The sequence below is a fragment of the Ruditapes philippinarum genome, unplaced genomic scaffold, assembly GCF_026571515.1.
Source record: "Ruditapes philippinarum isolate M1 unplaced genomic scaffold, ASM2657151v2 ctg251_1_1_1_1, whole genome shotgun sequence".
Taxonomy (NCBI): domain Eukaryota; kingdom Metazoa; phylum Mollusca; class Bivalvia; order Venerida; family Veneridae; genus Ruditapes; species Ruditapes philippinarum.
The window spans coordinates 63,403-135,491 of NW_026855913.1; the positions used below are offsets into that span (position 1 = coordinate 63,403).

General features: G+C 31.6%; 1 protein-coding gene across 1 annotated transcript; it reads right to left on the minus strand.

Moving 5' to 3' along the window:
- Positions 1-6,090: 6,090 nt before the first annotated feature.
- Positions 6,091-57,480, minus strand: LOC132744789 (uncharacterized). Its single transcript, XM_060733570.1, has 7 exons — positions 57,425-57,480; positions 48,318-48,775; positions 47,947-48,018; positions 46,782-47,052; positions 45,528-45,611; positions 12,117-14,823; positions 6,091-11,138 (listed from the first exon to the last, which is right to left on the minus strand). Exons 2-6 carry the CDS (start codon positions 48,729-48,731, stop codon positions 12,404-12,406), a joined length of 3,261 nt encoding a protein of 1,086 aa, XP_060589553.1. The 5' UTR covers positions 48,732-48,775; positions 57,425-57,480; the 3' UTR covers positions 6,091-11,138; positions 12,117-12,403.
- Positions 57,481-72,089: the final 14,609 nt, after the last annotated feature.

Below are 72,089 nucleotides of genomic sequence, written 5' to 3' on the forward strand. Positions count from 1 at the left end.
ACTATTATGCCCGAGGTCCTTATCCGAAGACTGACGGAAAGGGCTGAAAAGTCGAGACCGAGGGAAGCCTAAGTTGTTATCTTTATAAAAATATGATATTTTAGGTATTTAAATGTTGTCAAAATAGCGGAAAACAAATTCCATGTTCAAGACATTTGACCAGATCATAATAACCTGCAAACTATTTTTAACTACGGTTTGTAAACACGGTGTATACATGTGCGGATCAAAAAGGGGAGCCACTCACATAACCCCAAGTGTCTTATAACATTTCTTAACATGTTACATTATGAATTAGGCCGAAATATGAATGAATGATATCTCGTATCAAATTTTCTGTTGGCTTCACCTTTTGCAACATTATTTGGAAAAGATGTGCGACTAGAACGTGTATATAAAAGGGCAAACAACTCATGACAGCATAAACGAAAATCATGATTTATAGCCATTTTTGTGATCCTTATCTATATAGAGCACCTAAATTATACAATAGCGTAGCTTCCTATAGACAATGTAGGCACGTGCTACACTTTTATCACATAAATAAAATTGAATGAATACAAATATGCAATAGTAATTGTTATTATTCACATTTTAAATGATCAATCATATAATAACGAACAAATCCCACTTTGCCTTTCTATTATAATTTATATTTTTGTACTGCGTTAGTTATTAGCATGGTCATATTTGTATTGATCAAAATGCTGCAAAATAATTTATTCTCTGCCTTCTGAACAAGCCACAAAATATTACCAGAATGCAGTTATTACTATAATTATTTTCAATTATTTTTGTCATTCTTTGTTAAGAATTACGAATAGAGACAAAAAGAACTCCTAAAGGAAGTAGCACGTGTTATATGACGTCATCTATGTTTGTCATCATCATTATTATGGTCAATATCTGGCACATTTATTTCCACATCTGTTCTTTAACCAAGTATGCCCTTGAGAAGTTGTGTTGTTCTGCATTAAATGCTAGTGACTCTTAAAACGCAATGATACTATATAGAATTATGGTGTTTCACAACACAATTACTGGTGGATAAAGACGTCAGGTGCCGCATCGTACAATCTTTAAGACACGAGCGGGTTGAATGTGATAAATAGCACCGACATTCTGTTTGCTAGCCGGATCGCTTTCTCGCAAAGAAGAATAGAAAGACTTGGCGGGAATTGAACCCACGGCGGTGACGGTTGAGTGATTAAACGTCAGCCACCACCACAAGGACACAAAGGCTACCTTGACAATATATCAATATGAAATTTTGAAACCTTAGTTTATTAATAAACAATTTCAATAAGTTGTATATAACTGCTGTAATTAACCTATTATGCCTGAGTTTTCCAGAATTCAACCGGTTTGTTTCTTTCGGTTCTATTTGCAAGGTTCTTATACAATCAAAATGATTTATATTTAGGTTATATATCATATTAAGGCTTATATAAAATTAATGTTTGTTTCATAATGCGACCAATCTTTTCTCTTTATCTTTTTTTAAACGTTTTTGTTTTGGTTCTTATATCTTTTATCTCGGTACTGTTATAATGCGACCATCTTTGTTTGGTTTGTGTGTGTGTGTGTATGCGTGCGTGCGTGTGTGTGTGTGTGTGTGTTTTCCCCTATATCTAGATACTTGCAGAATTGAAACCTCTTGAACAGATTTTGTTCTTGTATTTCGACCCCTACATGAAAAACGTCTTAATTCTGTAGAGGACAACATACAATATTTATTTTGAGTGATTAAAAACACAGTTTTTCACTTATAATATGGGGCACGCGAATACATGTTGCATTTCTGAAGGATAAACTTTATTTTTGCTGATTTGCGAGTAAACATGTTTGATTTTGAAATTATTTTGTACTTCCTGGATTAACCAGTACTAGTGCATAATGATAATTTACACAATAGAACTCCAATCCGTGATTTCTGGGTACAGCTAATATCTTATATTTGACAACAACTTTACCTTAGAACGTATAGGTATTATCCGTATATAACAATGACAAAATATCACTATTCAAACAAAAGATGTCGAAGCACAAATTTTATTTCATATTCATAAATATATCGACAATGATATATTATAAACAATCAAAAAATAAACTCTTAAACAATACAATATATTATATAAACATACCCTTTTTGTTTAACTGAGTACTTATAAAAACAATTATAAGACAATGTCTGGATATATTACTTCCCTTGACAAACATGACTTACATTTCAGTTTTTCTAATTTTGATTTTCATATTTCAAATAGTCTAACTTTTCAAGAATATAAAAATCTTAAATTAAAGTATTTTAGTTAGACTGAAAATGTGTTAAAGAATACATGTGTGTAGATATACAGTAAATATCAGATGGGTTTATTCAACTCTTGAAAAAAATACCAAATTTTTGCTGACACTGTAAACATCATGACACTTTGATAACTGCAAATATGTTTTACAAATTTAAATACCTTTTAAAAGAAAGGGTAATAATTCATAATTATATACATATATTTTGCATACAAAATAAAAACAAGAACTTTATAAATTAAACAATACATAACAAAAACAAAATATAAAAGGTCAATTTTAGGAGCAACTTGATTTTGAACTTGTATTTGACCAAGAAGTACTAGGACATCACGCGACGTAGAAGCGCCATGTGTGATCCGTACTGCTAAACTATTTGGCAGTAAAATACAAGTTACAACAGTAGGTCGAAATTCTTTTATAACAATCCTTTTAAAATATATCCCACAAATCAAAAATATATTAATTTAACCATAATGTAATGATACGGGAATCCTAGCAACGTTATCCGGACCACAAACTTGTATGGTACGGTATTGTTTTCGATCGAATCGGATCGAATTTGTGAATGTGATACAATCATACATTAAATACATGTATACATAATATATGTACTGATAAATAAGATGATGAATATAATTTATTGAAACAACATACAAAAGAAAAACAACAACCCACAAATCATAAGAATAGTAAAAATGTGGTATCAAAATGTGATTTTACTCAAATATAGACTTTGATAATGAAAATATATCACTTGAGTTACATTTGTCAAGAACAACAACTCTAACAAGACATTTCGATGAAATCGACGGATGCGCCCCGAGCCGGCACATTTGTCATTGTCTTTCATTGCACATCTCTCAATGCAAATGCAAAGGTCATACAGTGTATGAGCAAAATGTGAAATTTGCCTTTAACCCTAGTATCCCTTGACCCAAATCAAAGCATGATTATGATACCTATCTATTAAATACGAAAAATGTTACTAGAAAAAGGCTGTATCAACAATAGTATAACAAGCATAGTTTCACACCTTATAAAATATAACCATTGTACTTTGAGCATTTGCACCACGTGATGTTCCGATGCAAATTATTATTGGATCCAGTCTTATCAATTTAGTCTCAGTTCCATATCACATACCATAAAGCCTCGTTTTAATGTCCAGAGTCATGAGATTTCATCGAATCCATATAACACCACATATAACTTGAAGGTTCATAATACCACATTTAGCCTCATTTTTATTTTTTTTGCGAATCAAATTCTCAATGTAATTAGGGAAATAAAGTTCTGTCAGATTTCAATAAATGACGGTGTTTAGTAAAGAGGTCAGTATACATGGCTGAGAACAGTACTAATTCTACTGTACTTGTGCATAGCTGCAAAACATATATCAGTCTCGGTTACAGCCTCGTGCAATATAGATTTAACAGCTTATAACTCGTCCAGTAGAATTGTACACAAAAACGTATACATTATAATGTGATATAACGGGTAAATGTTTGAAGACAAAGTAATTTAAATTATTACTCAGATATGGTTCTGTAACACTGCACTTTACTGTGTGAAGGTGAAATGAGATATGATTGATAGTTTAGGAGTTATACACTGGACATAAATAGAAAGATAATAACAAAATTACCCTAGACAGAAATATGGTTCTTAGACAATTCACTTCCTTGCACAGGTCATTATCAGTAATTTATCTGAAGAAGACTAGTTCAATTTACTATTCAAGTTCACCATTCATTCGTCTGTAAACGTTTTTATTTTTCTATTCCCGGAGTATATACATTTGGCAACTAAAACGAAACTTACAATAACTCAAAACTTAACCGATAACTCATACATATCAAGTATCTAGTTATAACCATCTATATTTATACATGGCAAATGAAAACTAATCATCAAATTTGACCAGAGCATGAAAAACACAAAAGCCATAAAAAAGTATATCCTCCAATCTGTTTGTCCACATACAGTTTACAACATTCTATAGACAAAAACGTCTCAGAGGAATAAATGAATAAAATGTTTCTATAGTTACGAATGATGTATTGAAAAATATTGATATATAGTTTATTGCAGTGAGACCTGTGTTTCGTATTTTTACCGACTCATTCTTTTAAATTCAGCCAAAACACTAAAATCAAAGGTATAAAAATTGAGGGTATAGAGTATTTGATTTCACAATATGCAGATGACACCTCTTTGATGTTAGATGGTTCTGAAAAATTTTTCGTTCATATTATAAAAGTTTTAAAATTTAATGCAGATATCTCTGGTTTAAAAATAAATGTTGACTAAACAAAGGCGTAATGGATAAGTGCAATTCGAGTTATGTCCAGAAATTGGTGTTAAATGGGACAAAGGTCCATTCAAATTATTTGGAGTACTTTTATCTACAAATATTATATCTATCAGTGATCTTAACTATCCTTCCAAAATAAATGAAGTTGAGACTCTTTTGAAAATATGATCTAGAAGACTACTTTCTCCTATAGATCACAGTGATTTAGACGCTTGCCTTGTCTAAATTAACTAACCTATTTTTCTTACTTTACCAAACCCTTAATCTGATGTAATTTAAAGTTACATTAAATAAATATGTAAAAATATTTTTCCGTCGGCCTAAAAATCAAACATTCTACACTTTCATTAACCTGTTTAAAAGTTTTGTTGTAAATCTCATCAAATATTGTTCATAAATTAGGATTTTAAACGGGAAACCCCACGGTAACACTAAAGTTCGTATACGAATTTTAACATGCAAATGAAGACTATAGTGAGCTCGTGTATGCGCTACGTCACAGTTTTATAGTTGCTTTCCGGAACATAGCAAATGTGATATGATCATTTTAAAGGTTGCCACTTAATGGTCAATTTTACTTGATTGATTCATAAACTGCCTATATTCCATCTGATGTTGTGCAATTAAAACAATGATTTACAAAATCTACAAGTGAAATGTCAAGAAACAAATATATAAGGGGTATTTTGTCGTTTCTGGAGGCCATATTTGCGGCCATCTTGAATTTGTGTACATTTAGCCGGGCCACATCAAGAAATGTGTTTTGAGACACAAAAACAATATGTTTTATAATGGCAATGTTTCTTTTTGTGATACTGCAATAACGGTCCGCCATGTCTTGGACTATGTGTCTTTATGGCACAATTAACAACTATTCATAGTTTTATCAACTGACAAAATAAGACATAAATTTTAAAACACGGACAAACCGAAATCCTTCATATTGAAATCATCAGCAAAGAATTGTAAAAAACGTTGATTGAATGAACTCTGGGTTAAACGCTAGAACGTACAGGTGTAACAGGTATCACAAGGTTATCTCAGAACGTACAAGTATAACAGGTATCATAAGGTCACCTGGGAACGCACAGGTATTTCAGGTATCACAAGGTCACCTGAGAACGCACAAATATTTCAGGTATCACATGGTCACCTGAGAACGCACAGGTATAACATGTAGCACAAGGTCATCGTAGAACGTACAAGTATTTCAGGTATCACAAGGTCACCTGAAAACGCACAGGTATTTCAAGTATTACAAGGTCACCTTAGAACGTATAGATATTACACGTATCACAAGGTCATCCTAGAACAAACAGGTATAACAGGTATCACAAGGTCACCGTAGAACGCACAGGTATTTCAGGTATCACAAGATGACTTTAGAATATACAGGTATTACATGTACCACAAGGTCACCTTGTAACATATAGGTATTACAGGTGTATATGAGGACTAACAATCAATTATGTTACACAATTTTATTTTTCATGAATTTGTGTCATTTTCTTAAACAATACAATATGTTATAAATTCACTTCTTATTCATTCTGAGTTATGCTCCGGACAAAACTCAAACAAAATACAAAAAGCAAAAACAACTCCAAAATTATGTTACTTAAAATTAAGATTTTGAGCATTTAAGTAATTTATAATTACAAATACCCAGGGCAGTAACTCCAAAATATGCATTATAGACTCATAGTTCTTGACTAATGTACTTCTCCTAAAATAAGACTACTCTACTCTGTCTAATGCATGTCAATACTTCCAAACAATTGAATTAAATACAAAGGGCAATAACTCAAATTATGCACATGAAAGTCATGATTTTAAGCATTGCACTCATTTCAATAAGGTGTAACCATATATCAAGTTGATGATAAAATGATGTTCCTATGCTCAATATACAAATTTTTCATTAACATTAAAAACAGCAATAACATAACTCCAAAATTATTCAAAAAAGAGTTCAGAGTCTTAAGTTTTGTTTATTAAATACTTATTTGATACATTCATATGTTTCGAATAAAGCTTCACTTCTTCTAAATGGATAAAGTAGATGTCTAAGAATTTCTAGTTTACAACTCGTTATGCTCATGACAATATTTTTATGACTGGACAGATGGACAAACTGATTCCAGCATATCATACCTTAACAAGTTAATTGTACGGTAGGCGTATAATTACTGAATAAGATGCGCTGAAAGGTCCATTATTCTATTATTCTTCATCAATGCTATTATTTTTATTTCTATAAAACTTTATATCTTAGTTGATTTTCCAAAACAAAAACAAAAAAACTCATTTGCCATATACATGATTATCTTTTCCTGTGACAGGTCTAAATAAAGAAATTGATTTCTGATGCATAATGTGCCTTTAAAGGTAATTGATTGTTTGTTAAATAAGTCATAATATAATTTTATTTAATATATTTTACTTTGTAATTATACAAAATTATAAATAAGAATACTATAACTAGAATATTTTTTCAAACAGTTTTCGAGCGTTTAAATACCACACATTAAGGTGCATTTAAAAACAGGATATTTACATGATTTTAACCAAATTTCACAAATATATGATATATAGCTTCATCACTGACAATTTAATATTCCCCGGATGTCAATAAATACAGATAATAAAATCATATTACAAATAAAATAATGGTGGTTGCTTATAAAACTAGCTATTTCTTAAAGCAACTTCTCTGAAACAAAATGTTCTCCTTAATAAGATTGGCTCACTGTATAATATCACTATGTCACCAAATTGGCCGAAAAGCCGAATGTTTTATGTTGTAACTTTATTTTTAAAAACTTAATGTTTTACTAAAGTATAATAATCTTGACATGCGCACATAATATCATATGACCTTCATGTTTATATCTGTGCACATCGAATGATTTTCGTTTGTTGTTGTTTTTGACCTGAACACATAAAATGATTTTCATTTTTTACATGAGCACATGAATTCATTTTTTCTTTACGTGAACACATGGAGTGATTTTCTGTTTTCCTATAACTTAAACAAATTTCAATAAAACAATTTAAAAAACAAGATCACACAAATTACAGTTTATATCCGATTCACCAAAATAATAAATATATACATGTATTAAAGCAGCACACCTGCAGATTTTCTTTTAATATTGTAAAAAAAAAATGTTTAGTCTACGAAACTAGTCAAAGGCATCAAAGTGTTTAAGAATTATGCTAATCATGTAAAGACTGCCTTTAAGTCGAAATACAGTCCTTAGATGCTTTATAATGGTGTAGAAAATTAATAGAAGTCATAAATTGTATAAAAAAATCAAAGGTTACATGATTCGGAAAACAATTCACATATCATTTGTTTGTAAGATTTGTTTTTTAATATATGTATTTATCTAAAGTTGTGCTGCTTTAATAATGTTCAAAATCAAAACTACAATTTATATAATTATCATTAAACATTTGTGATCAACAGAAGATGCAGTCACTACTATTTACCTGTTGCAGTAAATACAAAATACAAACATACAGGAACATTGAAACGATTTTGAGTGAAATTTGAATTACTTACAAAATCTTCTTGAGTATTTGAACTGAATAGTTTTTAAAGACCAAATCATGCAATAGAAACCATAAGGTAATAATTATCATAAAATGCTATAATTCTAAAGCATACATTAATATGATTTGAACAACATAGACTTTTTCTGTTCTCTGAACATTGCAATTATAACACAGACATGCATGTATATCTGTACAGACATCTATATACACGTCATTATGCAATGAAATTCGACATTACATTTATGCAACCATCTTAATATATACATAATTAGTTATCAGGATTTTGCAGGTTATGTAACCGTATATAAACGTTTTTTTAAAAATATAACAAGAGCCGCTAGGCGAGAGTTATATTGGAAACAACCGTTTATATATGGTCATACAACCTGTCAGGAAGATTTATAACGAGTTTATTATACTCCTGGCTTGCTTCCTTTTTTTAGAGATAATTGAGATTTCTTCTTATGTTGACAGTATTTGTGTTTTTAAAACCAAATAAACGTCACGCATATCCAATGAAAAGCAATGTTTCTAACGTGCAGTATTATTAGTTTCTCGTATATAGACGTCATGATTATCTTATCATAATCAACATAAACGTTACAAAAGTAAAGAATTGAATCTAGATAAACAAATTCAAATACAGCCTGAATTATAAGATCATAAATAATAAACAATAGCAGATTATGTACAAAGTTGTTAGAATAGATCTATATATACAGGAAAAGACATATGTAGACATAAAGATTTGAGCAAACTACAATATAGTTTGTAAAAAATCTCTTCGGGTAAAAGAAAATTCAGCAATAAACAATTTACAATATGAAGTTCAAGCAACAGAAATTATTGTAAAAAATAATAGGTTCTCAAAGAACAATAGCATAAAAAATTCTTCTGCTATTTAAAAAACACAAAGGATAAAGTATGGTACAATAATCAGAAAACAAATGTTATAAATATTTTGAAACACTCAATGAATTATTGATTCCTTTACAAAAACCATTTTCTTAATAAAAAAGAAAACAACTACAGAAATATGAGCTTAGTCAGAAATGAATTATTTAATTAATTACTTCTAAACATAATAACCTTGTAATTTATTACTTCTGAGCTATTGACATAGTATATGCGCTATATCAGAATATTGATATATGAAATAAAAATTATTCTTTCAAAATATACTTTACTCACACGTTTGTAAGAAACGTTTAGCAGATTTGTTTTTTTTAAATCTATGAAGTTATAATTTATTATGTCTAATTTGAACAAGAGAATGTTCAAAGATGCATTTACCCGGTTACTGGTCAGGTTAATTTGGTTCTTTCTTAAAAGACAACACTATGTATTAACACTACATTTATCTAAATTGTGTACAGTTTAAAACGTAACGTATTTCAAAAGATGTTTTATTCTACATTTAAAAAAAGAGTGTATAGCAATAATTATTAATGTTACCAAATATCAAAGTTGAGCATAATATATCTTTAAACTAAATCAACACCGGTTTTGTCGAATTACGTCACGAAACAAAACTATGTACCTTTTTCGAACATGAACATCTGCAGAGGGCATCGGACTTTCTTTAATATCTCGCCCTACAGACTCAAGCTTCAAATGCTGTCTTGTGCTTATACACGTAAAAAGGGCATTGACCCTCTGTTTATGAATGTATTATATAAACAATCTTTTGTACCTAACAAAATAGAGTAGAAAACCTTAAAAGCAATACATCTATGCACATATCATTCTGTCAGGATTAATAACAATAATTACAAATTCTTCATTACTTTGTCTTACAATTGTTTCGTAATTTCATTCTTAAATGACAGACAATATGCTGGTTTTTTTTTCAATGTGGACATAAATGGAAATATATCAATCTGTCTTTCTGAGTTAAAAGCGTTATTCACACAACAGTTTCATTTGTGTTTTCAAAGTGTTTAAGGGTGGCATACATCTGAGTCAGACATCGAAATATTCTATTAATGGCACATTATGTGTCAGATAAAAAAAGAAAAAACGTTTTATAAGGGTATGATTTTATAGCATTTAAATAATGAATTAAGGTTAGAGGCTTTAAACCTGAAAAGAAGTAGACATAATTGTGGAATAATTTGCCATGAAAGTAGCTAAATTTTAACAATGTAGTATTTTGACTTAGTACAAAATACTAAATCAGTATAACTCTACTAATTGTCAAGAAGCAACAAATGAAAAAGATTGTTCAAAAAATAAGCCAAGCATTTCTCCGGCATAATGGGCCTTTAATCAAGTTTTCACTTTTTTTATTACGTTGCAACGTTTTCAGTAAGTAACTTATATGCGCGCAAATGTTGATAATTACGTGGGCACATATGACTCTTTAAACGCACGTTTGTTAACTATAATGTGTACTTATGCTCACTATCTTTTCAACAACGATCGTCAACGCGTGAGCAAATTTGAGTTTTTTCGAGCGCGCGTAAGAATAATGCAGTGCACATGATACCTATGTGTATGCACGTAAGTTTAAACGTCTCCATGTAATACAAACACGTGCGATGGTATAAACAATTATGTGCACACATCATAATTAACACGTTGCCACGTCATACGTAAACGAACACACATGACAAATTAAATATTTTTATTGTCCTCTTTTCGCCACCGTAAATTCTAAGTAGCTATTAAATATTTGACAGCGGTCTTGGCATAAATTCCGTTGTAAAGGTAAAAAAAACTTTTTTGTGTAGAAAACAGGTACTGCAACAGTTTGAATATTGTGTCTACCGATTTTGTTTCCATGAAGCCAGGAATCAAAATCATTTACAAGGTAATGGTGGTTCAAAATCACGAAGTGTTTTCTTGTGGTTCTGTTTCTGTAAAGCCAGGAAACAGGAGTAAAATCATTATTTTAAACAATCGTAGTTTATTCGCCATTATCCCTGAAGATTTCTTGATTGTAGCTGATATCCTGAGAAAAAAACAATATTATTTTCAGATCAAACATTGGTATAAAAAATAAGTAAATATATTAAACGTGTATAGTATAAAATTATAAAGGGCTCATATATGAAATAAATTTGTTCATCCCCAAGCCCACTGCCCCTCTTCGACTTCCCTTTGTAATTAGATAAATGAGGCATATTTTCAATGACCATACTATCTATATTTATTAAAAAAAACATTTTATAAATACATAATTTTCTGCTATTCAAGGCAACAAAATGCAAAAAATGAAAAATAAAAAAAGTCAAGTGTTGATAAACGATGGTTAGAACACAAAATATCATACTTTTTCCTTAAACAATTATCATAATGTATATCTTTTAAACTATAAACTCATGTCAGACATATTTGGAACAAGCCTCCCCCCCCCCCCCTGTACAAAACCACATAACACTTTCTACCTGTTGCTTACTGAAATTTAAAACAAGTCATTCATTTTATTCATTTATATAATAAACAAGTTATTCATACAAACAAAGTATTTAAAAGCACAGGCTCTAGTCACATAATCAAATATTTTACATGATCGGCCTATATATGTATATGAAGATATTATAATTATCTTATTGTATATAGACCTTATAAAACTTTAAAAAAAGATTTTGTTTCGACCACCTGTGTTTCAAATTTAAGTCATTACATTTGGTATATATTACACAAAATAAAACAAGTAAGTAAAGTATCTAATGTATTGTAAAATACAACAATTTTCATTTCATTTTACATATATTAACACATTTGTATGACTGTTGGAGGCTGGGTTTAATGTAAAAGGTATGGTTATATTATAAGTGCTCACGTGATTAATACATTTATCTTTATCAGATGCGTTAAACACAGAGTTATATAAATTTCTAAAAAAAATCAAGTTTTTTCAATTGTTTAAATGTTTACTTTTCAAAGTTTTTAAAAAAAACATTTCAAGACAAATAAAATCGCTTACCTGTGAAATATTTCCATTTCCTAATCCAACTTTTATATCCATCACATACCGTGAATTATTTCGGTAAATTAATTCTTTCTTTTGAAAGATTTTTTTAGAAACACTTGTAATTAAATAAATGATAATTTATAAATATAGTTATTGTTTATTTACTTATTACCAAACAGTACATTTTCATCAATCGCCAGTGCGGTCATTTTGTATTTTAAGTTTCTGTTGTTTAATTGTTTTCATTTCAAAATATTGAAGTAATTTCTTCAGGTTTATTTTACAATATTTTTTCTTGTTTATTCTTTACTTGGTTTCCTTGTTTTGAACTCAAATGCCCCCCGCCAGTAGTCGCCGTGGTCTTGTATCACATGAAAAGTTTGTGATCTCCGAATATTTTCTTTAATACGTTTATATTCTGTTTCCGGTTCTATGTCGGCCATCTTTACTGTAACTGACTGCGGTAGATTGTCCAGCACGGTAATAAAGTTCTGTAAACTTCCTTCAGACATGCTTATATCCTGCAACTCCACACGTTCAATATTCAACATGTCACATGACAGTAGCACTGAACTTTCATCTAGATTGATGTAGTTCAATGTAACATTAACTAATGACGGTGTTGATATATTTAATTGTAGCCTCCCAAATAACTTGTACAAGTTTAACTTTGATAGAGTTAAATGTTGAGACAAGTCCAAGTTCCATCTCTTACAATCATAGAGGCGGTAGCCATGTTCTTTACAGGAAAACCTCCGCAATGTTAACTCTTTCATTGATTTTTGACCTGAGATAAAATTGGAAAATGTTTCCAGTATTTTGTGAGATAACATGAACCATTCAATATATAAATATTGTAAGTTTTGTAATCGCGCCAAATTTTCACCCAGATTTTCATCATCATTTGGCCATTTACCAGACGACAAAGTAACGGACTGTAAACTGGGAAACAATATCCGACTTATCATAGCCTCCTCCTTCCCGTCACCATCATAGTAAAGTTTCTGTATATGACTGAGATCTGTGAGAGAGAACACATCTATAATTTCACATAAACTCCTGAAAGTATCGCGGATGTCTATATAAAGTGATTTTATGTTGGTTTTGTTTTGTTTTGACAAGCGTTGTAACTGCTCACTGTGCTTGGTGCGCCAGTCAATGAAGAAATCTTGTAAAGATAATTGAATATTTTCACTTTCAGGCATTTCTTGTATACACGACATGAACATTTTCTGTATGTTATACAATGGAGTCTGGTACATGTACTTGTAACCTGTCCAAGTTCTTTGTTCACGTGTTATCGCGTCTTCATTTATCACAGACATCAAATCATTTGATATTGCATACATCAAGTCAGCATTCATTTCAATTATCAATTTCCAAACTATTGACATGTCTAGAATGTCTTGAACATTTCTACATTTTTCCATAATAATTTTCTGAGCGTCACTGTGATAACTTATAAATATGGCGGCAAAGTATTCTTGAACTGTTTTATGGGAAAATGACACTTTAGTTATTTCTTTTATTAATGTCTTAGTCCTACTTTCTGATAATATTCCTGAGAAAAGGCTTATTTTCATGTCGTCTGCTTTTAGGTATGTTTTAGCAACCGATCCGTCGAAAACAAGCGTGTTTTCTTTTGTTTCATTAAATAATGTTTGATAAGCTAGTTCTGATAATGATTTTATAAGAGAGTAAAATGTTTTAATAAAGTTGTGGTTTCTGAAATATTCTGGTATATCGCTTGCAGAAGAGTCACAAGATGGTTGAATTTCCGGGTATTTCTTTGCTGTTCTTGATAAAAGAAATTCAATTATTTTGGTGTAAACATCTAATTTCGAGTTTCCTATGGGAATTCCGTTGCACCAAAGACAAGTTATAAACATGAGGAGGAGTGGAATTGTTTGCATGTGCTGAAGGCCACAGTCATCTATCACTTTATTTAAGTCCCGTGTTTTACTCATCAATTCGTCACCATCAGGAACACCAGTCATTTTACTTAAAGCATTTTTCTCAAGTTGCAACGTAGAATCTTCACTAAGTTGAACCAACTCTATTTTCTTGTTTAACTGACTTGTTTTTAGATTTGATACTCCAAGTTTCCATGGACGCGAAGTCGTTAAGATAACACACTTATCACGCATGTACCGATGTGGGATTTTTTCATTTCGTCTGGAACAGCCATTTTCAGGGTGGGTCCATTCATCAAGACCGTCTAATATAATCAAGCACGTTTCTTTACGTAAAATTCTTTCTATTGATACTGACGTAGGAAGTTGTTCAATAATTTGTTGCTCAATCATTTTGTCTATGCTACAGATATCAGAACAATCTCTTAATAAAACCAAAAATAGAAACTCAAAGTCAGATAAAGCTTTTAACTCCTCATATTTAAAACATCTGTAGTTTTTGTCTTTATGATGAGCCTGGCACCACGTGATTGCAAGGTATTTTGAAAAAGCAGTTTTTCCAAAGCCTGCGTCTGCTGATAAATATATTTCTTGCTGATTACCGCGTCCAACCGAAAACAGGTCACTTAAAGATTTGACAGGCGTTTTCACCTCCTTGTCACTTGAAGGGGACTTTTGTTGAATGGCGACTATATCTGGCATCACGTAGAATCCAGCAAGAGGTGTGTCTACTTCTTCCAGGAGCGGTGAGAGAGGTATCGAACCACAATTGTTTCTGTAGAATTTAATGAGGTCGCCTTGAAGTTCTGAAAATAGAGGACAGAACTATTGATCAACATTCAATTATAGATTGTTCAGTAAATATTAAGTTCCGTTCTGAGAAAACTGAATTCTAGTTATAACCAACTACAATGTAGTTCAATTTCCAAATGAATTGGAATAATTGAATGATTTGGTATCGTTTGTTATACATAAAAGAGATAAGTAAAATCTGTGAAAGTGATACCGGTTCCATTGACTTTATGGTGTTAAATTACATTATGCTACAGAAAGTAAAAGAAAAACAGCACATGACACTCCTAGTGGTATGTTTCATAATCCTAAACGAACATATCATAAATAAGAAATAAAGACTATTTAGTAACCCTCTTATGGTGTATCAATTTTCAAATAGAGAAAATACGAATCCCTATAGAGCGTCCAAAACGGCAAATTTGAAAATATTGCAGGCTCTGTTTGATTCAGTCTGTCCATTGACGATACTGAAAAGATACCGTCCACACCCCATTAGTACCGGCTTAAGTAGTAAACAACATTTTAAAGCCAAAAAACGTACATAACCATTTAATTTTATATAATACAGTAAGTATATATTATTTGCGGAGTTCAATATCGTTACGAACTTAAATCATAATGTACTTTGCTATACGCAATATTCTTAAAGTCAAGTCATATCATATCATCTCGCAATATTGACCAACACCATTTTAATATTCAGTGATTGTGTACTCAAATATTGTCGGTTTTTGGACTTTAACATGCTTACTTTGCAATATACTACAACTGCTGTAAATTGTTTTTATGTACATGCATATAGTCACCAGCCCAGTGTTCGATGTGTTCAGTGAAAAAACAACACTTTTGTTTGTTTGTGCTTTTTGAACATGACCTTTAACCTCTATATCATGGCTGTTTTTAAGACGATATTTTAAATAATACGAAAATACACTTCTAAAACGAAATTAGCAATAACAACACTGGTCAAGCACTGGTTAGGTTGCCTGAAATATATAGTGGGTTTAGGCCCTATGTACAACTCCGTGGTAAATTGAATCTTAAGCTGTTATTAAAACGCTTTTGTATATTTTGAGTAAACAAGATCCAGCTGTGCACCATAAGAAAGTTTCCCAGCAACCTTTTTGTTTTGAAAGAGTCATTATATGATATTGTGAAATACTGGTCTAGCACTGGTCGTATATTCTATGTGCATGTATTACTTATGTTATAAGAGCACTGGTCCGGTAACATCTATCTATGCGTATCTTACGCAATGCTAGCATAAATGATGCGTTGGAGTTATCAGCTAAAGACTTTAAATAATTCAGTTTGTAATGACAGTGCATAAATAAATCAATGAGTGAACACATATATATAGTGCATGATTAATAACATCTCTATTTATAAGAAAGGTTCGAGCCTGTAAGTTCAGGAAAACAAGATTGTTGTATAAAGGCCCATCACTTAGCCAGTGCATCTAATTCAAAATTGGAAATAATGAAATTTTGAAAAATGGAACCTCCTTCGGAAACATTGAAAAGAGTAAATAATTGACACTTATTGTAGATTCTGTTTTAAAGAAGGAAAACACTATTTTTTAAAGCATTATATGCTATTGAGGAATCGAGACCTTCGATGAAATATTACTATATATGCAACGATTAACAACAATACATTCAAAGTAGATAAAAACGAGTTGTCGTCTGCTAGCATTTCCGGTTGAAAAAAAAAGAGAAATCTTATAAACATTTGCATTTTTAAAAAACATGTCTTTCAATTAAATGACTTACAGTCTATAAGAAAAATCTACCAATTATTTTCACCTCGCGTTATCAATTGTAATCTAGATTAAAATTGAAAAAATCAAGGACGTGTCTCTTCATTGCATGCACAGGTGAATGAGCAGTGGGCGACGTAAACAAACATAAATCTATATATGGAACTTAAAAGATTTGACGTGTGTCAACTGTAAAAGTTTATAGACCGGAACTGTCATTTTTTTCTCAGGTTATGCAATTTTTAACGGACATAATTATTATATATTATCTTATATTGTATCATATTTTGGGGACATTTCTGTTGAAAATGTGTCAGGGTTAAATCGTATACATATACATGCACAGTGCGTTCACTGGAGTGCATGTATAAGTTAACCACACTCTAGAGCATGCCCATTGATTGGCTCATTTTTGCTGGGGTTCACTTATTGTGACGGCAGAGAAAGGAAAAGTCACAGACAATTGGAGTATAGACCCCGCCCTTCTCCGCCCCTGCAATTAAAAAACTTAGAGTATTATTCATTGCAGGAATTAGTTTTAAATTTTTGCTTATATAAGTATGACACGGTTAAGTGTCTAACACGTGAACAAGTTTGAACAGAATTTCATAACGTTTTAGAAAATTCAATTTTTTACCAACGCTTCAATTTCCGAAAGATACAAACCTTCGAAACGTTAACACAACTGACCTACATGAATTTCAAGCATTTATGTTATCGCATGCCATTTATTTCTGGTGTAAATCAGTAATTGCTTATATTCTTTTAATAAATAAATACATGTTATTATTCGATCGTACCCTTCTTTCATGCTTTGCACATTTAATTCCAATTTCCTAACCGGGTCACATGCTTCTTGACGAATTCATGGATATAAAATCATGATCACAAAATAGATTAATATCATTTTTTTACATTTTTCATTCATTATCATACATAAAAAAGTAAATATGCCTACTTAACATTTATCAAGGATTAAAACTATAGCCAAAGAAGCGTTTAAATGCCTGTATTGAAAATCACCACCATATATAAAGGATTTAATTCAATTTAAAAATCCCAATTATTCTTTTAGGTATCAAAAAAGTGTAAATATTCCAAGGGTCAAAACATTAGCATACGGTAAGATTTTTTTTAGGTTTGAAGGCGCCCGGATATGGAACAGTCTCCGCAAGGTTGAAAACTACAAAGAGTTTGGGAGACTGATCCAGGTCTGGAGTGGCCCAAGTTGTAAATGTGCTATGTGTCTGTAAATTTTTGTTTTTTTTTTTTTTGCTTAGTTTAATTTATGTTAAATGTTTAGACTGCATGTTTGTTTGTTTGCTTTGTTTTTGTGCATCCATTTTTAGTTTGCTATGATGCTTTGATTATATGCTGTATGTTGATTTTCCTATCTTTTTTCTTTTTTCATGCTGTTTTAGTTCTATCATAAATTTTTATATACCTTTTTTATTATTAAGTCAATCTATTGATTGATCGATTGATTGATTTATTTTTATTCATTGCTACATGTACCATACTTACATTGTCAGCTCATTCTATACCATAGTCATTTATTACTTTTAAACTGTTAGTACCTTTAATACAATATGTACTGTGCATGTCATCATACTTTGCTTTAATTTGTCATCTTATTGTGTAATTCTTCTTAACCTTGCTACTTTTTATTTCATGCCTAAAGTTGCTACCAGTTTTATATGTTTTACTTTCAGATCTGTTATATTTTAGTAAATATGTTTTATGTATTTTGTTGTTGTCGGCAAATAGCTTATTAGCTAATGTTTCTTGTGATATGTAAACCGACTTAAAATAAAGTTTCTTGTATCTTGTATAAATCGGTTTGAAAAGATGAATTAGACCTATAAAAGTTCATTCCGTTGGGTATAAAGGGAACATTTTAGCATTTTATGATTCAAGCGCCTTGTCTGGTATATACTGGAATACGGTATTTAGTGTGGTGCTCCAATCCTTTTTGGCAGGCCATTGTATTGAAAACGTTGTTCCGGTTACGTGGCTTTCTGTTTACATTTGTTAATGCATGATGGAACGGGAAACCAGTCTAGGTTTCCGCTGCAAACGTGACAATTCGGGTGATTCCGACATACTGCGGAATCAGACGAAGTAATATTACGGAAATCTAAGTTATTACTTCTGTAATCCCAGTTTGAGTTTGTTTCTACAAATAGGATTTCTAATTTTACTTAATTTATCGGTTTAAAGCGTAAGTAGAAGAAAGAAATGAATTATAAACGAAAATGTTCCGTTTCAATTCGTTTTCAAGACGCAAAAGTTAGTTTCTTTTATGATTGTTTTTTGTCTTTATTAGTTTCATACAATAGAGAATGGCTACTGTAGTAGTATTCCGTCTCCAAAGGACGGTCCTACTAACCAAAAGATCGTGACCGAATCACACAGAGAATTAGTGCGAACAAGTTAAAATTGCATAGCTCTATAACATTTGTCTGCGAACGACTTATATTTAGATCTACTGTGTCTTGTAATATAAAGAGTATCGAAACACGAGGCTATCTGATTTGTACACGGGCGCGGAGCCCCGAGTATAATATCAGATTGCCAAGTGTTTTGATGTTCTTTCTCTTTTGTATCATAGTCAAACATAAAACACGTTCCTGGTTGTCACAATATGAAACCACAGAGAAAAGAAACCAATGAACGAGCATCTAAATATGATATTTCTATGGCTTTCACTTTCTCTACCGTCACGTCACAAAAATTAGCCAATCAATGGGCATGCTCTGTAGTGCGGGTAATTAATACCTGCACTCCAGTTAACGCACGGTGCATGCATATATATACGATTTAACTCGAACACATTTTCAACAGAAAGATCCCCAAACTATGATACAAATATTTAAATGCAATTTTAACGTGGAATTCAAACTACAGTATACACCTTGGTGATCGGTAATCTAAAAATAGCCCATGCATATCATTTACCTTACTGCGTGCTACAGATAGCGCATCCTGTGTTGTCGGTAATCAATAGACAGGTGACATAGATGTTTTAGGTGCAACATAGTTGATAAATGCATATTGATTTGTACCACGTAACGAAGTCTTTTAGTGCATTTACTTGTCTATAAAGCTGCTATTTAAATGAAATTAGCCACTGCCAAAACGAATGACTCTTTCTGCGAAAAAGGTGAAAAATGAAATGTACAAACAAGTTTCCCTTCAGTATGATAGATAGATACTTTTACTTCCTCAACGTGGGAGAGCCAATGTTAGTATTTTCTATAATTGATTATTTTCTTTATTAGTTTTATACAATAGAGAATAGATTTCAAATCGTTGTTGACAAAAAATTATTCGTTTTTACAAAAAACAGTTGTTACAATTATCGTCAGCATGTTCCGGTTCAGTTATAATCAGTGGACTTCTGGTCCTTCTTTTGTCCAAATTTGCATGCATAAATGGGCACAGGTGCTCGTCCAGTCTTTGGGTCACCTTTCCTACCCCTTTAAACGTGAAAGATTTTTTTCGAAAAAGAAATCCTAAATAAAACCTTTATGATATACAAATAATTAAAAAAATGATGATAATAAATTAACCCTTTATACCTGTAAAAACATAGGTACCTTGTTTATTACTGGTATATAAGGTCAATTTATTATTATCATTTATAATTATTTCTTTATCATAAAGAGTTTGTTTAGGAGGTTTTTTTTTAAATAAAATCATTTTTTAAAGGGATGGGATGATGGCACAACTGGGCAAGGCTTTCTTTTTTAAAGGAAACTTTATTTTAGTCTCACTCCGAATTAATGACGACTGGAATGTTTCCCGTACCTTACAGTGAAAAAATCGCTGGGAAAAAGAGATTTCGTATAAAACTTTAATGAATGAAAATGTACGTTATTATCGTCTTACCCACGTGCGCATGACCTATATTTTCGCGAGCAAAAAAAGGGTAAACAATAAACTATATATTTTTTTGTTTACATAACTATATTTTTTTACATTTAGAGTTTAAATATCATTTTTTGGTTACTCTTCTCTGGGGTTTCATATTATGACAGCAAACGTGCTTCTTTGTTTGACTATGGTAGAGAAAGAACATCAAAAGACTCGATTAATAGCCAGGGGCTACGCCACCCCCCCCCCTCCCCGTACAAATCAGATTACCTCGTGTTTCGATGCTCTTTTATTGGAGCTTTTTGTCAATTACATATACATTTCATAATATTCTTGACTAGGTAACTCCTAGAGTAACGACAGAGTATTGCTTACATTAAACGGGCGCCTGAAAAGTTAAAGGAAGGTTGTTCAAGCTACATGCCTCCAGATGAGTCAAAATATTTCAATAAAATCAAACTTAAGAAAAATGAACTAAGCAATCTCCCACACAGTGATCTCCCCTTTCAGAGTTCAATCTCCCACGATGATTCGATCTCTGTCATCACACCATTTTCGTCAAGATTTTTGTCAATATTCGAATTTTTCTTTTTAATTTTGATATTTATTTTAAAAAATAAACACGGTTTTACTAATGTTTCAAACAATTAGATGTTAGATATGAACTAAAATAGAAAACAATTTTGGAAACATAAATATTATGAAAATAAGTTTTAAATTTTTTAATATCACATCGTTCATTTCCAAAACAAAAAGAAATAATTCAAATAATAATTAATTTCGATTCTACACTTAACAAAAATGATTTTTTTTCAATCGACAGACTTGACACCAGAGCTCAAGTTATAATATTGCTGTTTATTACATATAAAACAATTGTTGAACGATTCCATTGGCGTATCCGCCATTTTGACACAATCATGTGATAAGACCATCATCACGTGATTTGTGTGAAGGCAGTGGTTACTTATTTGCCGTAGCGTAACCGGTGCGCGGAGTTTATGTACTAAGGTGAAAGAAAAAGTAAAAAGTGTCAAGATTCAAGTAATATTTTACAAGTTATGTGCGATAAATGACTGATTTCTCAGCATTTACTACTTTATTTCTACTGAGTTACTAACGCAGGTAGGGCCATTTATGCATGTTTTGACCACTTTTGTTAATTAACGTGGTTAGTAAGTACCATTGATAGTGTTTGCATTGCTTCCTTTTTGTTACTTCACAATGTAACACATTCAAATACATTTTCAAAATTTTCATGAAAAATAGCATGAATCTAGAATCGTGCTGCTTTAAAATACAGAAGCAAACCTTATTTTATACTTAGACGCTAATAAAAAAGTAAAGAATTTAAACAGAGGTGTGGTGTTTAGCAAAATAGACGCGACAATTAAAAAAATGCCTAAATGGACATGCTTTTTTGTAAATGATAAGAAGATGACGCTATATGACAAATATCTAAGCTTTTGACATCACAGTTTACTAAAGTCTAATTTCAGCTGCTCTTGTTACCTGCTTATGCTTATGCATCAGACTGATTCCATTTACATTATTTTGTAGAGGACCACTTACAACTTTTCTGTCAAGGGTTATCGAGCTCAGTTATGTAGGAGATGGAGTTAGGGGGAGATGTTGCTTAAACAAATTGCGTGTATAAATGGACAACGACCGACGGACGACGTACACACTGCCATGTCTTTGTGCTAAGATGAGCTAGTGAAATAAAGTTAAATGTAGTACATATTAAGAAATGATCATCAATTATTATAATATCTTACACCGGCTTCCGGTACAGACCGGAATATCTAGCTCGAGGGTGACAGTGTACGGAGCTAACGAAGGTATGCCGAGTTTCCGTGAGCTATATATTTCCGTCTTTCACGATTACCGTGTTTGATTCTTTCTCTTGCATATCAAATATGAATCATATTTCCGAGAGAAATTACAAAAAGTAATATTTTCATTTAGCACCTTTTTATAGTAGCGTATGACTAAACAACTTCATTTATGATGGAAAAAAATGACCTTTTCCTATGAACGTAATTCATTCATAAAAGCCGATCTGGATTAACGTCAATTAAATCTTACACGTGTAGTGTAAGACAGGCTTTTCTAGCTTGATAAGCAAGAAATCACGTTCAACAATTTTTAGTTTCAATTATAACATTTAATTTCAAATAATCTTGAAAAAATGGCAATGCTATAACTTTAAAATTTTATATTCTGTATACAAATAAATGTGATGCTGCAATAATAAAATTGATTAGAAAAATATGCATAAAAATGCAAAAAAATGAGTATTTTTTCTTTAGAGTTGTTTCATATTTTACTTTATTACTTATGAGAAATTGTGACATGTAAAATTTATAGTTAAGAATTTGACAACAACCTGAATAATTAAGTTCTTTTTATGCAAAATACATTTTACATTGATTACATGATGTTATTTCATGCTTTAAGTGGACAACGAAATTATATTTTGGTATTTTCACAGTGAAGTTGTTAAAGATTATTTTCACAGAAGCCAGACAAAACTGAATGCAGATTGAAAGAATGGATCTTAAATAAGTTGAAATATCAGAAATAACTCTGTTTTAAGTAAAATGTGCTTGATTACAGGAAACACACGAATATCTGCACATAATTAGAATTAAAAAATAACAAATTGTGAAATATTTTCGACTTATTTTGGGCAAGAACAATGTAACGTAATGATTAAATGACATCATGAATGGTAATATGTCGTTCAACAGAAAAATCAGTAAAATAACTTAAAACCAATAAAAACATGAAATACCTAGATTGTGACACTCTGTATATAATATGTCTTTAGTAGTTTTAGCCTGATTTTCATAATCAATTGTTGGAAAAACGGTATTATTTTTCTGACTATTTGTAAAGCAGAAACAGTATTTTCCTCGGGATGATTTTTACAGTATTTTATTTTTACAGTTACCCACAAAACAATGTGTTATTATTTACATTAATTATCGGTTGAACAAGATGTAAACGAGGCGACATAACGACTTTTGTGAATACAATATTGAAATGGAGGCCAGTCTGCTAGATACAATCTTTTTGACTTGCTTGCTTACAAAATTCGTCCGGAGAGAATTGTGTCAGTTGCTTTAAACTTTTTGAATAATATCTGGATGTAGGACACTCATAAAGTTTAAATTACTAAGGCCTATGGTAGCAGCAAGAAAGAAGTTCCTCAAATTCAGGTCTTACGCCTCAACGTAATGACCGTGTACTTTTGGATCGTTCAGTGATCCCTCATTCACTTGTGTCAATTAAAAAACGAACCCACCACAAAAATATAACTTTGGGCATATCAAGAGATACCCGAGAGAAATCCATGAGGATAGAGAAGAACTTTGACCAGTGTTCAAATCTGGGAAAGCACATTTTATCAAGCTCCAAGTAAAGATTACTTTTCAAGTGACTCAAGAACTAGTCAAGGGGAAAACAGTCAAAAACTTTATCCCGTTTGGCACAAAATCTTAGAACGTGGGTCACGCAATCCTGTTGTGCAGTCATGTATACACGAATCCTTCAAACCGTCAGAAGAAGTATTGATTGCCTCGTCCGATACACGCCAGCCAGATATTATGGAAGTGGCAACACCGGTCAAATACGTCGGCCATACCCTACTGACAATTGATTTAATTCATCGGTAAATCAAAGAGCTGCAGGCTCTGTGGAATTTTCCGATCTTTACAAAGTGAATCTATGCTCTAAACAGTATATCTGTATGTAAGGTTATCTTGATATAATTATAATTCATCTTTCACGACACCGAGCATGCAGCGAATGCATTTAGGGAGAAGTCGGGCAAACGTTTTGCCGAAAATATTTTTACTTCGCCCTACTTGATTGGAAAAGAACAGAACAGGACAAAACATTTCTTTCATTTTCACCCAAAGATATTTCAATACAATTTAAGGAACATATCAAAAAGTGCATATAACAGTGAATGTATCGTTCCCGTACAAAAGTATAATCATTTAACAGAGAACATTTCCAATTTATTATTTTTTTTCTAAATAAGAGAATTCAAATTTCAAATATCTTCTTCTAAACTATGAAATACAATATCGGGTCAGGATTGTTTTTTTTAAAGTCAATGTACATCATTAATTTATTATACTCAATAAATTTGGAAAAAATAAGGAGGTTGTCTCTTGCAATGATTTGAACAAATATGTTCCAAATACGCACCTGCATGTACGTAAAGCAGGACATTTAGTATTATACATTAGCACACACATGTAGTCAATCTGCACGTGAATGTCGTGCAAAACAATTATCTACAGCTAAAAGGAAGGTCATTCATATTTTTAACAAGGCAGTCTGAAGCACAGTTAAATCCCCTTCCAAAGTGAACATGACCTCTTGACCTTTTAAAAACCATGACCTTGATGTTGTGCTATGCATATCCTTAGCACACAGTCTCACGATGGTGATTATTTGTGCCAAGTTTTTTAAAATCTTCCATAAAGTTAAAAAGTTATGGAGAACATATAACATTGACCTTTCGGGTAGCAACCTAAATGTTGAGCTCTGTAGATTGTGTCATGGTCGGGACCTTTTGTGCCAAAGAATTTTAAAGCCTTTGGATTGTCAAAAAGTTATAGATTGTTCATGAAAAAATAGATGTGTTTCCATTGAACCTTTGAGTGTGACTCTGACCCTCAGGTTTGTGACTTGATTATTGTGCTCTGTCTATGGTGTCATAATGGTGATCATTTCTGCCAAATCATCTTAAAAATATAGCAGCGGTTTATATGTTATTGACAGACACGAGATGAAGACTTTCTAACAATTGACCTGTGAGTGTTACCTTGACCTTGGGGGTAGCAAGTAAATAATTGCGCTCTGCACATCGTCTCATAATGGTGATCACTTGTGCAAAGTTATTTAAAAAAAACTTTTCAGCGATTTTAAAGTTATGAGTGGACACGAAATGTCATTTTTTTCCACTTGACTTTTAAGTGTGCCATTGACCCTGGGGGAAGCCATCCAATTATTTGGTATTAACAATTTTGTCAAGTTATTAAAAAAAATCAGCGGTTTACGTTATTAAGCAGACATGAAATGTAGAAGTTTTCACACTTGACCTTTAAGTGTGAACTTGACATTGAGGCGGGGGGGGGAACAACTCAATTATTTTGCTCGTTACATCGTCTCATAATGGTGATCACTTATGCCAAGCTATTTAAATATCAGAGGTTAAAAGTTATAGAGGGCACACGAAGTGAAGACTTTTATACATTTGACCGTTAAGTGTGACCTTGACGTTGGGAGTAGCAACCCAATTATGGCGCTCTGCACATCGTCTCATTATAGTTATCACTTGTGCAAAGTTATTTAAAAAAAATCAGCCGTTTAAAGTTATGGAGCAGACACGAAAGTGTTATAGACAGACAGACGGACGGACTGAAGGACTGACAGACGGAGACCATTCCTGTAATTCTCTTTCCGCTACGCGGAAGTGGATAAAAAGTATTACCACGTGCATAGGAGAAACTCTTAATTATTTTAAACCAATGGGATTTAACTCATTGGACCATGATGCAAAAGACTTTGTGAAATGTAAGCTATATCGAAATCTTGAATTAAATATTAAATATAACGGCATGAAAATTGTTTCAAAATAGAATAAATACATTTTACGACGTCCCCTAAAAATGTACGAGGTATGATCAAAGAATTCTCGGCCCGGTATACTGCTAGCCACTACATTAACATTTACACACTATACGTCGATACCGATATCTTACTGAAGATAACTGACCGAGTTACACGCAGGTTTACACAAGTAACATAAAACACACTTTGATCAGCAGAGGGGTGTGTAATTTAGACCAAATGGATAAAGTTGAAATCAGAGCCGTCATTAAGTACCTCTGTAAGAAAGGCATGTCACCCAAGGAAATCCATGATGACTTCATGGATACACTTGGGAAGGAGTCTCCTTCCTATACCACTGTGAACAAATAGGCTGCTGAATTTAAGAGGGTCAGGGAGAGCATCGGAGATTATGAGCGGCCTGGGCGGCCAAAAGAGGCCACCAACGATGAAACTGCCAAAGCTGTGCACGATCTGGTTATGTGCGACAGAAGGTAAGACATGAAAAGCATTGCTAGGAAATTGGGTATTAGCTTTGGTTCAGTTCTGGCAATTCTGACTGATGTCTATGGCATGTCGAAGGTTTCCGCTAGATGCGTCCACTGACAGTTGACTGGCGACCAGAAATGGACCAGGCTTGACATTTCAAGATATTTTTTGTCTTGCTACAAGAATGAACCTGATTTAATCTACCGGATCGTAACTCAGGATGAAACATGGGTCCATCACTTCGATCCAGAATCCAAAAAAAAGAGCATGTAGTGGAAGCACCCTGGCTCACCCCCTCCGAATAAATTCAAAAGGGTGCCATCAGCAGGGAAGATAATGGCTTCATTTTTTGGACAGTCAGGGGATAATCATGATTCACTATCTTGAGCAAGGTCGTACCATAAACGGTTTGTACTATGCAGACGAATTGAGACGTCTGCGTCAATAAATCTCACGTAAAAGGAGGGACAAACTGACTCAAGGCGTTCTGCTCCTGCACGACAATGCGCCAGCTCACACATCCCAAGTTGCGATGGCTGCTGCAACTAACTCAGTCCCCAATATTCTCCGGACTTGGCCCCCTCTGACTTCTACCTGTTTCTGAAACTGAAAACCAAGCTTCGTGGTAGACGTTTTGGAAGCAATGAAGGTGTCATGGAGGCTGTCAATGAGCATGAACAGGCTCAATCAAACCGAGTCTGCAACATTTTCAATTTTGCCGTGTTGGGCTTTCTTTAGGGATTCTGTATTTATCTATTGTTTGAGGACCAAAATAGAGAGTTCTATTTTGAATGGTTAAACAAGTTGGAGCACAGGTGGCCAAAGTGCATTGATGTAGAGAGCGATTATATTGAAGAGTAAGAATTTTAGGTGGTTCTCGGAGGACCGGAAGTACATCGGGCCAATAACTTTTTGACCAATCCTCGAATGTTGTTATTTTAAAAGTGATTTAAGCGAAAATTCGCGTTTGTGTAGTTATATTTAATTTGTGTTTTGGAGAAAATACTTTCTTGTCGCACGAAAAAAACTACAATGTAACAAGTAATGCTGTGCGATTGCTACACAACGGAGATAGTTTTCATCAAAAGAAGTACCATCGTATCTTTCAACTTCTACTGTAAGTTTATAATTTGCTTTTCCAAATTTGAATAATGAAATATTATCAGGCTGCTCTAAAATTTTGAAATAGTCTTCATTATTATGATCGTCTTTAGATCTTTTACAATTTTTCCACTATTTTTAAATGTTGATGCTGCGCTTACCAAGACTGTTTGTAATGGTCTATTAGTGTGTATGTATAAGTTTAAGTTTATGTATATGCACGTGAATTGTTTGTGTCTGGTTTAGCCAAAGATAAGGGCGGCCAATATTATTCATAATGTATCTTATCTTAGAGATCAATTTAAACTCATGATTAGAAAAAATTGTTATGTATTTGTAAAGTTGAAACGATATTTTACTTTTTTCCCCTTAATGAGACGATTCCAAAATGAGATCATCCTAGTTTTAATTATAAAAGGTATTGGATACCGCCTGTTAGCATGTATTATGGGATTTTACGTAGAAATTCATTATGAACTGTTTTTAATATATCTAAATTTTCAAATCCAGATGTTTCAAATCTATATGTCAAAAAGGTATGATTATGCGATCAAATAGTTTAATAATAACATCTAGTGGTAAATACAGTTGACTCTCGGTAACTCGAAATCCAAGGGACTAGGTATTTTACTTCGAGAGAAACGGAATTCGAGTAACGTGGAACTACCGCCATTACGTTTACTTCGTCCATGTATATACATGTACCTGATTGAATGTGCAAAGAAGCAGGTTTCTTATTGTTGTTAGCGGCAATGCTGCAATATTTAACCATTAAAATGACGGTAAATCACTTTCAACTACAACTTATAAATGAACAAAAATATATCATTCAAAATTTAATACATGTATATTAATAGTGAAACATAAACACACAATTATATTTGATTTAATTGATCATCGGACGAAAACGAAATTAGCAACTATCGTGAACCGGAAGTACAAACAAGAGCTGTCGGTAGGACAGCAACGCTCGACAATTCTTAGTGCTTGATAGTAAAAAAAATGCTTGATAGAGTTACCTCCTCCTGTTTACAGGTTGGGGTCATGATGGTGAACAAGTGTGCAAAGTTTCAAAGCCATATGTCAATGGACTTTGAAAATATTTGAACTATTACAAAAACTTTAACGTAAATTCTAAGTCGAAAAAGGGGCATAATTCTGTCAAAATGCTTAATAGAGTTACCTCCTCCAGTTTACAGGTTGGGGTCATAATGGTGAACAAGTGTGCAAAGTTTCAAAGCCATATGTCAATGGACTTTGAAAATATTTGAACTATTACAAAAACTTTAACGTAAATTCTAAGTCGAAAAAGGGGCATAATTCTGTCAAAATGCTTGATAGAGTTACCTCCTCCTGTTTACAGGTTGGGGTCATGATGGTGAACAAGTGTGCAAAGTTTCAAAGCCATATGTCAATGGACTTTGAAAATATTTGATCTATTACAAAAACTTTAACGTAAATTTTAAGTCGAAAAAGGGGCATAATTCTGTCAAAATGCTTGATAGAGTTACCTCCTCCTGTTTCCAGGTTGGGGTCATGATGGTGAACAAGTGTGTAAAGTTTCAAAGCCATATGTCAATGGACTTTGAAAATATTTGAACTATTACAAAAACTTTAACGTAAATTCTAAGTCGAAAAAGGGGCATAATTCAGTCAAAATGCTTGATAGAGTTACCTCCTCCTGTCTACAGGTTGGGGTCATGATGGTGAACAAGTGTGCAAAGTTTCAAAGCCATATGTCTATGGACTTTGAAAATATTTGAACTATTACAAAAACTTTAACATAAGTGGTTACGCCGACGCCGACGCTCGGGTGACTGCAATAGCTCTACTTATTCTTATCGAATAGTCGAGCTAATTAATGTATGCAATATGACGGAACATTAATTATACAAATATCATTTACGTTGATAATACACATTAATACCTAGGCTTTTATTTGACTAGGCTGTTATTTGACTAACACCCGTCAGACTGGCACGAGTAAACTTTTTTAAAGAAATGTAATTAAATTTTAATTTAGTTATCTAACTGTTAAAACTAATTAAGTCGTGAAATGGATTAAAGACACTTTTACGACGTGTTAATAATACATGATGACCGGCAATTAAAAATTACTATGAAACGTGTAAATCACGTGTGACAACATCTCACCTTGATGTCGCCGACCTTTGATCAGACGGCTGTTTTCACACTTCGACAAATTGAGATGAAAATATGTGGACTTTAATTGACGGGACCAAATTTTCTTTTCGACTAAACAGGAGTCTCGGTAAGTCAAAATTTGACATAAGCGGAGTTAAAATACAAAGATAAAGAAGGAAATTTGACGGGACTTTAGAAATTATTCGACTTAGGCGGAATTTTGAGTAAAGCGATTTTGACTTATTGAGAGTATTATTGTAGTAAATTCATTGCCTTAGATGCTTGTTTTTAGCTTTAAGGAACGAACCATTGCTAGAGAATGTCACACCTAAGTAATGGTAAGAATTGGATATCTCAATATTTTCATCTCCTAAATAAAATCTAAAATTCACTGTTTATCGGCACCTTAATTAATTATTCTAGTTTTGTTGAAGTTCACCTTTTGATTATTACAGAAAAATTATATTGTTCAAGCAAATTTGAGATCATCAGCGGTGTTCGGTAACAAGATGGTGTCGTTTGCATAGAAAAGACCAAGAAGTTTAATTAAGCCATAAAGTAAAGTCGTAGTAATCCAACAGTGCCACTATTCTGAAAATAAGTTTGAAGGTCATTTAAGTACATGTACATGGAAAATCAGTCTGTCTTAAGTTAGGATCTACTTTTTTCTACTTGTAGATCTGATGACCACCACATATGTTTCGCTCTCTTTAAAATTAGAATTTTCTGAGAAAGCTATTCTTAGCCACGCAATCAAACCGGTTTTTACAAATAGCATTAGAATTATCAAAATAGAAGTTGAACAAATTGTTGATATTTGTTAGAGAGAAATAATGTTTGAAGTTAAATTAACAAATTAACTTAATTTGAAAGAGTCATTTTTAATGGACAATATAGCTTTGACAGCTTACCTGTCGACTAAAAGGACAACGCCATGTTTGTTCTTGAAATCATGAAAATTATATACCAACTCAGTATTGGTTTTCCAAGGGTTGAAATTAGAAACCGCATGGCTTTCAAAATAATGAAAGCTCGCCAATGATTGGTTGTTTGAAAGACCACGAACAACTGATAACCTATGGTTGGATGTCAGATACTTATGCGTATCGTTATTTTGGAGCTGATTTTAATCAGATTGATGACAAAAAATACTGAAGACAAATTTTCACTCTGTATTATCTCTATTTCGGAAATGAAAGACGCCGATTCCGCTCATGTATGCAAAATAAATGATTTAAAGTTTTTGTATATATTATTAATAACTATGAAACATTTACGATTTATAGAGTTTTCGAGCAATTTATGCCTCCATACTTTATAAAAAGCTTTAGAGAAATCTATAAAAGCACAGAAAGTTTCACTTTTTTTTCATTTTTTAGTATCTCAGTAAGAGAGTAAAGTGTAAATAAGTGATCAACGCAAGGAAGCCAGCTTTATTTGTTTACGGTAAACCTGTTGTTTAACTCTGATGTAAATAGTTCAGGGAAATTCTTCTCGCCCAAATACTCCGACATGAAAATAAATATTTCACGTTTTGACAGTCAGATTTAATTGTGTAATACGCGCTGAAGTGTGGTCATAGCGACACTCGGTAATCAACATTGCTAAAATAGCGCTTTGTTTACGTTGATTAAAGCATCGGGTGTTTAACTGTGAAAGACCGTTTCTTACGATAGATGTTATTATCGATCGTCGATTGCCCTAAATTCGTCTCTGTCCTAGAGTCAACACCCGTACTTTATTTTCCAGAAAATTTTAATAACAAATATTCATTTAGGCGGTGGTAAATTTCGATCACAATAATCCGAAGCTTTACGGGAATAGCCGAGCAATATTCATGGATTAAAAAGATATTCATCTGTCGCTTTTCACTTTGCTGACAATTCTATAAGCCAAAGTAAGGTTTAAACTTTGAATGCGTTATAATTCGCTGGAAACTTGCTACAAATAATTTGTTGTTATTTTACATGGCTAGTTTAAAGCTGTTTTGAGAACTAATATGTGTTGTATGTTTGTTAGGAAACGCTATTTCATATATTGAATGCTAGCATTGTATTACCTGATCTGCGACCAGAAAATACAATCAAAGCATTGAAAGCACTGGAGGGTCGATTGTGTAGACATACCGCTGGTGATCACTTTAAAGACCAAATTTCCTGCCAGATATTAGCGTTTGCAACTTTTTTTAAAAAACAGTTCATGTCATATTCAATCCGAGTACAAAGGAAAGTGGAATATGTTGTGTCCTATGATTTAATTCAGGGATATTTATCATGGACATTCAACAATTACAAGGGTTTAATGAAAGTATTAAAAACACAGTATCTTTCTCAGTTGAGATCGAACAACCAAATTGGTTTTTATCCTCAACAGAATACATTGAAATATTGATAAATTTTAAGAGTACACTACTGACAGAAGTAGTCGCTGGAAGTAGATAACCAACTCCTCTAGTATTGGAAGTAGATAACAAAGTCCTCTATTATTGGAAGTAGATAACCAAGTCCTCTTTTAAACAATGGCTTAGCTTGATTAATTTCATTTACTTATAAGGCATATAAAACTCATGATCATTCTAGGGGATTACAATCATTATCACACTGATATCATCTGTAGTTATCATTAACCCATGTGCATATAAACTTGACAGTGTTCAAACAACTCAAAAAGAAACATGGTTGAAATATTTTCAGTAAATATGCATTATCAGTGTTCCATCAGAGATCAGTGGTTGTGAATACATGACTTAACAATGTCACAATTTCTTCTTGAGAGATTCATGCAATTCTCCCAAAACAATAAGTCAAGTATAATCAGTAAAAACGATTTATTAAAATTGTTAATTTGAAATGTAGATTAATATTGAAAAAAAAAAGCACTAACAATTTCAAAGTGATTTTAAAAACTGAGAAAAAAAGGTCGCAAAATAGCAATTTGAAAAATAGTAATTATTGATTTGAACACTTTAAAACCAATGAATATGCTATAAGAATTTTAAAAGATGGCTAAGTGTTTTGAATGCCAAAAATAAACACTATCATTGAAATTATACAAACACAAATTGACAAATTACTAAACAACAGTCAATTCCTAACCTTTTTCTAAAAGCAAACAAATAAATTGTTTAAACAAATATCTAAAAAAACAATTATAGATAAAATAAAGTGTTTCTTTTTTTCATTTTATAGGTCAGTCTAGTCACACTTTTTGTTTTGGCTAAGTATGATTCCTTACCATAATATGAATCCTTCCCATAAACATATGACAGTCAAGGTCATTTTGAGCTCAAGGTCAGTTCAACCTTTAAGAAGGTTTTGTCTAAAAGGTTGTTTTGTCCAAGTATGAAAATAATCAATTGATTTATTTCAAAGTATAGCCACTTGTATCAATAATCAGTGAAAATAAAATAATTTGAACTTCAGGGTCAAAGTCATACATAAGTCTAGGTCAAGGTCAGTTCAAAACCTTTTAGAAGGTCTTATCCAAAATGTTCTGTGAAAGTATAGAAGATAATCCAGTTACAGTTAACTAAAGCAAAGATCAGTGAGAAATACAATTATTTTACCTTTAAGGTCAAGGTCATTAAAGAGCCAAGGTCAATTTTAGTTTAATATTCATCAAGGTCTTATCCTAAGGAATGTTCTATTATAATATGAAGTCAATCCTTTCAATAACAAGAAGGTTTTAGCCTGTTACAGCAAACAAATGAAAATTTCAATAACTTGACCTTTAATGTCAAGGTCATTTATGAGTGAAAGTAAAGGTTTGTCTGGTTAACTCGAAAGTCTAAGGAAATATCATGTTCAAGTGTGAAGATATTCCATTCAAAAATGAAAAAGTTAAAGCCACTTATAGCAAAATACAAACAAGCACAATTAAGACAAATGACAAAGGTCAATGTCATTTATGAAGGCCAAGGTTAGTTCGGTCTACATAAAGGTCTTGTCCAAAGGGTTATTGTGATAAAGAATGAAGACAGTGCATCACAAACTTAAATAGAACTGCCACTGTCATGGCGTGAATACCCCCGCATACCACTTTGTCAGAATCAACAGTGGCCATTTAGTGCTCAAGGACAACCTCCCTGCCAAGCCTGTGCATTGCTAAATAATAAATATCAATAGGGGTCACCTAATGGTCGTGATCAACCTCCATGCTAAATATGAAGGCTGTGGGTCAAAGGTTTCTTAAGTTATTCGGCTGACAAACTTTTTGAATTCAAAGTCCCTATGACCTTGATTTTAACCCAGTGGCCCCAAAATCAATAGGTGTCATCTACTAATCAAGACTTAACTCCATGCTAAATATGAAGACTGACGGTCAAAGGAATCTTAAGTGATTCGGCGGACAAGCTTTTTATAATCAAGGTCCCTGTTACTTTGACCTTTGACCCAGTGACCTTAAAATCAATAGGGGTCACCTTATAGTCATGATCAACCTCCATGCCAAATATGAAGACTCTGGGTCAAAGGTTTCTTTAGGTATTAGGTGGACAAACCTTTTGAAGTCGAAGTCCCTGTGACCTTGAATTTTGACCCAATGACCTAAAAATCAATAGGGTTTATCTACTAATCATGACTAACCTCAATGCCAAATATGAAGACTGTGAGTCAAATAATCTTAAGTTTTGGGCGGACAAGCTTTTTTAATCAAGGCCCCTGTGACCTTGATTTTGACCCAGTGGCCTCAAAATCAATAGGGGTCATCTCCTAATCATGACTTACCTCCATGCCAAATATGAAGACTAAGGGTCAAAGGAATCTTAAGTTATTGGGCATATAATCTTTTCTTAATCAAGGCCCCTGTGACCTTGACCTTTGACCAAGTGACTTCAAAAACAAAAGGGGTCTCCTAGTAGTCATGATCAACCTACATACTGAATATGAAGACTGGGTCAAAGGTTTCTTTAGATATTACGCTGATAAACTTTTTAATATCGAAGTCCCTGTGACCTTGACTTTTAACCCAATTATCTAAAGATCATCTACTAATCACGACTAACCTCCATGCCAAATATGAAGACTGTGGGCCAAAGGAATTTTAAGTTTTTGGGGTACAAGCTTTTTTTAACAAGGCCCCTGTGACCTTGACCTTTGACTAAGTGACCTCAAAATCAATAAGGGTCATCTACTTATCACGACTAACCTCCATGACAAATATGAAGACTGAGGGTTAAAGGAATCTTAATTTATTTTGTGGCAACCTTTTTTAAGTCAAGGCACCTGTGATCTTGACCTTTGACCCAGAAACCTTAAAATCAATAGAGGTCATCTTATGATCATAACTAACCTTCATGCCAAATATGAAGACTGTGGGTCAAAGGAATCTTAAGTTATTAGTCGGAGAAGCTTTTTTTAGTCAAGGCCCCTGTTACCTTGACCTTTGACCTGGAAACCTAAAAATCAATAGGGATCATCTACTAATCATGACCAATCTAAATACCAATTATAAAGACTGTTGGTCAAAGGAATCTTAAGTTATAAGGCAGACAAGGAAAAACCACCGGGCGGCCGGACTGGGAGACATCCGGCCGCATGAGAGTCGGCGGCAGAACTCCAGTGTACTTACCCGTTGTGCGGGGGTATAAAAAATTATGATCAAGGTACAATTTTGTAGATGACCTCGCAATACTGACATGAATGTAACAGTACCTGTATTTTTTAAAAAGAAAAAGTCGAGCAAAAAAGGGCGTAACTGCATCAAAAATAAATGATTGCAGTCAAAATTGAACACAATCTGTCTTTTGGTACTAACATGGCAAATATAAACACACTTCATTTCCTTCAAAGTTGTCCTGCAGAAACTAATTATCTACAGACAGAAAAAAGCATTGGACGACATACCTATCAAGATGCGTTTAGATTATTTCACAATAAAGTATAATTTTGAAAGTAGTCAGACTATATTTGAATGAGGATGAAAAGCCTTTATTGTAAACAAACAAAAATATTGTGAGAAATACCCTTCTCTCATATAGATGTGATAAATACAGAGTAGAACATAAATATTTGCAAATCATATTGAAAATTAAATTAAATTCAGGAAACATAATAGAATTACTTTTAAATATGAACATTGAGAAATAATGATTCTATATAGAAAAGACTGTCAAATTGACTATCTGATCTAGTGATGACTTGTGTGATTGGTAATAGACCTCTGACATAATGAAGCGACATATCTTTACTATTTTCAGTCACAGTAAAATAGCAGCCACCATTTACCAACCTTGTGGCAAAGTTATACATTGTATATGTTTTCAATGCCATTCATGAAAATATTAAATCTTGTGTTTTGTCTATGAATTATATTTGGATCTTGCATGTAAATATCTTATATTTAACATGTTCCAAATTTCTTTGTGCTTACAAAAATTATAAATTTATGTAAATTAATATATTAACAAGCAAAACCTGTTTTAACGAATAATCAGGTGTGTTTTTATTAAACAGCCATAATCTCCAAGACTGACAAGGTTTCCGTGGTATAATATAATCCAAAATTAACAATATTGAAAAATAACGGAAAACAAAAATATTAACAAATACTAGTACATGTATAAAATAAAGCCCATGCATAGTCAATTTATAGTTAAAACTGCAGAATTTTGCTTTGTCAACTTCTGAAGGGATTCCAATTCAATTATTTTTTTCTCCCATAACTGACTCTACAAATATCTGAAAATAAAGTATTTGTCATGTTGCAAGTAATTGTTTATATGGCACTGAATATATTCAACATCATAAAAGACAATGTACATTGATCCACACTTATCAATTTACCAGTAAAATCCAAGACATATTTCTTCTACAATTTCTTTTATCATATCTTTGCATGAATTATCATAATAAGCCTACACCACTATGTCGAATGCTAGTTTCTGAAATGGATCGTGTGATATTCAAACTCAATTAACTTTATATATGCTGCTGAAAATCAAACAAGAGTATTGTCAATTACCTTTAATTAAATGATAGGACAAATATTGTTTTCTATAAATGCTGCTGTAATAAAAGAAAAGAACATCACTTCTAACTGCAATCAGAACCATAGTTTATTCTGGTGTAAAGAAAATAATTATTATCGCTTATTTTTGTATTTCATGCTTTCTTTAGATTGATAAAAATGCATCTTAATTAAAGATTTAAAGTGGACTATTATACCTCAATTGGTATTATGTAAACTGTAGTTTCCTTTAAGTACAGAAATGAGTCCTTGACATAGTTAGCTTCACTTTACATGTTATTAAGTTGATCCAGACATAATACATTGTTCTACTGGGTACTTCAGACAGCTTCATTTGAACAGTGTGAGCAACTTCTTACTGCAAAATGTGAGCAAGGTCTAGTAAAATATTTAAATTAAACAGCATAATTTCTTCAAATATAAGAAACTAGAAACAGGGCATAATCTGTTATTGGTTTTCAGAAAAAAAGACTGAACACTTTTACTTTTGAATTTATGTTCACTATAGGCATTTCATTTTTTTTAAATTTTCTAGTGTAACATGTTTGCAATAATATATATATTTGGTATTATTACTAGTCCTACAATGAATTAATCTAAATCTGGAAAAGAAAATTTCAATAAATTATATAGGATTTTAAAACCTTTGTCATGATTTTGAATTAGTGAAGGTCCACAATGATATCAGTTCAACATTAGAAAGTAAAACTATGATGCAGAACATTGAACAAGTAACTACAGTAAACATTTTTAAAAAGTTTTGTGACTCTCATTTGTTACTGAGGGATCAGAAATTACCACAAGATAGTATACCTCAGAACCTTATTATAAGGGAAGACCTTCACTGTCTTGTCCTGTATATTTCACTTGTCTGAATCTACTGTACCTTCACTGTTATCGAACAGTAACATGACATTAGTCATCTGAAAAAAAAGCAAACAAAAAAATGTCTTATATATTAAATATCAACATGCACAAGTAATCAGTATTAAAACCATCGATTTATATCATGTAACCAGAATTTTGTCTGCACATATGGTGTGTTACACCATGCATTATATAAATAATAGTCGTTTAAAGGTCCATTAAGCCTTAGAAAACCTATCATTTTTATTTTTTAAACTTTCTTTTTACTTATCTTGTTGCAGTTCTCAAAAAGTTACTCATTAACCACGCAGATAAACTTTCGTTTGCTTCTTTTCCCTTTTGCAATTGGTATTATTAAAGTATTTTTTTATTTTGTATGGAAGTCAAAATAATACTTTGCTCACATTTTACTACATGTACCTTCACAACACATGACTGTGTGTTTAAAGCTACTCTTTTTAGTTGCTAAACATCCAAAATGCTTTAAATACATAATTAAAACATTATTGAACACATACTTGACCTTTCGAAAGAATTACAAAATTACTGATTTCTGAGGCATAATGTGCCTTTTGATTTCTAATATGTTTGATCAAAGGTTCTTTTTCCAATACACTAATTCTATAGATTACTAAGAACAGAAAATAAGGTAAAATGAACATATTTATTTACACACAGCTTGACAGCAAATTATACATTTTCCAATATAATAAAATACATACAATTTATGCTTTCATAATGATAGAAAAAATTGTCAATCTTTAAAGGAAAACTATTTCTCTCTGTAACCCAAGAGAAATCATAAATATTGCAAACTTCAGAATTATACTCTTATTACTACCTTTAGCATTAATGGCCGCTGGTTGCTGAATTCTAAGGTTATTATATGTACTTTTACAGTCATGAGGAAAATGAGTAAATTTTTTTAAGGAATTCTTCTTAAATATATGCAAATACAAAAAAAATAAATATTAATGATATGACACTAAGTCAAATTCAGTATGTGACCTTGCTTGTTAGTCATCTAAAGGTCAAGGTCATATTTGAATTACTTAAAGGGACTCCACTGAGGTATTTGACATACTTTTTCAAGATTGATATTCTCTTTGATTTAAATCTTGGCAAATAACTTATATGCAAAATTTCAGATCATGAGCTCACTAAATTTTACCAGAATAATTACTCCAATAGTGAAAAATGTCTCAAAATTGAAAAGCATTGCAATGCTTTTGATCCATATCGGGAAGACTAGAATAAGAATAAGAATAGCACAAATATACGATGTTCAATGTTATTCTGAGTATATTTCTTAATCATATTTGCATATCTTTCTGATTCAAGTTCCCCAGGTAATCTATGTAAGAAATTCAAAATTTGTATCTTTGTGCTTTTTGACATATGTGGAGTTCCTTTAACAATCAACCCGGCCAACTATAGGAATGAAAATGGAAGCCATTTAAATGTTTACCTTTATCATTCTTACATTCTAACTACCAAATGGACACTTAAATATTGTTAAGGTCATGTATCTGCATGCTTTAACAAAACTATTTAAAGAACACAAATAAAAAAAAAACATTTATTACAAAAATGCTTACAGACTGATTTTGTACATACTTGCACGACAGTAGTGTTATTCTTAAATTGGACTATAAGTCAAACATGTGTTTCGAAATGAACATTTTCCAGAGAGCTCAGTAGAGCTGTCATCGATAGAGACGATATCAATGTATCGTTGATATTTTTCTGTCGATCAATAATCGATACACATTTTGTAAAAATCGATATTTTTGGTTAATTATTTAAATGTCTATGAATAATGAATATTTGAAAAACATATACAAAAGTAGGTGGCCATGTCTAACACCAAACTGTTGTTACATAATAGACACATTTCAAAGCAGTGATGACAAAAAATGGGTAGGAAAGAGTCGTACAAAGGATATTTATGAACAGATCATATATTTCACTAGGTATGAAAGTGAAATTATATACAAGAAATAAGGAATATATCGATATATCGGTGTATCGCTGATATTTGTCATCCGTTATTGATATATCGTCAATATGTATCAATCAGGGCTCTAAGTAGAACACTTCTGGATCAAGAATTTCCTCCTAAAAAAGCCTGAACTTTTCCAGTACCGTTCAGGCTCAATCAAACCGAGCCCGCAACATTTTCAATTGTGTCGTTTTGGGTGTTTAGAATTACTAGCACAATAGAAAATACAATGTATAACAATCTGCTTTAAGAAACGAATATCTATGTGTAAATAAAAACATTTATCACCCGTATTTATATGACCAATCTAGTTTATTGATTATAAAATAAAGTTATATTGAAAGTTGAATAAAAAGTATACAAATAAGATTAATTTAATAATTGTTCTGATAAACTTCTATCTGATATCTATAAAAGTTGAGGATATACCAAATAAATGCAAAATAAAATCCTAAACCATAAATATTTTTCAGTCCAAATGAATTTTTAAAATATTTAATAATAGGTGAGGCGAAACGTCACTTATTTGGGACGAATTTTCAGTGTATTTAATCGTTACGGAACAACTATTCAATATTAAATTTATCGCACGCCTGGCTGTTTCTTATTTAATCAAGATTACTGTCAAAATTGCTAAAGGATACTTACAATTTCCTCAAAATATCCTGAGATCTGTATCAAATACCGAAAGTCGAAAACAGTAGCTGTTCACATTGAAAAAATAGCGTCATTCATGTGACATGTCACGTGATTCAGTCGCGCATTCATATAATTCCTGTCGAGAGACATAGATAACATCTACCTACATCTCTGACAAATTTGAGCCAATTTGTAACTGTAATTTTCGATTAGACAAAACATTTCGAAATGTATGATGACCCTCCTATAATGAATGTAGGTACGGATTTTCTTACTTGTTACCGAACATACGGAACTATTTTACAACGTGCATGTATGTTCAGCCGAGATTCGGTTTGGAATAAGGTTGAAAGTATAGTTATAACATTGGGTCGATCACAAAAAAACTACGCTTACCATTATTAAATCTTTGTATGATGCAATTATGAATACACCGCTTGCGTTACACATATTTCATGGAAATTGTGTGTATCCAATATCATCTTAAGTTAGCATTCTTTATTTTACTTAAATTAGAATAAATATCTAAAATAAAACAGTCAAAACAATACCCAATTAAGCAAACTGTTCAAATTGATTATAATGTGGGGTTTTTTCTGAACGACTAATTGACCATTTCCATGTTTTCCTTTGTATATTAACATGCATGTTATTGCAGATTTTCATCTTTTGTAATCTATGATTTTCCTATATAATGTGTCTGTTCTAATTAATTTTGTTACATGGAAAATATAGTGTGGTGTGCATATATCTAATTTAGAAAATGTGCTACGATAGATATGTGTTATTTCGTTACCCATCTGAGAAATATTTTTAACGTTTTTAGATTGTGTTAATTTACTTGACACATTCATGTGCCTTTAAAAATGTTCTGTTTAGCATCACAGTTAAACCAGATAAAAGACAAAATAAGTTAAACTGTAATTAAAGACAAGTACATGAACATGCATTATCGCATTTTGTAACCTTTCCAAAATGATAATTAACTTTGATTTCGTATGTAATATAAATATCTTTAGTTATTTTATGCACTACATGGTATTTCAAAAACTATTAAAATAGATAAATACAGAATCCCTAAAGAAAGCCCAACACGGCAAAATTAAAAATGTTGCAGGCTCGGTTTGATTGAGCCTGTTCATGGACGGTACTGGAAAATGCAAGCTACCGTCCTCGCCCCCTAGCACCGGCTTAAGCAGAATTCAACATTTAAACGTGAAATAGTAAAATTTTGAATTGAGAAACATCCACAGATGTGTTCATACGGCGGTTATCATGGAACCTTCAATGTGACACAGTAGTGCCATTCCATGAAAAGCGGCGTATGGTCCCCAAGTAATAAAAAGCGTGTGCCCTAAACAAGAAAACAATGGGCGGAACTAAATAAAATCGAATTTTGAAAGGGGATCAGAGGTTATGAAGCCTGCGTATCACAGATAAGACGTCAAAAGACAAATTTTAAAAGCAGGCAACATATCCTAAGGGTGATTCAACATTATTCAAGTAGGAATATTGGAACCACCCAACTAGAAAATGCCGAAAAGTTGAAACTAAAAATACCACAAGCACAACAATAATGTCGTGCTGAATGATCCTCAAGGATCGAAAATATAACATCATTGATTAAATGTACGGGGAGACTTTTTACAGCCGCCACACGGCACAAATAACACGGATGTAATCATAAAATAGATAAATACAGAATCCCTAAAGAAAGCCCAACACGGAAAAATTGAAAATGTTGCAGGCTCGGTTTCATTGAGCCTGTTCATGGACGGGACTGGATAATGCAAGTTACCGTCCACGCCCCCGAGCACCGGCTTAAGCAGAATTCAACATTTAAACGTGAAATAGTAAAATTTTGAATTTAGAAACATCCGCAGATGTGTTCATACGGCGGTTATCATGGAACTTTCAATGTGACACAGTAGTGCCATTCCATGAAAAGCGGCGAATGGTCCCAAAGTAATAAAACGCGTGTGCCCTAAACGAGAAAACAATGGGCGGAACTAAATAAAATGGAATTTTGAAAGGGGATCAGAGGTTATGAAGCCTGCGTATCACAGATAAGACGTCAAAAGACAAATTTAAAAGCAGGCAACATATCCTAAGGGTGATTCAACATTATTCAAGTAGGAATATTGGAACCACCCAACTAGAAAATGCCGAAAAGTTGAAACTAAAAATACAAAAATATAAAAATATTAAGTCGACCCCTTTTATGCTAACATAAATATTTCCACATACTTTATATTAATTAGCTCATCGATTTTCAAGATCTTTGTGGTCGCAAAAGGGAATTCTTAAAAAACACATCTTTTCCGTGTTTTCATGGCAATCTTGGCCACAAAAAGGATTATTTTGCCCTTTTTTTTAGCTATCTATTATAATCTTATACTTTTTACTTTCAAATAACTCCTGTCTTCATTTCTATATTGGACGATGATCCTTTGCCCTACGCAGATTGCTCATGCGCGAAAACGTACAACATCCGGTCGACTTTTGATAGCAACGGACCGGGTCGTACGACGCTTTAAAAAGTCCCTGACTTTTTTTGATACTAGTATCATTTTACTGTCAAAATAATCTGGCGTTGAACATATAAGTCACAATAAGATAGAAAAATGTAAAATATTTAATTATATTATTTATTTTTGTACTTGTTTTGACAGCTGGCTAGACCACATTGAGCCAAAAAATATCATTATAATTACTGATTTCCCTAAGCCATTAATGTGAATTTAAACCACAACAAGACAGATGATGTACAGATTGAACGACATGAATATGATTTTCATTTTAAATTTTTAAGTAAATAGATGAAAAAGTTAGATACACCAAGTGTCATTTAATAACATACAAAGTCTTTAAAAGGAAATAAAACAATAAAACTATAGATGATGTCCAAGTTTTCATGTTATTCAGCAGATGAGAACTGAAATAAATATTATTTAAAATGCAAAATTCTGATGTTTATTTCAAACATATATAAATCAATAATAATTTATTCATCAATTCTTTTAACTCTTACTTCACTTTCTGTAAGACCATTTAAAGACAGCGAAAATAAATACATGTAAGAAATAGAGAATCAATTCAATTCTGTACATAATATCTCTAACTAAAGAGATAAAGATAATTGTCACATTGAAATAACACAGATAGGAACATATTGATTATTAGATATAGAATCAAAATGGGACTAAAATACTTCAGAACAAGCACTCTACATTTTTATGACAGTGCTGCATACAAACACTGAAGAAAAATTATTTCTTAAAGCAAATAACTATGTAAGTAGAGTTAGGGCTAGTGTAAGACTGTACTTTTCTCATTCTGTTAAAATGTCTCTGTATGATAAACAGTCATGAAACATGTCATGATAAATACATTTCCGTTCAAGAACTGAATTCATGGATAGTTTACAGGATATGTATAAAGAAAAAATGACACAAATTCTTAAAAGTTTGGAAATAATTTAATGTTTAATTGTCCCAGGCTCCAAAATAGTTTTAAAGTACTAAAACTAGAACTTTGCATTAATTTCTGATAAAAGAAAATCAATTAAATGTTCTTGAAGTGCTTGTTTGAGTTACTGACTGTGGAATTGTTCATAAAATGATTCCGTAACAAGAAGTTTTAAAGAAGTTTCTAAAGAATAAATTCAATGTGATATTTTATATTCACAAAGAATGCAAATAGTTAAGGAACTACTGCTCATGAAAAGTTCCTGTATTTATTCCATTTTAAAGTACAAGAACAGTTCATGAGAAAGCTGAGACATTTAACTGTGTAAACGTTCCAAAACTACACTTAGGTAAAATATTGGCTGTTTTGTGTATAGGCAAGAATCACAAGTGCATAACATAGCATTTATATTCGAATAAAACCCTTAATTTTACTGAGTTTTTTTTTTAACTATTGCATATCTTGGTAAAGCACATCATTTTTCAGGCTGCTCAAAATTGAACATCATCTGTTGACGCTATTAAAGGAATCTTTAAACACTCCAGCTGTTCGTGCGATTTACTCATTTTCGATGTCCCTTTAGGACGAAATGTTTTGCGGCAAGACATTTCGGTTATATGTTTTGAATTAACGGTGAAATAACTGGATTTGAATCCAATGATAAGAAATCTTGCATATAAGTTACCTGCCTCGCTTGCATGCACTGCACTACCAGCCTGTGCAAATGTTAGATTAAAAGTTTATAAACTAAGATTTTTCGAAATTTATCACAGACTTTCCAAACATCCTTGTAGTATTTGCAGGGATACACAATGGGAAATAATCTTCTGGTAGTGATTTAGACAAACAAACATTTGAAAATGTAATGGTCATATGACAGAATCTCCATGGAAAACCGGAACTTCAAAAAGGCACAAAACAGACGAAAACTCACGAAAGTTCAGTGCATGCGTTCATATTTAAGATTTACTGAATTGTACAAATACAATCTTTTATTTTATAATAATTTTTAAATACAGAAGTAAACTATTGTATTCATAACTAGATACAATATTTTTGAGGTCAAATCATTGCGACTTATACCATTATAAATAATTGATAATGATGTGGTAATTTAGAGAAACTGTTCAAATTCTCCGCTTGCAGTACAGTCTTGCAGTACAATATTCTCGGACCTTTTCGGTAATTACGTCGAATACAATTAGTACGAATACGGAATTACAGCGGAACTAACTCTCATAAACTTAACATTTAAACAAATATTAAATGAATGTTGGGAGTAATTGGTTATGTTAAGCTCGTTACATTAAGAAGTTAGCCTAAATAAGATAAATGTATAGATATAAAAGTACATAGAAAATTAATTATACACTAAATATTACGGTTGTTGAAATGGAAAGTTCAAAATATTGACCTGTTGACATTATTTAACGGATTTATGTATATGTGTACATCAGTTGGTGTGTTAAATTGATTATGATTATCGGCCTATCATAATTTACCGATAAAGACATTTTCTTTTCACGTCAAATGTACATGTAAACATTCGCTACACATTATCATAATTTGGTTAAAGTTTGGCCCCCTAAAAGCATAAAACACAAACAAACTTCATGAAATTGCATTGAATCTGTACAAAGATTACACCCTCTGGTTTAAGGAACATGTAAAACCAAGTGGTAGAACATATTATGAATAGTAGCCGAGATGATCCGATTGCTTGGAGAATCATCAGTTTGACTTGTCTGATATATATTTAAATACAATCTTACTTTTTTTCTTATGGCGATAACGTCTCCTCTCAAAAAACCTCAGAAAAAGATTCCCCTTCCTTCTGTTTTCCTGCCTTCTTTCATCTGAAAAAAAAGTTTACACAAGAAAATTATTTTTAATATTTGTTTTTAAGAATTGTAAAATGCTGTTATATATCTCGAGATATTAACATATGTAAATGTCGATTTTGATGATGAAAATATAAAGCTAAGATCATAACTCGATTTGTACATATACATAATTGATTATTGTTTAATTTATAGACCATTGCTTTCTGTTATAAGAATTATAATATTGAAGTGGTTATTACAGCAATGAATTATGTTTGAACCCTCCTGGTGTAGTGTGGATCAAAACCTTATGTTAAGAGATTCATATAAAACTTATGTTGCGAATTAAAAGATAAATGATGCTTGCAAAATTAAGTTGGTCTAAGACGCAAATTTAAACCATTTGAAAAAGTATGTATTGAATACTAAGTCTTAAATTTGAAGATTATATCACAAATCTTAAAAAATACGTATAAAATTTAAATCTACATGAACAATCATACATGCAAGACATGGTTTCATAAATTCTACTCTGGTCATATTTACGTTTTAATCACTCCATATTTAAACACATCGGTTAATCATAATATTTGTACCAATACATTTACAATTATAAAATAAAATTGCTTTTTTAACTACGAATCAAACCAACCACAAACTGTTTCTTTTGTTTATTTGCGCTGAAAAAAAAACTCGTATTGACTGGTTCATATACATTGTAAGAATTGGAATGTTTGTTGATATATAAATATTTTAGCATATGCGACAAGTTCATAAAATACTTTCATCCAAAGAAACATGATATAAAATCTAAATTTTGCAAGTTATTCAAAAGGTTTAAATTCTTATTTGATCTGTTTTTAGAAACCAGAATTACTCAGACATGTCAATTTAGCACGTATTATAAGTTCACACCTATGTTATTACCATTTTCAACAACTTTGTGCAAATGAAATCTACCAAATTAAGTTTTCAATTAAGGTCATCCTTTGATTGTCAGAAGCAAAACACCCGAGTAAGCAAGGCCATTAATATCCAAAATTATAATAACTCCTTGTATCAACAAAATATGGATATGCATACCTTTAGTATTTAGGTATTCTATAGTCTTTTTTATAACTGTATTGTCTTCTTTCAAAATCTCTAAATCAACTATTACTGCCTTATCCAATCTTTGTATCAACAAACTAAAAGGATGTTTACCTTGCATATTTGAAGACTTGTGTGGTGCTGGCAATCGTTCTTCTATTTCATCTATTTTAGTTTTAACAGTATTTAAGTCTTCAGTTGTCTTATTATGACCAGCTTTTAGAAACTCTATGACAGCTTCTACTGCTTTATCGTGTTTTTCCCATTTTTCAATTTCATCTGTTACCCTCTGTTCTGTTTTTGGATCAAGAGGGCTGTATTCAAAGTCAGTTATTGTCTGTTTAAAGTCTTTGATTGGATACACCTTATCAATTCTAAGAAGAATCTGCAAATGGCACATGCGTGGTAATTATGTTAATTATAGTTTGCTTCATACGTTCGTCAAGAAGGAAATATATGCATTTCATATGATTAATGTTTTCATCACAAGAAAAGTACAATATACTGGTATTTGTTATTTGGAGTTCTGACTTGATGATATAGGTAGAATAAGAAAATTACTTTATGATATGAATGAATTGTCTACTTTTACTATTTTATTTGTTATACTGATTGTGTCAAAAGTATTCAAACACTGGAAAATGCTTAAGATGAACAAAAAACCTGATATATTAAATAACAGTTATAAAATAAGTGATAAAATGAATTTGATAAATTTTTTATCGTCATTCAACATTGGATATACATATCTCATTAAATCAATGATACTACCTTTACAGTGTTTGGCTGAAAACGTATTTAATTTAGTGACAAGTGTTTCATGCTATCTAAAGATATGTTCTATGCTCAACTCGGATATTAGAAAATAGTGATAATTGCTACACAGCCCCTTTTGTAAATGAATAGTGTATTCAGTCTGTTATTCAAATTAGACACATTTAGTCAGAATTAATTTCATAGATTTTGATAAATTTCTCTGATAAATATTTAACTCAAGGATGACCATAGTATTTCTTTAACATGACAGTACAATTCACTTTCAGATTTTTGCGAATAGACCTGTCAAATTGCAATTTTGAAACAAACCATTAACAACTTTTGGAATAAAATAACTTTTGGAAGCAGACTAAAACACTATCATGAAATTGGTAGATTGCACAGTGATGCAGGCTGACTTGGATCTATGTTTGAGGCAAAACAATTATGGCTTCTCTTTTAGTTAAAAAAGACACACAGTCTAGAAAAAATCTTACATTGAGTTTTAAATAAAAAAAAATACCTGTTCGATTTCTTTCCACTTGGTACTAAAATTGTTATATTGTATCCCTGTAGTGGTCGATATATGACAAATCTGAAGATATAAAATAGTTACTGCTTCATGCGTGTCTTTTACTGAAAAAAATCGATTGATTTCTATCTCTATCAATACTTATTAAATTTTGAATTATCTCGTTTTAAACCCTTGAATAATGAAACAAATCGTCTTGACAGAATGACTCACATTAGAACCTTTTGTGTATTTCCGCGGTTTAACGATCGAGGGTGATTTTTATCTGAACAAATATCAAGACATATTAAGCAAACTTGTTTTATACATTGGCTCATTTATCATTATTATAATAAAAAACATAATTCTATAAAAATTCTTACTTCATTCCTGTAATTCTTCAGTCTACAAATGTCTGCTTCGATGGAAGTATCACTTTGTCCTGGTGAAATGTTCCAATTAAACTTTTTATTTAACTTGAAACATTTTAGGTTTCTCATGAGACAAATGATAAGTGTGATGTCCAACTCTAACGTTGAAACAGTGCCACTTGTTGGATACAATAAATCATATTGTACCTGTGTTATTATCCCACGTCCCTTCAAAAGTTTGATAGTGGTCTTTTCGTTTGCAAGACATCCACTGAGAGTAATGGATTGAGCTGAAAGTTCCTGATCTACATAATTTCTTAAAACTGCAAGTCCACCATCTATAATTAGCATTTGAAGGCGGAATAGGAAGATACGATTGTCTGATGCCTGCGCCGAAGATGATGTTCCGGGTTGAGCAGCAGCCATGACTAGACATTACATTTCACAACTGTACGTTATTATGATCTGACCTGTAAAATGATATGCACAATTTATGTAGAATTATTATCAGTAAACATTCCATTGATTAAAGTTTAATATTTCATTTTTTGCCTCACCCGAAACGAAATTTAAGGCAAGGCAAACCTAAATTTGAGATGTCATGTATAATTAAAAAGAAAAACATTGAACTTAACTGTAGACCATGTAGACTAAATGGAAACATGGATCATCATAGTTACGTGGTTAGATTGTGCAGATATGCAGTAGGCATGTTTCAACATACTTTAAAGATTGATGTTTTTTTCCGTAAAAGAATAACCAAACTGTATTTTTTCAAAAGGTACCTTTTCTTATTTCGCAATAGAACCTGATACAAGATTGTGTTAACAATGTTCAATTGTTTACAGCTATATCTCACCGATTTTTATATCATAAATGGTGAATTATTATGGTTCTTTTTGTTTAACCTTATTTATTAAAGATATTACGATAATTTTAACATAGAATTATTGTTTTTGACACAAATTCAAATTGTGCGTAAACAAAATAAAATGATGCGGATAAAAGTTTATGCTGCTTTTTCAGTACGGTTGATACGAATTACCAATTAATTTGTACTAACTAAAAAGTAAATCAAAAATTATTGTTATCATACAGATAATTTGTATTTTTTCTCAAAATAAGAAAATGTAAACTTAAGAGAATAGTAAGGTGTGAGACAAGGTCCTATTAGTTTAGATTATCATTTGGTCACCGCCAAAGGCCAACGTCAATTTCCGAAATTAATTTGCAATGTTTTCGTTTTGCCTTTCGATTATAAATAATAACCTTTTGTCATATTCGGGCGCATTTTTATCAATCTAAATGGAACTTTACTTTCCGGTGTCTTTTTTACCGTTACGCTTGCAGGAGTTTTTAATGAAAATATACAGTAGCACCGACATATTCTGTTTTGCAAGAATATCAAATGGTAGGAAAATATGCCATCGCGCACCTTCTGAATGCCCCCACTCGGACCATGTTTTGCAGACAATTCGTCGACAGGTGGTTTCAAAATTGTGTTATAACCAATAACCGCGTACTAAAAATATATGATGCATTCTGGACGACTTTTATTGAAATATTTGTTGTGCTTTTATTTAGACTGTAGAAAGTAAAAATCAAATATTTGTGATTATCAAGCTACTTCAAGGACATCTTGCAAGTTAATAATTTATTTCACAAAAACGAAACACACACCTGAAAGGTAAGATGGGTGTTTACAAAGAGGGAAATACCCTTTAAACATTGCATTCAAATAATTTGGTTAAAGGTTTATATTTTGACCTGGTAGTTATTTTGCTTCCTGTACTGATTTATTTATAATACATATTTTTAAGAACTTTGTTAGATGAATTTCGACTGTTTCATCGGGGCGGAAATATTCACCAAAGTAATTGTACAAACATTGTAAATTGATATTTTTTTATATATTGAAATAGGATGTCTTATCAAACCATAACATCGGGTCCTAGAGCGGAAATTTCCACCAAAATTGTACAAATATTGTAGATATATATAATGTGTTATATAATATATATATATATATATGTATTGAAATCGGATATCGTTTTAACCTATTACAATTCCCGAAGGATTGTTTATACTTGAATATATTTGATATACTTGTGCAACCAAAGTATATTACTCTCACACAATCAGGTCTTACATAGAGCACAACTAATTCGAATTGATTATAAATAAAAAAAAACGAAGTTTGCTCTAAGGTCTTAATATTTGAGTAGTTCAAAATATATTTTTTATAATAATGAATGCAGACAAAGTTGATGCGTGTTAGCGTAGTTTTAACCCTTGAATGTTTTTAATTATATACATATTTTTCTTTCAAATAATATTTTGCATTATGCAGAAAATGTTTTTCAAGCAAAGACACTGGCTTTTGTATCGAAAGATTTACATATGAAAACAATTCATATATGAGAATTTTTTATTGTGACTTTGCAAAATATAAACTTTACAATATTTTGGGTAACGTTTTTTAAAGTTTTAAATATCTATATGGTATGAAGTTAAAATATAAATAAGGCACTTAAGAGCAAACTTATCACATATGTTTGCCTAGGATTGCTACAAGTTTCATTACATCTTGTCACTATTCGGTAAGCTAAGTTGGTAGATCGTTTAGCTATAAATTGTGCATCAAGACGGGGCATGCCATGTTCTTTGTAGTTAATCAAGAAATCAATTCTACTGTTATTCTGTCTGGCATTTACAAAAGTAATATCAGTATTTTGCGAACATAAAGGCACAAATATTAGTTAACTGTTTCACAGCCTGCCCGGGAATAAATCACATGCTAAACTGTGCTCTTGTTAATTCATTGTGGCACGAGGCACTAACGAACACTAAGGACACCGACTGACTGGCTGATCAAGGACCTCAAGATCCTACGTTTGCTTTTGTACATAATGGAGGGGGAACCATATGGTTGAAGTATCTCTTTTCTTGGAGTTATAAATTATAATTATTATAAGTTATGCCCAAACTACAAATAAGCTGACTGAGGGGAGTGACCCTCAATAGCAGGCAGGGTGAAGATATAGAGAATAGGATGCTTGAGCCTATTGACTGCTTGACAGCCATGACCTTTGTTTGGTACATACAGCTCTTATCAAGGCTGTCTCTTTCATTATTGTCACACGCTACTGTACGTTCTAGAACTCATTTGACCCTGTACAGTAACCTACATTTCGCTATATCTTTGGCAAATACTAAGGATATGACTGGGAATTTGTGCGGGTCATAAAGAAACTGGGAAAACATAGTGCTCCATGCTAACTTCGTTTTTTTTAAATCCTAGTTTAACATTTCTGTATTAAAAAGTGTAGTAGAATAAAAAAAGTTCATTGTTGTTAGTTTGCGTCTTTTTCAAACTCAAGGTACATTATTTATTACGTACAGAGTTGAAACTTCACGCATTAATTTCACAAACAAACCCGATAATTATATGAATATTTAAATGTTGATTGTTTTTCTTCTTCTTCCTTCTCCTTATTCCTCTTCTTCTTTATTATTATTACTGTTATTATATCTTACGTTTTTACGTCATGGTGCAGAAAATTCTAGTCCATTTCGTTATTGTCATGAATGCCGACTTTCTAATAATATATAACAAATGTATGTATTCGGTTTTGGGTTAAGAGTTTTTTAAACATTTGTATTGTCATGTACTGATGGAAAAACAATTAAACTGACTCAGCGCAAAGAAAAAGCTTCAAAATGAGATAATGATAAATGTTTACCAAAAAGGAACAGATGTTAAATATGGTGCAGAGTATTGGAATTTGAAAACTAAAATAGGCAACCAAACATCAAAAGCTTTGGATAATGAAAATAAAACAGTTCCTGGGGCATAATGGGCCTTTAAAGTATTTTGCAGGAAGTAAAATAATCTTCAAGTAGCGGTTTTCTGAACATTACGCCGTCTATAAGCTTAACCTTCAATTAATTATTACAAGTTCTTCCACGAAATGTATTTATAGCTTTAATCGACCTTACAGTTACGTGTACTTTATATGATAACATTCTTTTTCAAAACAGGATGTAAACTATACACAATCACGCATTCATTGAATGATTCGTGGCGTGATACACTTAAACGTATAAAATGTAGGTCAAATTTAAGTTATGTTTTCGGTCTGTCCTTTGCTCTCGACAGAAAGCTGTTCATCGACATGTGCATTCAGGTTCTGTTTAAAGATTATGTACACTCAAATCTTTTAATGTATGTTTTTATTTCTATAGGCATTTAGGTTTCACAGTAAATATGATTTTTTTATTATCAGTCACATTAAAAATGCTTAAAGACAAGAATCCTCATCTCCAGAATCATCTTCCCTTTAAATTTTGATCATTCCTTAAAAATTGTTATAATATAATGCAGCGTCTTTATTTTTATAGGTTTTTCCTTCAAACTTTTATTTTATGTCTCTTAATTATCATCCAATTAATACATGTTAAGGTTCGACAGGCATCTTCTTTTTGTTCAGTTATATAACCACTTTAACATTTTTATGTCAGCTTTTTTTCATTGATACTTTTTTCAAACAAAGGCCTTTATAGTATACCGTAGGTAAGTATTCACCAGTAAGACTTGACTCAAATATATTGAAAAGTTCCATCAAATTCAACCTATGCATTCGGAGTTGTGTGGCCCTTTGTTATTTGTTTTCTGAGGAAAATCAATTCTGAGCCATAATGTCCAAATAGTTAGTGTGATTATGTTTATAGTAACAAATGAAAAATGCATTTAAATATTTCGTTCATTTTTAGTAAAACTCTTTATCACTTTGAATGATGCCCTGATTGAAAAAAGCCTACTGATATATATATATATATATATATATATATATAATATATATATATATATATATATATATATATATATATATATATATATATATATATATATATATATATATTTAGAAAAATCGCCACAAAAAATCGGCACGCCGCAGCGGGACTCGAACCAGACCTGGGTAATCACTAATCGTAATCATCGATGTTTTAATTGATTACATGATTACACTGTAATCATCATGTAATTGATTACCTTGCTCAAAATTGATTACATTAATTGTAATTAATTAATTACAGCTTAAATTCAGTCTGTAATTATGATTACAATTTGATTGATGTTGATTACTTTCAGATTTTACATGAAACTATTGAAATTCAAATGATTTATTTCACATGTTACAGTTTAACTAAGGTAGTAAAATATCAAGTGAGACATTTTAAGACATCACTCACAATGAAGAAATAAGTTTTCATCCATACAGTTAACCAAATTCTAACTGAAAGATAGACATCATTGTTTGGCTGGTATTCTAACCAAAATGTCAAATCATTGGATTTATGATGTCTTTGAATTTCCTAAAGAAACATCTGGAAATGTGACAGCACAGTGCAAATTGTGCCCCCTAAGAAGATAAATGGAGACACTAAGTCACATTCAAATTTCATTACCCACATAAAGTTATGTTAAATTTTGTTTCACATATTTTGGTTAAACCATGTTTTAAAAAGTTTCAAACACTGTAGATTACTTCTTTACTTTGTATATTCTAGAGTTTATGTCAGATGTATATTACCATATTTTAATTATATGCAACAGTTATTTTGTATGGTGATAGACAATGTGTCTATATTATAATGGATACTGTTGAAGTGTTTGTAAAAAAATGATAATTTCTTTGTAAAGTCTATTGTCTCTTTGAATTCCCATATAAAAAATTATTGTTTTCACACCTGTTTTAACACCTGTATACAGCATACTGTACAATTGACACTTTTCAAAATTTCTGTTGCAGAGAGTTCATTATGAAACCTACACATAGAAGACTGAGGACCATTCCTGCATCATTGGCCCTTGTAGAGCGTTTGTTTAGTGTTGTGGGTAAAATTTTCCGTCCTGATAGATGCAGTCTGACTGACAGACGGTTTCATGAACTTATGATGCTAAAGTGCAATGCTAAAATATGATAAAGTGATGTGACTGTAACTAAAAGTGTGTTAAATTGATGACTGTTGATGAGCTGGAAATCCTATATCCTATATATAATGTATACTTGTATATTAAATAGCATTAAGAAACTTTTTTTTATAGTTATACATGGAATGTAATCAATTATCAATCAATTACTTTCTAAAAGTAATTGTAATTTCATTGATTACAGAGGTAAGTCTGAGTAATCAATTGTAATCAATTACAATAAAATCTTAAAGTAATTGTAATTAAATCAATTACTGATCAATGTAATCATCCCCAGGTCTGACTCGAACCACGGGTCTCTGGATTGCCGGTCCAGTATGCTAACCACTACACCACAGCGGCCGTTGCTTTTTCTTCGTGGTAATTGGCCTTATATATTTAAGTTATTTTTAACTTTATTGTGACGTCATCACTTTTATTACCATATTTATGTTTTTGTATTTGGATAGACATACCTCTAAAATGTCACAATTTAATGTGATTAACCTATTTCTAAAATGAGAAAAAAATAGCTGTGAGTAAACGTTACTTTTTTCTGTTCAAAAGTGTACAAAAAACTGACATAGACTTTCATGAAGCACAGACTACCTTCAATATTACATGTATGTATATGTTCATGTCCCTGAAGCGAGTGATGTGTCGATCAGATTGACTTTGGAGAACACACAGGGAATAACGTGACTATGAGATATTTATTGGGCACGTTCAACATAACACTCTGCTGTTAAAGGGGAGAAGTGCCAAACTCTAAGTAAAAATTAATTTAATCAAAAGGGGATTCAATAAACTTTATCAGTTTGTGAATCTAACCGAGGACGGGATAAAGAAAAAGCTCATTAATCAAAAAGCAGGAAAAAATCGTTTCAAATCGACATATTACCGACATATTGAAATCCTTTAAGAGCTTTTACCTATTATCATACAGATTTAAATAAACACTTAAAGGTATTAAAATCGCCCTTTCTGAAGAGTATTCATTTTCAAGATGACAAAAAGTTTCCATAGGACGTGGGTTCAAACACCAGACAAGGCATTTTTTTCTACAATGTTTGTCTTTTGTCTTCTTTTTATTTGTCAAAATTTTGATTTTTATCTTATTTTTCTATATGAAATCTGAAATTAAGAAAAACGTGAAGTTTTATGCAGAATTGCTACTGTGAATTGCGTAGATGATGGTACAGTTTATTTATATAAAGTTGTCAATGCCTTTTGAAAAAATGTTAATTTTAAATCTAATACCTTAAATCGATCTAATTGTTTTGATATATGTTTGTAAGTTTGTTTTTGTGGGTGATAGTCTTGAACTAGATACAAACATAATGTTTCTAGTATTCCAGTGACCTTTGTATAATGCAAACTTGAATAAATGATTGTTTGCTAAGTTAACATAGACGTCAATACTTAAAAATAATGCAATAATAATTTACAAAAACGTATGGAAATGGACTAATATCTTGACATGTCTTTTTGCAAAACTTTTTACATACGTTAGATACGTCAATTAATTATTTTTTAACAATACCCTGTCTTCATATATAAAAAAGACTTTACTTCGCAGATAAAAATAACTTTCAATGTCTTTTAGATATTTATCTGATAAAATGTTTTTCTTCAAACAATCAAATGTATCTTATCTCCTTTTACAAAGCCAAATGCTTGAATAGTTGCTATAAATATAACACATGTGTCAAACATGTGGCTACCAAACCGATTAAACAAGGTTTTTAATGAAGTTCTAAAGACAATTCTATATAAAAAGAAAAAATCACTTTCAGAATCTTTTTGTGTTATCATTTTTGTAAAGTTGTTGGCCCAGCGGCTGGCTGCCAAACTATTAATGTTGCAGAAATGTTATATAAACAATAAAACGGCATTTAATGAAGTTCTGAAGACAATTCTTATTATTTAAAGGATATATAAAAAGGAAAAATCACTTTCAGAATTTTTTTGTTTTATCATTTTTGTGAAGTTGTTGGCCCAGCGGCTTGCAGAAATGTTATGTAAACAGTAAAACGGTATTTTATGAAGTTCTAAAGACAATTCTTATTCTTTAAAGGATATATGAAAAGAGAAAATCACTTTGAGAATATTTTTTTTATTTTATCATTTTTTGTGAAGTTGGCGGACCAGCGTCTGGCGACGTGAAGTTGGCAGCCCAGCGGCCCAGCGGTCAAAAATTGTAATGTTGCAGAAATGTTATTTAAACAATAAAACGGCATTTAATGAAGTTCTTAAAACCATTCTTATTATAATGAAATATCACTTTCAGAACTTTTTTTATAATTTTTGTGAAGTTGGCGGCCCAGCGGCTGGCGGCCAAAAATTTTAATGTTGCAGAAATGTTATTTAAACAATAAAGCGGTATTTAATGAAATCCTAAAGACAATCCTTATTATTTCAAGGATATATAAAAAGAAAACAATCACTTTGAGATTATTTTATTTTATATTTTTTCAAAATTAGGCAGATATCTTATCAATATATTTCTGGATTAGATTTTTACTTAGAAAGCAAAGTAAACTTTTCTATATCCTGTACCAATTTATGCTTCATCATTCAGACCAAAACTTATAATGGATAAATAAATAAAAGACATTTAAAACTTTGTTGATAGGACTGCCTGATAGAAAAATCAAAATAGAGTCGTAATTTAAGGTACTTCGTTTCGCATTAAACTCACACTTATTTACCAATATAAACAAATATAACATGATCAAATGCAATGATCAAATAAATGCCGTATTTATAATAGCTTTAAAAAGTCGCTTAAATTTGAAAAGTATCTAAATTTAATCCCATGCAATTACTGCATTACCCTTTTCAGATTTAGAACAATAAATTGTATTACAAGACTTCCACAAGTAACGAACCGCTTTCTTGTATAGAACATGCCCTTTATGTACTGTCCACTTTGGACCCAAGTTATTTTTACCTGTAGCTGTTTTAACAATCAACGCAGCATGTATCTTTCACTTAGTTGATAACAAAAACAGTTTCGAAAGCTTAACAAATACAACAAACGAGCCAAAACTGCTGAACTTATGTAAATTTATCCATATAGTCTTAGCAAAGTTCTAACTTTAGAGCATCTTGCATAAATAAGTTGGTATGTATACAGACTCACCATATTCTTTTATCCAAAATAATCCAAAAATATACCTTTTCAACACATGAATACTTATACTCCAAATGATAATGTTTAAAGTGTATAATTAAATGTATACATGATTAAGGTATGGGATGAGAAATTCTCCCTATTTAACATGTAATCTACAAGTGCGGATAACTATTTATGTCTTCCGGCAATTATAAATTATTAGTAATAAGCGCTAATTTGTAACTTGCATTCGACACAGCTTCATACAATCTTACCGTTTTAAAACTAATTCAAAAATAAATAAAATTTAATAAATACACACACATAGTTTTTAATCCAATGTCAAGATCTATATTGGTGATGCATGAGATGACTGTAACTGATACTCTATACTTACAAGTTTGCTTCTTTAAAAAAAGCATGCAAGAGGTCTTTTTACAACTGTTGTAGATTTATTTCATTGTTCAAATGGTAGGAATTTCTTTCATTTAGAACTCTATGCTTGTAGATTAATTCCAAGTGAAAGCATGATAATAAAATCAATTAAAATAAAAGTATGCATCATATTTATAATAGTAGCAACATTCTAAACGCAAATTACACACTTAAACTACTACAACTGAACTCAACTCAAAGAACCCAAACAAAAATATCCGCTTATATACCCTTTTTTGCGTTATTTGCAAAAGTAGACTGGCGCGCGACCCACTTGCGGAAATGGGAAATCAGTCTGAACGACTCCTTGTGCGACCTGAATACTGCGCGTGCTGACATTTCTTAACAATGTTCAAATGGTGCGCAAGTGGTTCATGTATACAGCCTGTTGTGCAATACAAACATTAGTACACAAATACATAAATATACATGGCAACTGTATACAGATAATACTAGTAATAATGTACACAATGCAAACATGAATTGTTAAAAACTTATAAATGCTTTGTTTTTTAGTATTCTAGCTCCACTTATAAACCCAATCAACGATGAACTTCTTGTGTAGTCATTCGTCCCTAAAGAAGTCATTCAAAAGGTCAGATTTCAATTTTGAATTAAAAAACAACAGTGCAACTTAGTGCAACATTACCTTGCAAAAAGTAAATATATTTGTATTATTTATGCTGACAAGATTGATACTTTCACATTTGATTAACCATGTTACTATTCTTTAAACTTGTTAACGGCAGAAAAATAAACTGGGAGAATCCCTTTTATATAGCAACCTCTATATAGCCAATTCAGTAAGGAATTTCATTCATAAAATCTGATATGTTTTTGAGATGATGAAGACCTAAAAATAGTTCACTCGGAAACTGACTGTACGCGACTTTCACTGGCTGATCATATCTAAAAATAACTGAGCTGTGCCAATGACCTGGACTGTTAATTACCCAATTGTTTTAGAACGAAATGAGTAAAGAAATATTGGCCAAATATACCATCCTTAAAACAATATTCCTTTTCAAATTGCAAAGTATTGTAGCTATTATAAATGTTTACTGTCACTTTTCATCGAATTCGCTGTTCACAAAAAATAAACGATGTTAATTTTACGTTTAAGTAAAGTCGTATTTTGAATCGGGACATGCGCATAACAATGTTTTTAGGCTGTAAATAAGATTCATTTAACTCAAATTGATACGCAAAAATGGATGCCACCAGCAATCAAACTCAACAATATGGAGAGGTCAGATGACCTCTCCAATAAAGGGAAAATCTCAAAATTATAATTGAACATAAGGCTTAAGCATACATGTATACATATCTATTATTTGATTGAGCTCTTTAGAACATTCTTTTTGTCTATTTTAATAGATCATTTTTTATTGCATTTTATTGTCAAAATAAATTGAGTTATATTTCAAAGCAACATACAAATTTTTGTTGAAACAGCTATAAGCGTAACATGTCTATGGCGGTCACAAGGGGTCTAAACTAAAGGACAGCTATAAACAAATGATCAGATGACAGCCAAACAAAACTAATCAATTCAACATAAAGTAAAATCAATACATATAAATATTAAGGCAACAACAGTGTGATATATTGTATAAACATCTGCCTTTATTCCCATACTGAATAATTGTTCCTGTGTCTGAGGATTAAAACATATTAAGTCAATGTACAGCAGAATAACAATATACATAACATGGGGGTCCACAGATGCCCGCCCATTCTGGCTTAACTTCATATCTGCCTTACATTTGAAGTGAAAACGTGCATAATATAGAAAACTCAAAAGTAAATTAATAATTTATGATTCCGAAAAATTTATTGTAGCATTATATGTTTTTCGATTCCAAAACAATTACTCCGCTAACAAACTGAAAAGCTACACCACACTCAAAGTGACGTTCATATAAGTTTATCGATCTTCTCGTAGCCTACGTATTAATTTATTATTCTTATTGAACTTATTGTGACATTGTTCTTAATAGCATATATTTCAATTAAAATACAATTACTCCGCCAACAAATTTAAAAGCTACACCACGTTGATGATTCTAAGCTGCAACATCATTGTTTTGTGCACTGTTGAATGTCTATTGCCAAGTGCTTGCAGTTAAATTCAACATCCAATAAACTGTTGATTTTGTATATTCTTACACATTAAGTAAATTTCCAATTTCTATTTTTAACTATTAACAGAATCAAATCCTGAATGGCAATACAATAACATTTGTTTTCTTTATATACATATGGTGGCTGATTTGTGCCATGTCGTTTAAGCATGTTATCGGGGCGAAAATGGGGAAACACGAATAATAATATCTGTCATATGTCGTGATTCGAATCAGTATATCCGTCCCGAAAGGCCCCGCTCATGGGGGCGGTCTCGATCCGATATTCCGATCCGAACCGCAAGCATATATCAAATATTTTTTTCTTGCATATTCTACCATATTCCAACATATTTTAAATTATTTACTTGTATAAAACAATTTTTCATGGAAATTGATGTCATTACACCTATAACTACTTTCTTACGACAGCGTATGAAATTACAACTTCATTCATATGCATAAACATTACCGATATATTTTGCAAAATGATTCTTATATGCCGGAGTGTAAGGTCTCCGAGCGAAAACGCGATGTAGTTATAATTTGACGTGTTTTCTCGTGTCGGCATTTTGCCCCGCTATACAAATATACAACCATTTTTAGATACACATACGACAGAAAGGATGTGACGTACTTTAATGTGGTTAAACGAAATGTCGATAGGCGAAAACACGTCACAATTGCAATTTTCCATAATATGTTCTGGCGTGTTTTCGCCTATCGACCTTTCGTTCAACCACATGATAGAACGCCACATTCTATCTGCAGTACGCGTTCCTAAAATTGTTGTATATTTTTCTGGCGAGGTAAAATGCCGATACGCGAAAACACATCAATAACTTTGTAACGTTTTTGCGGGAATATGTATTTTCATAAGATGTGTTTTCATAAGCTGTTGTAAGAAAATAGTTGAAATATGAAACTTGTTTAATTAAGGTAAAAATTTAAGAAATGATGGAAAATGGTAGAATATGCAAGAACAAATATATTATATATGCTTGCCGTTCATATCGGAATATCCGTTCCTTGGGAACCATGGCCGGGCCCCTTGGGACGGATATTCCTATTCGAAACCGCAACAGATATTATTATTTGTCCTTTCCCATTTCCCATTTCCGCCCCTTAAACATGCTTATACGACATGGCACAAATCAGCCACCATATAAAGAAAACAAATGTTATTGTATTGACATTCATGATTTGATACTGTTTATGGTCAAAAATAGAAATCGCAAATTTATTTAAGATGTAAGAATTAACAAAATCAATAATTTATTTGATGTAGAATTTAACAGCTAGCAATTGGCACCAGACATTCAACGGTGTACAAAAAAAAAGAGATGTTGCAGCTTAGAATCATCAACGTTGTGTAGCCTTTCAATTTGTTAGCGGGGTAATTGTATTGGAATTGAAAAATATACTATAAAAACAATTTTACAATCAGTTGTTTTTTCGGAGTCATAAATGAATACGTAGGCTATGAGAAAATCGATAAAGCTATATTAACGTCACTTTGAGTGATAGGATTAAATCTCTCTAAATAAAACCCATACTTTCTCTTATTAGCATTTACAATGTTTCAATGACTTGCATTATAGTGACAAATTGAATATACGCTTCACAGAAGAAGTGTAGTTAATTATCTTAGAGTTAAGCATTATTTATGTATGAAACGGTAGCTCAGCGTTAATAATCCGTTTGTCCTGTTATATGCCCTATTTAAATCGCACCGTCTGTCCCTACCTCCGAGGTCACTCTTACAGTTTGAAGGTACTCATTTTATAAAGAAGAGTTTGAAGATACACATTCGTTTCCGGACTGTGACTGTGATTCTTTTTTCTATTTTGTCATGTATTAAAGAATGTTTAAGTAACTTGGCACACTATTTATCACATCAAGACGGTGTAAGTGACGGTCTCTCTTGTAGTTCGATTTCCATCTCACAAGAAGAGTTTGGAAGTACACATTAGTTTCAAAACTGTTACGTTGTTATGCATTGAAGGATTAAAAAAGCAACTGGGCATAAATGTCTACCATATCAAGATCATGTGTCGCATTTAATCAGTCAGCCATAATATACACATGACTGAGATATTATTTATTAATAATGAATCATAATTTTATTCAATACGTTTTTCGCCATTCTTAAATGTCACCTTTATGATTATTACATATGTTTTTACTTTAAAGCAGTATAATACACTATGATACATCTATGATATCAACGCATAATTATTAAATAAGATTGCAGACTAAGTTATGAGAGTTAACCGTGTAGAGTTATCTTGTGACAGAAATAGAGGTGACAGTAACAAGTTTAGTTTCTGCGCCTTGACGGGAAAGAAATCTATCGCTGACAGAACAATTTTACGTTCTTTTTCTAAATGGTCGGTCCGACATAACATCTTTGGAAATACCATGCTAAAATATTTGTTAAAACATTAACAGCGCGTATTCGACCGATTATTAAGCGATTTATATGCTAAACGTCGGAAAGTTAGTTATGAGTATTAAGTTTCTGTGTTTCTGACAATTGAAACAAAAATGCAAAAATGCACCTTACATAATTAAAAAACAACAACATTCAAAGCGGAAGTAAATCGTAGGTTATATAATAGTTAAGACGATGTTATTCACGCGTTCAATGTGTCCATTCATAACTTGTTAACTAGATCAGAATATCCATTGTATCTTTTGTATTTGGCCAAGATTACCGAGTCACATAATTCGTGTTCTGTTTACATTGTACTTGAAAAATATGTAATGTTACATTGTTTGCCGAAAGTCTTTGCTAGGTCATTTTTAAATTTGACTATCTACTTTAATTTTAGATAGTGAAGTGTAAAAACGTCATTAGAATTTTATATATTGAATATAATTATGAATGTAAAAGAAAAGTATTACGTTTACATTTTTTCTAATTGAAGTAGTTTTGTTAAAGAAGAAGAACAAAATACCATCATCCTTTTATTTTCCCTGCGCTCTACCTCCTGAATAAGTAAGATATAAAATTTAATAATAAATTCTTGTTCATAGTTGTAAAGAAAGAGTCCAACTGAGCGCACTTATATGTATTCAACGCAGACAACAGCGATACATATCATAAGCAAATATTTTTTTAATCGATTTATGCACACAATACTTTTCAAAGGTAAAATGTGACATCTTGAGATATTTGTTCAATATCTAATATTTTCAGGAAAGAAACAAGAAAGTAAATAAGGACAGCAATATTGATCGAGCAAGATATCTTTTTTTATCAACGAGTTCAGTAAATATGTAAAGTAGGATCCCTCGAAAGTACTGTTCGCAACTATATTACATAAAAATTGTACACTTGGTTAGATGGATAACGAAAAATAGCAACATCTCTCACGTCCCAAGCACCTTTTGAATCTAAACAAATACTGAACAAATATTTGTTTTATATTTGTTTAACTTAACTAGTCACTTTGATATAATAAGGATACAAGAAAAATATGGTGTATAATTATTTTTCAGACTCAGTTAATCGTAAATGGAATTATAAAACAAGGGTCTGTGAAGAAGATCACGAAATCAAAAATTTGTCCCTTTGTATCTGTCCATGGGCATTATGTATGGCTGTAAATGTTAATGAATTTAAGTTGTTCTTTCAAGTTGACCTGTTGTTTTAGATTCAGGGGAGGAGGTTTGGACACGTTTACAAATTAAATGTGGAAAAAATATTAGTATTTAGAGGATATTCAAGGTTTTTTTTCTATAAATACAGTATTTATTTTCATGAAACGGTATGAAAATAAATATTTTAATAAGTGGCAGTGACTACGATTAAATAATGATAATTTTCATATCACAAGATGAAAATAAATCATGTATTTATAGAACAGACTTGAAGTTTTGGTTTATAACATACATTTTTTCTTTTTTGACATTACAATTTGAAAGATTTTTCCCTTAAGGTAGGACCACCCTAGCAAGCACTATAAATAACTTAATAATTGATAACAATTCACGCTTGACACTATACATATCAAGGCATGGTGACGAACAATCCTGTGAAGATTCACTGAAAACCCCCAGCGGTGTTGGAGTTGTAGCGCGGACAAGTTCACTTAACTTAAAAAATAGAGCATGAAGGGACCATAAATGTGCCAAAAAAATCAAACAACAAAAAATCAAAATATTAAGAGAAAGAGTGCACAACAAGGCATGGTGACAAACATTCCTGAGAAATTTCACTGAAATCCCCCAGCAGTTTTGGAGATGAAACACAGACAAGCTTATTTTACTACAAATTACAATGAAAGGGCCATAACTGTGCAAAAAAGTCAAGCGGAAAATTAAGAAACTATGCAAAACAAGGCATGGTGACAATTAATCCTTAAAGTTTCACTGAAATCCCTTTAGCTTTTTGTTTTAGATAAAGCGTGAACAAGCATATTTTACTCAAACATTGATCATAAAGGGGCCATAACTGTTCCAAAAAATTCAAGCAGAAAATCACGATACATTGCACAACTATGCATGGTGAAAAACTATCCTGAGAGGTTTCACTGAAATTCCTCTAGCTGTTTTGGAGATGAAGCGCAGACAAGAGTATCGTACGGTCGAAAGGAAAGACGGTCAGTGCGACTACTATATTCCGCCCTTAAGGGCCATAAAAATCAGTAATTGCCTAGTTCTAGGGGCGTTAAAACTCAATAACAGATCTTCTTCCTTGGGTCAGATTTCCATTTACTTAATTCGCATATATCATTTGTATTGATAACAGAACCAATTGAGGAGATTTTACGCCGTATGAACACCATTTCTGAATTTAAATGTGAATTCTGCTTAAGCCGGTGCAAGGGGGCGTGGACGGTAACTTGCACGTTCCAGTACCGTCCATGAACAGGCTTAATCAAACCGAGCCTGCAACATTTTACAATTTTGCCGTGTTCGGCTTTCTTTAGGGATTCTGTTTATCACTATTTAAATACATATTACTTCTATTATATTGATAGGAGAGGTTATTAACAACTAAAATTATTATATATGTTATCACAACAAGACTTAAATGAATTATGCTTTATATGCATTAAACATGCATTTATGATAATTATGCAAAATATTTTACTCTCACACAATTTGCACAGTACAACATTTTCAATTATAAATTGTACATAAGAAATAAATTCCTTGATTTACTTGCATAAAGATATTGATGGAAGGACAGTAAGTATTTGGAAACAACTTATACCAAATAATGGTTAATTGCAGTTGTTTTGGGACGTCGAATTGGAATACTATTGTTAAATTCAGTATTAGGAGCAACTCAATCGCTTATTTACGTAAATATATCTATTATTCACTATGTTAAGAATAAAAGTTATGAAATATAGCTGGTATGATAAGAAATGTGTTACATTCTGCACATCAAAAAGGAAATATATATTATATCAGAAGTCACACCTGTCAACGGTTTCAAAAATTTTGTTATAACCAGTAATCGCAAATTGAAAATAAATGGTACATTTTTGACGACTTTTACTGAAATATTTGCAGTCCTTTTATTATGACTGTAGAAAGAAAAATCAAATATGTGTGCTTATCAAGTTACTTCAAGGACATCTTGCAAGTTTATAATTTATTTCATCGGTGACAATACGATACACACACCTGAAAGATAAGATGGGTATTTACAAAGAGGGAAATCCCCTTTAAACTTTAAATTGCACACAATCAATTCAAATAATTTAGTTAACGGTTTATATTTTGACCCGATAGTTATTTGCTTCGTGTACTGATTTATTTGTAAAACATATCACAGTATATATTTTAAGACATTTGTTTGATGAATTTGACTGTTTCATCGGGTCCTAGAGCGGAAATATTCACCAGTATTGTACAAACATTGTTAATTTATATATTTTTTTACATATATGTATTAGATCGGATGTCTTATTAACCCATTACAAGACCAGAAAGATTGTTTATACATGTATTAATTTGATACACTTGTTGCAACCACAGTATATTACTCTAACACAATTTGATCATTGAAAACAGGTCTTACATGCAGCACCACTTATTTGAATTGATTATACATAAACAAAAAACATAGTTTGCTCTATATCGTTCTTAATATTTAAATTGTTCAAATAATGGTTATTTTTTTAATAATGAATGCAGACATAGTCGGTGCGTGTTAGCGTAGTTTTGGTCCTTGAAGATTTTTAATTATATACATTCGTTCCTTCAAATAATATTTTGCATATGCAGAGAATGTTTAAAAGCAAAGACACTGGCTTTTGTATCGAAATATTTACATGTGAAAATAATTCACCTATGAGAATTTTTTTATTGTGGCTTTGCAAAGTATAAACTTTACAGTATTTTGGGTAACGTTTTTAAAAGTTTAATATATCTATATGATATGAAGTTATAAATATAAATAAGACACTTCAAGAGCAAAATAATTTTTTTATTATCACATATGTTTGCCTAGGATTGCTACAAGTTTCATTACATCTTGTCATTGTTCGGTAAGCTAAGTTGGTAGAGCGTTTGGTTATAAATTGTACATCAAGACGTTGCAGGTAATGTTCTTTGTAGTGGATCATGAAATCATTTCTACTGTTATTTTGTCTGGCATTTACAAACGTAATATCAGTATTTTACCAACATAAAGGCACAAGTATTAGTTAATTGTTTGACAGCCTGTCCGGGAACGATTCATAGGCTAAACTGTGCTCTTGTTAATTCATTGTGACACGAGGCACTAAGGCACACGAAGGACACCGACTGACTGGCTGATCAAGGACCTCAAAATCCGAGGTTTGTTTTGTACATATAGGAGGGGGACCCTTTAGGTTGAAATATCACATTTTGGAGTTATAATTATTATGAGTTATGCCCAAACTACAAACCAGCTGACTGGGGGGAGTGACACCATAGCAGGCAGGGACGAAGATGAAGAGAATAGGATGCATGAGCCCATTGACTGCTTGAAAGACATGACATTTGTTTGGCACAAACATCTCTTATCAGAGCTGCCTCTCCTATTATTTTCACAGGTTACTGTACATTCTAGAACTCATTTGACACTGTACAGTAACCTAGTTTTCGCTATCTCTTTGGTTAATACTAAGGGCATGACATGTGATATGTGCGGGGTCATAGAGAAACTGAGAAACACACAGTGCTTCGTGCTAACTTCGTTTTTATACCCTAGTTAACATTTTGGTATTTTAAAGTGTAGTATATTTTTTTAAAAAATCGTTCATTTTTGTTAGTTTGCGTCTTTTTTAAATTTAAGATACGTTATTAATTATGTACAGAGTTGATACTTCACGCATTAGTATTATTATATCCTACTTTTTTACGTCCTGGTGCAGAAAAGTCCAGTTCATTTCGTTAGTTTCATTAAAGCCGACTTTCTATTAATATATAACAAATGTTCTTGTTCGGTTTGGGGTTAAGGGTTTTCTTAACATGTTTATTGTCATGTACCGATGGACAAACAATTAAAGTGACTCAGTGCAAAAAATGCACAACATTTTTGATAGCCATGTTTATTCAATACTCCTTCAAATGTTTCAAATTGAGATAATGATGAATGTTTACCAAACGGCAAGGTTTATTAAGGTGCAGAGTATTGGAATTTGCAAACTAAAATAGGCACCAAACATCAATCACTTTGGAGAATAAAGATAGAACAGTTCCTGGGGCATGATGGGCATTTAAAGTAATTTGCAGGAAGTAAAATAATCTTCCAGTAGTGGTTTTCTGAACATTCCGGCGTCTAAAAGCTTAACCTTCAATTCATTATAACAAGTTCATCCACGAGATATATTTTAGCTTTAAAAGACCTTACAGTTACGTGTACTTTATATGATAATATTCTTTTTTAAAACAGGATGTTAACTATAGACAATCACGCTTCATTGAATGATTTGTTGCGTGATACAAATATCATAGTATATAAACGATTTGTACCCCAACCGGATCTTGTGAAAAGATCTCAACATCAGTTCAGTACAAACAGGCGGAGTGACCCATAAAACTTGTTAAGACGGCTTGCATTTATTCTGTGACGGTATGTAAACATTTGAATCATATTAAGAAATATTTTTTCTTTGCTTATAGATACATCTATAACCAACTTCTTTAAATTTATGCGCATAAAACGCTGTGCTCTTCGCTTCGTGTTTTGTTCATGTCAACACACGCCGATTACAGAAGCAAATTTATGACTAAAATTGTTTTATTTCACTGTAACTCATATCTGAATCTTAACTTTGTTGTTTTACCTCGTCTTACCGCTCAGACACTTGTGTGGAGATCTTTGAACATTGATAAAAACATAATAAATAATAGAAGCAAACATTCTGATAACTGTACCCGTCTTGATAAAACAATTTTAATGATCTGTACCCTACTTGTGTTTTCACTGAACCATAACTTGCGAGTCACTTTTGATGATTTTTATTATTTTTGTCCTATGTTCCAAATAATATCTTGCAGAATATGAAGTTATTGTGTCACAAGAGCATGACACATCTTTTAGTTCTATATAAGTAACTAATACTGCACGTGAATGGACCTTCATCATGTTTTCACTTTCCATGTAAATACAAGCATGAAGTAGCTGGTAATACGATTTAGAACTTGACCAACAAATCATTTATCTTTGAAAAGATATAAAGCTAAGATATAACATAAGTACTATAAACGTTTCTACTATTAAGTTCAACGGCATTGTTGTTAGTTTTAACGTGACCGTTATATAACGTCACATCCATCCTCCTCGGAAGATCATCACAAGATTTTTTGGCAGATTACTTATTTCAACATGTTGAAAGCTTTACACCTACAGTTGATTTCATTATGTTTTTTGAAACACGGTTTTATATTCTCATAAATGCCTTGACTTTCTATTTCTGACATGCGCAACTAGAATCACCCTTAATAAATCATTTTAAGGAGTTTCCTGCATATCAATGTTAAATGTCTAAAAGGTAGTTTTCGCTCTTGCAAGTTTATTTCCACTTATTTTTAAATAATTTACAGTCTTGCCAGTGTCTTAGACAACCTGTTAGTTTTCTTTTCACACAACTTGAAAAGTTTATCATTGGCCTTCATAAGTGATCTTAAGTCAAAAGATATATATATATATATATATATATATAATTATATATATAAATCCAGTTCCTTTCTATAAATTGCCATATACATGTATTTTTGTAGTTGAGGGTCTTGACAGTAGCTTTCGTGTAACAAACACTCCCCTGAAAAAATAACTTAAATGTGGGATCTGTGGAATAAGTTGACACCAAGTTTAAATGTAAACTCTTCGTCATCTGTACTCAAAACGTATCTTCTATCGATGTGTGAACATTTTTAACAGACGTTTTGATTTTTTGACAATTCTTAATTGGAGATTATTTTTCAACTCCTTCTTATCTTGATTTTTTACTGTAATATCATTTGATTTTAAAGTCCTTTTTTTCAGTTCTTTTGGAATAATTCTTAAGTCTTTGGAGTTTGACTTTAATGTTTCTGTTATTATTGTAAAACTGAGAAATTGTTATTTTAAGCTTTTGTTCTTATGTCAAAATTTTAAACAATAGTGTTTCCGATTTCTTTTGAAGAGAAAGGGGACAATGAAGACAACTGAATTCTTCCATTATGCCTGTCAATAAACAAATAAATACGTTAAATGATAAACGTTCTCTCCATTTAATCTTTAAAAATACTCACAAGTCAGGGTACATATAAAATTCGTAAACTCACAAGTAGGGTTCACAATCACCAGCAAGTAACGTTCAGTTTACGGAATTGACCTCCTTGGTTAAACTCTTAATTTAATGTTCAAAATACAGCAATATTTTTTGCAGATGACTAAATTATCGTTTGTTATTAATTATTTTAGTAGTTCGATATCACAGTTCAATGTTTAACTAAATAAACCTTGAAATAAGACGGATTTTTGTTCGTGTTCAGGGTTGATAACCTGAAAGCAGTTCGTGAGTTTCGATTATTTTATAGCTTTAATGCTAACATTTATATTTTGCATAACTTAAACGTTTAATAACGTTTCTCTTCTACGATATAAATAAATATTTACTAACCTAACGTCCATAAGTATCAATATAAATACCAATATATTAAATAAGTCAAGCGTCAGAAAATGGCTGACACTGACATCTTCTCACGAGATCCGGTTGGGGTTCAAATCATTTATATACTGTGAATATAGGTACACTCAAACGTATAAAATGTCGGTCAAATTTAAGATATGTTTTTGATCTGTCCTTTGCTCTCGACTATACGAAATATATGGAAAGTTGTCCATTAGCATCTGTATTTAGGTTTTGTTTAAACACTGTGTACACTCAAACCTTTTACTGTATTTTTTTAATTTCAATTATGTTTAACTTCAAATATGTTTTCTTACTATCAGCCACATCATGCGTGCTTACAGAGGAAGTCACTTCCATATTTCAAGAATCATCTTCCTTGAAAATAGTTACAATTTACTGCAGCGTCTTTATTTTAATAGTTATTTTCTTCAAACGTTAATTATTTGTATTTTAATCATCACCCAATTTATACGTGGTAAGGTTCGAGAGGCTTCTTTTTTGTTCAGTTATATAACCACTTTAACATTTTTATTTCAGCCTTTTATTTCTTTGATACGTTTTTTCAAACAAATACCTTAAGAGCATACTGTAGCAAAGTGTTCACCAGTAAGTATTTACTCAACTTTATTGATACGTTCCATCAAATTTAACTTAAGCTTTCGAAGTAGTGTGGCCTTTTGCTATTTTTTTCTAAGAAAAATCAATTCTGAGCCATATTATACAAATAGTAAGTGTGATAATGATTATCATTGTTTATAGAAACAAATGAAAAATGCATTTAAATATTTCTTTCATTTTTAGTAAAACACTTTTAATTATGCCCTTAAATGAAACAAAAGCTTATTGATAATTATATTGTTTTGTATTTGGATAGACATACCTCTAAAATGTCACAGTTTAATGTGATGGACCTATTTCTCAAATGAGGAAAAAATAAGTGTAAATGTTACTTCTTTCTGTTCAAAAGTGTACAAAAAACTGACAAAGACCTTCATGAAGCACAGACTACGTTGAATATTACATGTATATATGATCTATATACCTTTTTTGTTGAATAATATAATAAACCTGATACTCAAACAAAGAATTATGAATGACAAGGTAAAATATGTAACCTAAGAAGAAATTAGTCCAGGTTGATGAGACAATTCAATCATAGGTCTAGGTTACAATTAGACAGATGTAACATCAGCTTCCGATCAATTACAGTTGTTTAGGCAATAGCGGATATTAGGGTATAGCGGATAACATGGACGTAGCAATGCTCCTTTCCATCAAAAATGCCTTTTTCAAAAGAGAACAAATATACCATGAGATATCGTCGTTAATTTTGTTTTATTTATTTCAAATTGCAAGTGAGGTTTTCGTTCACAAACCAGAACGAGGTAACCGGATATTGTCACCGCCACGCTGTTTTTAAGAGCTTCAAAAAAAAAACGAAACATAAAACTATTGATAGACAACAGGTAAAGTAATGTAAATTTGACATGATTTGGTGTAAGAATTATTTGTTTTTAATTTTTGAAAAGCTTTTACAGATATAACACGCCCTGACACTTTTTTTATTCTAAATGAACAGCAAGTGTGTCTGTCAATAACGGATTTTACAGGTAAATTTGGGGGTGGTCTCGAAATTAACTTTATTTGTCACAAAACGCTGTCAAAAATGGATGAAAAGTACACTTTTGCTAAAATATATCCCACTTTTAATGATATAATACCATTTAGGCTATATTTTTATAAATTTATCACAGTAACATTGATACTTTAAATATGCCATCATTATCAACACTTCTTTTTACTATATTCTATGATTAATCTTGTAGTATTGACAATAGCTTTAAGGTTTATGCAACAAGTACGCTCTTTTTCATTTATCAGTGATTTTAAACACAATGCACATGCTCAACTCAAGTTTATTGCACAATGTTTATAATATAATAATATGTATTCAGAATGCATAGTTTACCCTTTAATCAATCTATACAACCCTTAGGAAATATTTTTATTTGCTAAATAGCAACA

Excerpts from the sequence above, each read along its gene's own strand:
- LOC132744789 (XM_060733570.1), bottom strand. The coding sequence starts at position 48,731 with ATGGCTGCTGCTCAACCCGGAACATCATCTTCGGCGCAGGCATCAGAC. Across the intron at positions 47,053-47,946 it reads AGTGGAAAGAAATCGAACAG|ATTCTTCTTAGAATTGATAA; the intron begins GTATTTTTTTTT and ends TGCCATTTGCAG. Across the intron at positions 14,824-45,527 it reads TTATCGCCATAAGAAAAAAA|AACTTCAAGGCGACCTCATT; the intron begins GTAAGATTGTAT and ends CTCTATTTTCAG.